We start from the raw sequence: 72,089 nt of genomic DNA, 5'->3' as shown, positions 1-72,089 counted from the left end.
CTCCCCCAAGGGACGTGCATTATATAGAATTTGCATTTGAATACACAACGCACACGATGGGATCATCACTTTCTCTATATCTATAACCACACTAGACATGTTAAGAATAGATTCGTAAGAGGCAAGAAAGACAAACGAAACACAAAATCCAATGTAAAGATGATTATCAATTCCAATCATATGATGGGAACACCAATTGTCAAGGACAAGAAGTATTTTTGAAATGATACTCATTGGTAGATCACAAATATATCCAAGATCATCTTTACCCATAAAACGCAAGCAAATGACACTTGTAGAGCTAACATGCCACCTAGGAACAAGATAATTTACAATATCAACACTAAGTGACAATACGCCAAATGTACACATTTTCTAGGTTTGTAATATGCACATAGCATATTACTCCCCCATAATGTGATAAACCAATAACATTAACAAGTGGCAAATTAAAGCCAACAAGAGATAATTAATGGACCATATAGAATTTGAATTTCTCATGAGTAAGACATACCACATAGACACTAGATAATCTTGAAGCATCAAAACTAAGTGGTATTTCCCATGTATACACATTTATAGGATTGTGAGGTGTGCAAAGCACATCACTCCCCCACAATGGGATAATCCATTAATCTCTCACAAGAGCCAACAAAAATACAAACAAGATGCAAATAGGCTCAATACAAGACTCACATGTACATGATGTGCAGACCAACATACACATACTTGATTACTCAAGATAAGCAAGTTGGAAGCACAACATATACAAACGCATGCAAGGTACAAAACCGCAACATGCAAAAAGGGGGCAACCACCTAATAATGTAAACAGTTTAAGTATAAGTTACCGTAAGGAGGCACATTGGATATAAGATAGAAACTCGATAATCCAAATGACTTGGCTTGAGATAATACGAATGATGAAGACCCCTTAATTCTTCATTATGTATCCAAGTCTCTAATGTCCTCCAAGTTCACCTATTGATCAAGTTTGAGCTTGTTGGTCCCCAACTATGTTAGGTCCTAAGAGGTTAATCACAATAGGCTTGGCCACCCAAATGGTTCTTTTCTTGACACCATTTTGAGTACCAACAAACTTGGCAAACACATTGCCAACCTTATCCTTCCCAAGGGAATATGTATCATCAATAGTGATTGGGTTGGATAAGTTACCTTTCGTGCAAGACGAAGCGACGTGACCCTTCTCATGACATAAGTAGCAACATCTACCCTTTGTTTTCTTCCGAGTTGATTTTTCACCTTGGGGAGTGTTGGCTTGGGTCTTATTGGGAAGATGCCTTCCTTCACTTTGTAGTTGAATATGTGATTGAGTTTGTGGCCGCTTCCCTTGTTGCTTGTGACTTTGAGACTTCGTCTTCAGAGGGCAAGATCTAACATGGTGCCCTTTAACTTTGCACTTGAAGCAAATGATTTTGGCCGAATTCTTGACTTGTTCTAGGCCCCTCTTGTTCTTGTCTGAGTTTACTCCAGACTCATTTTTGTCATTCGGAGATGTTTGCTCACACAGGACATTGTTGAGTGTGGGCATCCCTTCATGACACTGTTCCAAGTCTTTCTTCAAAGAAGTGACTTGGGCCTTGAGCTCTTTGATTTCCTCTACACGGTTAGTATCAATGCAAGTACTAGAGGAAGTGTAAGCTTCAATGTTAGAGCAACAAGGCAAGGAAAGTAATTCATCACATGAGGTAGCAACATTATGAGTAGACGAATTACGAGGACTAGCACATGGAAATATAGTACTTTGACTAGAAGTAGTGCCATTGTCCACATGAGGCTCGCTTGATGTTACCTTGGTGATGAAAGCCTCATGAGCTAACTTTTGCACATTATGGGATGTTAGAAGATCGGCATGAGAGCTTGTGAGCATTACATGGTTTTCTTCCAACTTCCCATAATTGCTAGTTAGTAAATCAAGTTGAGCACGTAGCTCAACATTCTCCTTCAATGTTGATACTTCAAAAGAGGTAGAGTTAGATGTACAAGTATCATCAACAATATGAGAGGAGTAAGTAGCAAATAGAGACTTCTCATGAGTAGATTGAAGCTCCTCATAGATCTTAGAGGTTTTGATGAGCTCTCCCTTGACATTATTACATTCAAGGAGAAGGACCTCAAAATCCCTTTTAAGTTTATCATGAGCAGCTTCAATCTCTCCTTTTGAAGATCTTAAGTCTCTACATGCTTGATGACTCTTCTCAAGTTCATGTTCAAGTTGTTCACTTTTAGCTTGTTCATGATTAAGTGAATCATTACCGTTTTCAAAATAAGCAAGAACATCTTGGAACCTTTGAAGAGAGTTATTTTTAGCTTTATGAAGAATTTTACTGATCACATAGATATTTCCAGTCAAGTCATCATCATCATCCTCATCGCAAATATCATCGTTATTGCACAGGGAAGATGATACCTCATTATTACCTCTTGCCATGACGCACATGTGAACTGGAGGAGTTGATGATGATTCTTTTGGTGAATCAGATTCTTCATTAGCCAAAAGTACTTCATATTTCTTGATTTCCCCTAAATGGTTAGTCATAGAGCAACTAGGGAGAAACAAGCTATTTTGATAAAGAGGACACGAGGAAGCAGGCATATCACCACAGACATTTGTCAAGGAATCTTTAGGTGAAATGCATGACCTATCAGCACAATAATTTACACTATGTGTGGTGCTAGATATGCTCGTGTTCATAGAGGCTATGCCATTTTCATCAACATATATTTCTTCACTCACCATGTCATTAACTTGTGAGATTGAAGATGCTGAGGTGTGCAAGCAATCGGATATGGGAGTAGTGGTGGACTCTTTAAGATCGAAAAGAGTGAAGAGCTCATCCACCAACTCCTTCATCATAATACCGTCTTCATGAAGATTGGACCCACCATATATATCTTCAAGTTTAGTCCAAACTTCATGAGCTGACTTGCAAGTCGAGATAGACTTAAACACTTCAAGACTTATGGTTCGATGAATGGCAAGAAAAGCCTCACAATCAAGATACATTTCATTAGTAGATGAAGATGCATCATCCTTTTTGTCGGCAATCCCTACAAGAACAATTCGTAAAGTATTTGGGCCCATGGCCCGAAAGTGATGAAGCATATGAATTCTCCATAGGGTATAATTTTTGCCATCAAAGTCAAAAATGCCATTGTGCATTAATCCAATAGTCGACATCGATACTCTCTAGGTCGTGAAACCTAATTAAAGAGAGACCTAGCTCTGATACCAATTGAAAAGACCTCGATGATGCCTAGAGGGGGGTGAATAGGCTATTTTAAAAACTTATTCAGATTTGGCATGAACTTAATGCGGAAATAAACTAAGAGGGTACTGTCAAGCACAAATCCTAAATGCACTAGGCACTGCAACGTGTATCAACGACACGATCTACCAAGATGGGCACAATGCAGTTACTAACAAGCACAAGTAAGTTACACAAACTTACTTGAGCTATATCACACGACAAGTAGGTGAACTTCACAAGATACTAGATCACACTATATCACACGGTATATCAAGGGCTGCAAGTATGTACGTGTGGATATAAAGGGTATGCTAGAATGATTAATCTTGTACAAGAAATATCCAACACAATATAATGAGCACAACTAATATGCAATGTATGTATGCTCAAATAACACAAGTAAACCACAAGTAAGGAGTTAGGGTTAAGGATAACCAAGGTCACTGAGACGAAGATGTATCCCGATGTTCACTTCCTTGGAGGGAAGCTAGTCACCGTTAGAGAGGTGGATGTTACCACGAAGGCACACCAACGCCACGAAGGCTCACCCTATTCTCCCTTTGAGATAACACCACGAAGGCGTTTCTCAACCACTAGTGGTAAGCCTTTGAGGTGGCTTCCAAACCCTCACAAACTTTTCCGGGGGTAATCACACGAATTGATTCCTCTTCGAAGGACTCCTACCGCCTAGGAGTCTCCAACCTCCAAGAGTAACAAGATCATGGGAATGCTCAAAACTTGCTCAAATCTCGAATAGCTTGGGTTGAGAGGAGGAGAGGGAGAAGATCTATCTTTTGATTGGAACAACTCTCAAAGGGGCTCACAAATGCTCTTGGGATCTAAGATTTGGAGTGAGAAAATGTGTGTGAGGTAGAAATGTGTTCTTATGAGGATAAGGCTGTGTTGGGAAACCCTCTCACGAAGTGGGAGGGGGTTATTTATAGTGTGGAGAGGAAAAGAGCCGTTGGGGACACTTTAAGTCACACAAGGTCCGGACGTCCGACAGTTGTCGGAAGTCCGGGCGTCCGTGAGGGGCCGGACGTCCGACAGGGGTCGGACGTCCAAGACCTGTAAGCACGTTTAGAACTCTTCTGAATTCATCAGCGGCCGGACGTCCGACAGGGGTTGGACGTCCGAGGCCTGTAGATGCGTCTGAACATATTTGAATACATCAGTATACGGACGACCGGAGTGGCCCGGAAGTCCGTGTTATACAACACAATTTCTTCTGGTGGTGGCTTCCGGATTTCCGACGGGGGTCGGACATCCGGAGCTCGGACGTCCGGAGGGGGCCAGATTTCCGAGATATAGTGCACACAAACTACTGGTGTTGACCTCCGGATTTCCGGAGCTTGGCCGGATGTCCGGCCCTCGGACGTCCGGAGGGAGCCGGAAATCCGAGTTATAGAACTCATGTTCTACTGGTGCAGGGCACCGGATTTCCGAGGCTAGTCGGACGTCCGGACCTTGACCGGTCCTCGGACGTCCGGAGGGAGCCGGAAGTCCGAGATATATGGCTCTGAGTTTCTCTGGTGCAGTGTTCCGGAAATCCGAAGCTGGTCGGATATCCGGCCCTCGGACATCCGGAGGGAGCCGGAAGTCCGAGTTATATGACTCTGATTTTCTGTGGTATAGGATTCCGGATTTCCGAAGCAGTCGGTCGTCCGGCCCTCGGACGTCCGGAGGAGGCCGGATGTCCGAGGCACTGGTTCTGTTTTGAGATAATAGTAGAGCAGTGGAGATGTGGCCTGAGCAGAATAGTGGAGATGTAGTTTGAGCAAGTTCATCGCAAAACCTGTGATCCCCTCTTAATAGTGCGGGATCCCTAAAGACTCAAGAATCATAAAAGAGGTATTGATGATCCATACTTGAGTGTATATTGTTATTTGCTGATCATCCCTCCGCACAACTAACGTCAAAGGAACTGATACCTTTGTGTTAGCCCTTTCACTTGAGCTTGATGTTGTTGTTCCTTGTTGGCTCAAGTTGAAAGCAAGACATGATGAAGTCTTCAAGTAGCTCTCCCATACACAATGTGGAAAGCCTAGCTTATGTATTCATCTTCATTTGTCCACCATGTGAACATCCACAAGAATCAAGCATGAAGTGCTCAAGAATGCTTATATTGATCTTGTCTTTTTTAGCACATGAGGTTGTCCTTATCAACACATGATCATTGACAATAGTTTCAATGATATATTCGTGCTGATCCACTTGAACTTGCACACCACAATCTTGATGAGGATCACCACTTGACGTCATCCTTCATGGGTTGTATGAGATCTTCCTTTTGACGCAAGCCCAATGGAAACACACCTAACCCCCACATAGGAGTCTCACAAAGACCATGGGTTAGTACACAAATACGTAATGGACAGTGCTTACCATACCATGGGATCACTTGATCCTTCTCGGTACATCTTATACGCTTTGTGTGTTGACCATCTTGATTTGCTCTTAGTCTGAGATCTTGATCAACCTAGTGTTTCTATGACCATTCTTTGGATAATACCTTGAATAACATCTTGGTCAACATATAAACTCCTTGAACCCAACAGATGGACTTCAAGAAGTGCTTATGGACAAATCCTATAAATATAACTTAAGGCAACCATTAGTCCATAGGGATTGTCATCAATTACCAAAACCACATATGGAGATATATTATGCTCTATCAGGTCGTCCGACCGGTGGGGCGTGTCCGGACGTCCGAGATTTGCTGGTCGTTCGATCGCTGAAGCTTTTTAGCAGCTCCTTCTTAGCCTTCTTGTGGAACTTCCTGGTTGCTCACGTGTTCTTCTCCCGAGTACTTGAGTATGCAAAGGACTTCTGCTTGAGGTAGCAGACATGTCTCCGATGAATCGAATGATGATTGAGCAAGGAGAGATGTCACCTCGGATTCAATGGCACGTGCGCGGGATCTAGTCATGGGACCACTTGTGGTATGTTGTGGTGGTGTAGGCTCCATGGGGGTGATGTTGGGATGCTCCGCATCATAAGGGGTCGCCTCCCGTCGCTAATGCCGCGGCCTCCATCGCCTCTATCTCTTTGGGGCTGCACCTCCCCATCAACAACTCTCTCTTTCTCAGCATGATAATCTATGAGCAATCCTCCTTGGGGTTGAGGGTTTGTACCAATATCTATGTGTTTAATCTCTCTCTCTCTCTTGTGTTCTTGAGATGGTACGAGCTTCATGTATCGCGGGCTTTGTTAATATAGTTGGATCATATGGTGTTTTCCCCTCTCTACCTTGTTGTGATGAATTGAGTTTTCCCTTTGTGATCTTGTCATGTTGGATTGAATATTTTGGTCTGAGAACACTTGATGTATGTCTTGCATGCGGATACTCGTAGTGACATTGGGGTATTCAAGTGATTCACTTGATATATGTTATGGCATCAACTTGCGGATTCCGGTGACCTTGGGAATCTATGCATAGGGGTTGATTGCACGTTTTCATACCATGTTCTCTGATAGAAATCCTGGGGTACTCTTCGAGGCTCTTTGTGTTGGATTGAGTATTATAATTAACTCATGGATACTTATGGTGACATTGGAGTATCTAGGTCACATTAGATTTTTTGATGCGTATCATATGGTGTTATTTTAGTATGAACTCTTAAATAGATCGATCGGAAAGGATAACTTGGTGTTATTTTAGTACGAACTCTTGGATAGATCGATCAGAAAAGATAACTTTAAGGTGGTTTCGTACCCTACAAACAATTTCTTCTTATGTTCTCCGCTAGATAAGAACTTTGGAGTGATTCTTCCTTGCACGTTGAGGGATGGTTATGTGATCCAATTATATTAGCATTGTTGAGAGATTGCACTAGCGAAAGTATGGACCCTAGGCCTGATTTCCAAGTATTGATATACCATTTTGCTCGCTATTTTACACTTGTTACCTTGTTTTTTTTTCAGATTACAAAAACCTATATCTACTATCCATAATACACTTGTAGCACCATCTCTTCGCCGAACTAGTGCACCTATACAATTTGCCATTGTATTATGTGTGTTGGGGACACAAGAGATTTCTTGTATTTGATTGCAGGGTTGTTTGAGAGAGACCATCTTCATCCTACACCTCCCACGGATTGTTAAACCTTAGGTCATCCACTTGAGGAAAATTTGCTACTGTCCTACAAAACTATGCGCTTGGAGGCCTAACACGAGTCTACAAGAACAAGTTATGTAGTAGACATCAGGAACACGTGGGCTTTACGATCCATGCGAGGCCCAAGAGTTGAGCCCGCGTCGAATGCCTGTATATAGTGGAGGTGTGGCACACTCATCCAATTGATCGTTTTGGCACCATCATTAGGGTTTGCATGTGTTGCAACTAGCCACCTCCACCCACCGCTGACTGTGTGATTTAGACCTGGCAGTCCGCTGATAACCCACAAGTGTAGGGGATCACTGCTATCCCACAGACAACAACGCCACAAATTGACACGTTAACAGAGGCTGGGCTTGCGTTGGTTTTTCCCTTGAAGAGGAAAGGGTGATGCATCACAGGAGCAGTAAGTATTTCCCTCAGTTTGAGAACCAAGGTATCGATCCAGAAGGAGGGTCTCGTCAAGTCCAGAGTACGTGCGCAAACACAAACAAGCTTGCACCCAACGCTTCAAAGGGGTTGTCAATCCCTTCAAGATTGTTTGCAAAGTGAGATCTGAAGGCGGAAAGTGCAACGAAGTAAAAAGTGTAAGGCTGAAAATATGGTGTGGAGTAGACCCTCGGGGCCATAGTGTTCACTAGAGGCTTCTCTCAAAATAGTAAGTATCACGGTGGGTGAACAAATTACTGTCGAGCAATTGATAGAACCGCGCAAATTCATGACGATATCTAAGGCAATGATCATGCATATAGGCATCATGTTCGAGACAAGTAGACCGATACTTTCTGCATCTACTACTATTACTCCACACATCGACCGCTATCCAGCATGCATCTAGTGTATTGAGTTCATGACGAACAGAGTAACGCTTTAAGCAAGATGACATGATGTAGAGGTATAATCTCAAACCAATGATGAAAACCCAATCTTTTTGCCCTTGATGGCAACAACACGATGTGTGCCTCGCTACCCCTTCTGTCACCGGGTGAGGTCACCGCACGGTATGAACACAAAACCAAGCACTTCTCCCATTTCAAGAATCATAGATCTAGTTGGCCAAACAAAACCCACAACTCGAAGAGAATTACAAGGATATGAAATCATGCATAAGAGAGATCAGAAGAAACTCAAATAAGATTCATAGATAATCTGATCATAAATCCACAATTCATCGGATCTCGACAAACACACCGCAAAAGAAGATTACATCGGATAGATCTCCATGAAGATCATGGAGAACTTTGTATTGAAGATCCAAGAGAGAGAAGAAGCCATCTAGCTACTAGCTATGGACCCGTAGGTCTATGGTGAACTACTCACGCATCATTGGAGAGGTCATGGTGTTGATGAAGAAGCCCTCCGTGTCCGAATCCCCCCTCCGGCAGGGCACCAGAAAGTGCCCCAGATGGGATCTTGCGGAGACAGAAGCTCGCGGCGGTGGAAAAGTACTTTCGATGATCTCCTGATTTTTTTGGGATTTTTAGGGAATATATAGGCACAACCCCTAGGTTAGGGGACGCTCAAGGGGCCCACAAGCCTGGATGGTGCGGCCTCCCCCCTAGTCGCAGGGTGAGGGCTTGTGAGGCCCCTGGAGCTCCCGTGCCTTGGATCCCAAGCTCCCCGATCTTCTTCCGTTCCAGAAAAAATCTTTTCGGGGATTTTCTTCCGTTTGGACTCCGTTTCAAAATCTCCTCTGAAAGGGGTCAAAAACATGGAAAAAATAGGAACTGACACTTGGCACTGAGTTAATAAGTTAGTCCCAAAAAGTAAATAAAAGGCATGCAAAACATCCAAAGTTTGACAAGATAATAGCATGAAACCATCAAAAATTATAGATACGTTGGAGACGTATCAAGCATCCCCAAGCTTAACTCCTGGTCGTACTCGAGTAGGGAAGTGATAAAGAATGAATTTTTGATGTGGAATGCTACCTAGCATAGTTGTCCTTTGCAACTTCTTTCACGTGACATGAATGTTCAGATCCGTAAGATTCAAAGCAATAGTTTGCTATTGATATGAGAACAATAATACTTCAAGCAAACTAGCAAAGTAATAATGAACTTTCAAAATAACAAGGCCAAGGAAAGTTATCCCTACAAAATCATATAGTCTGGCTATGCTCCATCATCCTCACACAACTAATGTAAATCATGCACAACCCCGGAATTAGCCAAGTAATTGTTTTCGCACTCTTACTTTCTCAAACTTTTTATAACTATCACGCAATACATGACCGCGAGTCATGGATATAGCACTATAGGTGGGATAGAGTGTGGTGGTGGTTGTGAGACAAAAAGGAGGAGATGGTCACACTGACTCGGCGTATCAATAGGCTATGGAGATGCCCATTAATAGATATCAATGTGAATGAGAAGGGATTGCCATACAAGAGATGCACTAGAGTTATAAGTATGTGAAAGCTCAAAAGGAAAACTAGTGGGTGTGCATCCAACTTGCTTGCTCACGAAGACCTAGGGCAAGTTTTGAGGAAGCCCATCATTGGAATATACAAGCCAAGTTATAAAACGAAGATTCCCACTAGCATATGATAGTGACAAAGCAAGAAGCTCTCAATCATTAAGAACATGGTGCTAACATGAAGCACAAGTGTGGAAAAAGATAGTAGCATTGTCCCTTCTCTCTTTTTCTCTTTTTTTAATTTGGGCTCTTAGGCCTCTTTTTTTCTCCTTTTTTTTGTTTTTGGGCTCTTTGGCCTCTTTTTTTTTATTTACTCACATGGGACAATGCTCTAATAATGATGATCATCACACTTTTATTTACTCACAGCTCAAAGATCACAATGATGATGGCTCCATAGGAAATGCCTTCGCCAGTGTACCAGGATGTGCATCGATCTAGCATGGAGTATGACGTTGAAACATCTCGCTAGCTATCTTACGATCATGAAATGGCAATATGAGAGCGATGGCACAAGTCATGAGACGGAACAGTGGGAGTTGCATGGCAATATATCTCGGAATGGCTATGAAAATTCCATAGTAGGTAGATATGGTGGTTGTTTTGAGGAAGGAATTTGGTGAGTTTGTGCACCAGCGAGAATTGCGCGGCACTAGAGAGGCTAGCAATGGTGGAAGGTGAAAGTGCATCTATACCATGGGCTCACATTAGTCATGAAGAACTCACATACTTATTGCGAAAGTTTTTATTAGTAATCGAAACAAAGTGCTAAACGCATACTCCGAGGGGAAGGGTTGGTAGGCGTAAACCATCTCGCGATCCCGACCTCAACACAAAGGATGACAATCAATAGATCAATTATGCTCCGACTTCCTAACATAGCGGTTCACCATACGTGCATACTACGGGAATCACTAACTTCAACACAAGTATTTCTAGATTCACAACACCCTACTAACATAACTCTTAATATTACCGAATCCACGTCTCAAAACTAATTGAGAGGAATCGAAACTTCTCTTTCTATTCAATGCAGATGAAGATGGAGGTTTTTGTATCCTCTTTGGGTACCTATCACATTTGGGACTACTTTCATATCATAAGCCAACTACCAAATCACGCACCGTCGTGCTCTAAAGATATAAGTGAAGCACTAGAGCAAAGTTATCTAGCTCAAAAGATATAAGTGAAGCACTAGAGTAAAAGTATCTAGCTCAAAAGATATAAGTGAAGCACTATGAGCATTCTAGCAAAATCACGATGAGTGCATGTCTCTCTCTCAAAAGGGTGTGAAGCAAGGATGATTGTGACACAACAAAAAGAAAAGACTCTTTTGATACAAGACGCTCCAAGCAAAACACATATCATGTGGTGAATAAAAATATAGCTCCAAGTAATGTTACCGATGGACTGAAGACGAAAGAGGGGATGCCTTCCCGGGGCATCCCCAAGCTTAGGCTTTTTGGTGTCCTTGAATTTGGCTTTGGATGCCTTGGTCATCCCCAAGCTTGAGCTCTTTCCACTCCTTATCTCTTTGTCCATGAGGACATCACCCAAAACTTGAAAACTTCACAACACAAAACTTAAACAGAAACTTGTGATAACATTAGTACAAGAAAACAAACTACCACTTCTTTTGGTACTGTAGCAAACTTCAATTTCATCTATATTGATGATGGTCTACTTTATTCTCACTTTTCCATGGCTAGTACCCCCGATACTAACCATAGTTCATCAAAACAAGCAACCAACTCAACAAAAACAGAATCTGTCAAAAACAGACCAGCCTGTAGCAATCTGTATACTTCGTATACTTCTGTTACCTCATATAATCTGAAAAATTACGACGGCCTGGGAAAAAAGCATATCAATCAGAAGAAAAAAGAATCAACTGAAAATCCCTTTCTGAATAAAAATGAAAAATCATCTCGTGAGCGAAAAGTTTCTGTCTTTTTCCAGCAGGATCAAACAACCATCACCAAGACTAGTCATAAAGGCTTTGCTTGGCTCAAACACAAAAAGAAACACAAAAAACACAATGACAACAGAATTGTGAAAGTGTGGACGCAACAAAACAGAAAGAAAAAGATAAATTCATTGGGTTGCCTCCCAACAAGCGCTATTGTTTAACGCCCTTAGCTAGGCATAGAAGCGATAATCAAGTATCGTCGTCTTTGGTGCTCAAACCATAAGTGGCGTGATCACTTATCATCTTAAGGTTTTCATCTTTCTTGCTAAATGATTCACCACTACTTTTAGGGACAAATACAGACTTGGTGATTTTATTGTGGGCAAAATTTGAAGTATTCTGCACAACGGCAAAAGCGGAACCCAAGTTGGTTATAACATCCTCTAGTTTTCCAATCCTAGCGGAATCATGACCTAGTTTTTCGTTAACTGTGGGTTCCTTCTCCTTTAAACTTTTCAAAACCATTCCTACCTTGGATCCGTACTAAGTGATTTGATTGTGGATCTTTTTATCCAAATTCTCAATGAGTTCAATCGTAGCAACTTTATTTTCAATAGCGTCCAGTCTACGCATCACATGTTCCAGAGTTAAGGTAGTTCCATGAACCAAGAGTGGGGGTGAGCCTACCAAATTTATCACAGCTCCGTAAGAATCAACGGTATGGCTACCCAAGAAATTTCCACCTACGATGGTGTCAATAATATACCTATTCCAAGGAGAAACACCCACATAAAAACTGCGAAGCAAGACGATAGTTGATTGCTTATGAGTAGATCTACTCTGAGCGTTGCAAATCCTATACCAAGCGTCCTTTAAGTTTTCTTCCTCAATTTGTTTGAAATTGAGAACTACGCTCTCGGGAGTATCGTTTGAAGTGGTGGATCTAGCCATCAGGATAGACTATCCCACACAGACGAGCAGAAAGCAAGCGAGAGAAAAGGGTGAACGAAGAGGCGAACGAAAAAGGCAAATTGGTGAAGTGGGGGAGAGGAAAACGAGAGGCAACTGGCAAACAAAGTAAATTCAAGAGATGAGTTTGCGACACCTACTTGGATGAGTTCTTGACTTGATCTTCCTCCCTAGCAATGGCGCCAGAAATTCTTCTGCTATCCCACACACAACAGCGCCAGAAATTGACACGTTGACAAAGGCTGGGCTTGCGTTGATTTTTCCCTTGAAGAGGAAAGGGTGATGCAGCACAGGAGCAGTAAGTATTTCCCTCGGTTTGAGAACCAAGGTATTGATACGTCTCCGTCGTATATACTTTTCCAAACTATTTTGCCCTTGTTTTGGACTCTAATTTGCATGATTTGAATGGAACTAACCCGGACTGACGTTGTTTTCAGCAGAATTGCCATGGTGTTGTTTTTGTGCACAAATGAAAGTTCTCGGAACGTCCTGAAAATTTACGGAGATTTTTTCTGGAATAAAAGAAAAATACCTGCGCAAAGATCCACCGGAGGGGGCGTGCCCGTGGGCCACAAGCCCACAGGCCGCGACCACCCCATATGGTCGCGCCGTGCAGGCTTGTGGGGCCCACGTGGCACCACCGCCCCCAATCTCAGCTCTATATCTTTCGTTTCGCCTGGAAAAAAATCAGAGAGAAGGTTTCATCACATTTTGTGATACAGAGGCACCGCCACATCCTGTTCTTCATCCGGAGGGCAGATCTGGAGTCCGTTTCGGGCTCCGGAGAGGAGAAATCGTCGCCATCGTCATCATTAACCTTTCTCCATCGACAATTCCATGATGCTCTTCGTCGTTTGTGAGTAATCTCATCGTAGGCTTGTTGGACGGTGATGAGTTGGATGAGATCTATCATGTAATCGAGTTAGTTCTTGACGGGGATTGATCCTTAGTATCCACTATGTTCTAGATTGATGTTGCTACTACTTGGCTATGCTTAATGCTTGTCACTAGGGCCCGAGTGCCATGATTTCAGATCTGAACCTATTATGTTGTCGCCAATATATGTGTGTTTTAGATCCTATATTGGAAGTTGTAGTCACCTACTATGTGTTATGAGCCGGCAACCCCGGAGTGACAATAGCCGGAACCACTCTCGGAGATGACCATAGTATGAGGAGTTCGTGTATTCACCGCGTGTTAATGCGTTGGTCCAGTTCTTTATTAAAAGGAGAACCTTAATATCCCGTAGTTTCCATTAGGACCCCGCTGCCATGGGAGGGATGGACAATAGATGTGATGCAAGTTCTTTTCCCTAAGCACGTATGACTACATACGGAATACATGCCTACATTAGATTGACGAACGGGAGCTAGCCACATATCTCTCCGTGTTATAGCTGTTACATGATAAATCACATCCGTCAAACTCATCCATCACCGATCCACTGCCTACGAGTCTCTTACTACTGGTTCTCGCTACGTTACTTTGCCTAGGCTTGTACCTTGCTACAAGAGGGATTGGGCAACTTTGCTGCTGCTGTCACTTTGCTACTGTTACTTGTTACTTTGTTGTTGCTGCTACTACTGTTCCTTGCTACTCCACTGTTACTTGTTGCAAGATTTTGTTGGCGCTAACATCCCGTCAACAAGGCTTTTTCTAGCGCCATTGCGAGGGATTGTCAAGGCTTTTTCTGGTGCCGTTGCTATCATACTACCTTGCTACTGATACTTTGCTTGCAGACACTAATCTTTCAGGCATGGTTGAATTGACAACTCAGCTGCTAATACTTGAGAATAATCTTTACCTTCCCCTTGTGAGCGAATCAATAAATTTGGGTTGAATACTCTACCCTCGAAAACTGTTGCGATCCCATACGCTTGTGGGACATCAGGTATCGATCCAGAAGGAGGGTCTCGTTAAGTCCAGAGTACCTGCGCAAACACAAACAAGCTTGCACCCAACACTTCAAAGGGGTTGTAAATCCCTTCAAGATTGTTTGCAAAGTGAGATCTGAAGGCGGGAAGTGCAACGAAGTAAAAAGTGTAAGGTTGAAAATATGGTGTGGAATAGACCCTGGGGGCCATAGTGTTCACTAGAGGCTTCTCTCAAAATAGCAAGTATCACGGTGGGTGAACAAATTACCGTCGAGCAATTGATAGAACCGCGCAAAGTCATGACGATATCTAAGGCAATGACCATGCATATAGGCATCACGTCCGAGACAAGTAGACCGATACTTTCTACATCTACTGCTACTAGCTGAATGCCCGTACGTTGCCACGGGATAATAAACTTAGGTATGAGGCATTGCTAAAAAGAAATCAAATATAATTTCATACAGATATATTTTGAGAACAGAGTTGTACGTGCCATACATATATTTGTTGCAATCAGTTCAAAATAAATCAAACACATTTCTCTGCCATGTAGTTCTTTGGGGAGTCAATTAATTGCATGCTAGAGTATTAGAAAGTCCATGTTTTGCTTTTCTATTTTTTGTGAATTGAGGGGATTCTGAAATCGCATGTTTCAATTAGTTTTTAATCACATCGCTTGAGTAGCACTTGTTGTTATTGTCCCAGTTGTTATTTCATATAGTCTACCTTGATATGTTGTGTAAGATACTTCATATAGGTGGTCAAGCTTGAAAAAGGTACAATTCTTGACTTGTTGAGAATCATGTCAACGGGATGACAAAATTCAGCCTTTAATGAAAATAAAATCAGTATAAAATACTTAAATTGTTCAACCAGTGTTCGCTTATTTATTTTCTTCATTTCATAGCATTTTATTTATGCCAACCGGGAGGCCTTTGCTTATTTTTTGTTTCGCAGACCACAAACGCTTTTATTTTTCGTTTAGCATACATCATCCTGCTTAATTGAGATTTTCCATTCCGTAGCCGACAATCCCCTTTATTTATGTCACCCGCAAAAGTAAGATGGAGTTTTTTGATTCACATTGGACGATCCATTTCATTTAAGCCTCCCACGATTTTCCGTTTCGCAGTAAACAATCCCCAATTCCTTTTATGTATTATGCCAGCCGGGCTCACCCTTCATTACTTTATGCTTAGGCTGCTTGTTAATTCTCATTCTCAGGCTGCTTTTATGTTAAATGCCCGTGCCTTGCCAAGAAGCAACAAATTTAGAAATTGATCAAAACATTGCTTGTAGGAACATCAATTGCTTATGTGTACACGGTTGTAGGTGTCATACAAAAAAAATCTAATATATTTCTTTTCCATGTTCATATAAATCAAATATATTTCGTTGTCGAGATGAGCATGCTCATATTTTCTTGTCATTTGAGTGTTGGTGCTCTGGTTTTGGATCATCCGGTTCCATTGCTAGCCTCTTGGACGAGCTGAGTCAACTACACAAGCTAGTTTCTCGGTGTCGGATTCTAGATGCATTGTAAAGGGTGCTCATTAAGACTTTAAGTCAAGTTCAGTATAAGAAAAACAACATTCAGAGGCATGTTAACTAACATCTTAGGGAGCATTTTGAAGCAGAGGAAATATCATGGCAACTCAATTGACATGGTTCTTGATAATTCTACAGTCTTCATGGTTGACCACCTATATGAAATATTTTATACAGGATAGCAAGTTAACATATATGAAATAACAAGAAGAACAATAAAAAGAATATCTACTCAAGCTGACCAACCAAAAACTAATTGAAATAGGAGATTTTAGGATCCACTCCACTCACTAACCATGGAGAAGAAAAACATTATGAATAAATCTGTAATATCTATGTTAGATGATAGCTGAGTACTTCTTCAATTTGCACAATGAATCTGGATAAAATAGTGAAATCACAAGCTAGCTTGTCCTCTATTTTGTTTGCGTGTAGATCTCACTTAATGTCAGATCTAAGCATGGATGTCACTGTATAGAAATCCTAATTCTACTTAGTCATGTGCCACAAGCTTGTGATCACTGCGAGTTGAAGAAATTTAAACATAGTTTGTAACCATCATGAGTAAATATAGACAACAAACATTACTGACGGTGGCTATCCAATCGATTTTTGTTTGTGCATGTGTTGCTAATCGGTCAATCCACAGATTCGACCTAGCTTTGGCACACATAGGGCTAATCGGTCAAACATACTAGTGATCACATACCAAAATCTTCCGAGATGAAAATTTTATCCAATGGATGGAGCATACCTAACGGCTGACATTTGATGTTATTGTCACACTATATAGTGGTGTGGAAGAGTAGCACATGTAAGCAGATAGATCATGTACTGGAACAGGCGCACATAAGGCATGAACGATGAACCAAATTGATATTTTTCTTTCCTTTATTTTTACACCAGACAATTTACAAACATCCATTATGTACAGGGAGCTCCATGGTAGGCCAACATGCTAATCCTTGTACCTACACGAGAATACACCCGAGAAGGACACCATTCACTATGTTTCGTCGAGCTTTGGTTCAAGGACCACAACGATCTTCTCCTTCTTATCTCCGCGCAAGACTTCCACGGTCACCTTCAGAAGAAACATTCACCCGTATGCATCTCACAAGACTAAGTGAGTAACTTAGCAGCTTGGGGGAAAAAGCACAATAAATTTGTTGTGGGTAAACACAGGTGAAAGCTTACTGTCTCCCCCACTTTACACTGATCCAAGATATGGTACAGGTCACTTCCATTCGCTACCTTTGTACCGTTCACCGAGGTAATTATGTCCCCGAGGATAATTCGCCCGTATGCATCACATTTTGTTGATTGCAGACCCTGCACATGACATGGGGATCAGAAATATTTAGCTGCACAAGTTCTGTACTGCAGAACATGTTACATGTCTAACAAATGCTTTTTACAATCATATGGAGGGAAAAGGAAAGACGAGTTTCTTCTACACATAAGTTTGGTTCCTATCAAATGAATTGCTGCTATGTTTCTTAAGCTATTCTTTGTTCTGACAATTAGAGATGTCATAAGAGAACATTGTTCAACAGATGCTATAATGTACTGGAGTGACAGTACAAGGTTTTCTCATGCTAGGTGTAAAAAGATTGTTAACTGAAACTGAAACTGAAACAAAATAAGAATTTGACTACTGTATAAATATTTGGTGGTATACAATCAAGTTCCATCGAATTTGCATCGAACATGTATAATATAGATGGACAGTAGCACTTTGCCAGCTGGTCCGTTTGGGGGAGCATCCAAGACAAGCACTCCACTCAACCCAAGGTGCTCCACAGATTGGTCAGGGGCAAACTTTATCCCCAAAATGGGTCTCGTCACTTTCCCAAATTTCATAAGCTCATCCAAAATACCACCAACCTGAATATGGTTGAAATACATGCTATGTTATAAGCAAGAAAGAAAAGAAGACCCGGAGCAAATCTGAAATTATGAATTAAGCTGAGTGACATACTGTATCAACTGGAATGGAGAAGCCAACCCCAGATGATGCTCCTGAAGGTGAGTATATAGTAGTATTTACACCTATCAGGTTTCCAGAACTATCAAGAAGTGGGCTTCCGTTGTTACCAGGGTTGATAGCAGCATCTGTCTGTATTACATCCTGTATAGGATGTCCAGTTGCAGCTGAACTAATTTCTCTTCGCAATCCACTGGGAGAAGTTAGCAGAGAGCAAACCAAAAGTGTCTCAGTTTACAAAAAAACCGAGCAAAAGAATCAACCAACGAGGAGTTAATTTAACCAATCAATAATACTACACCTCATAACACGTGTTGTAAGTGTGTGGTCAAGGCCAAACTGTAAATATATAAATTGCAAATGTTAGACAGCAATCATTGGTTTCTTAAAGTAATATGCACATAATCTAAAGAGGACACCAAATAACTGAAGTGTTTAAATCAACTCTTCCCATCCATGAACTATACTGATAATTTACAAAAGAATGTATGTCATACATAGTTGCTTAGCATAAAATCTGTTTGGCATTTCGGTGGTTGGACACTTGGACATGGTTAATTGTGTTATTATTATTTTTTAATGCTTTGTAAAGTATTTTCATTTCCAATGCTATTGCTAACTTGACATAATCAGGATGTGAAACAAGCTGGCCCTATTGAAAATTCAACTCAGGTTCCGGAGTTGAAATGAAAACAAATTACCAAGGAACACAAAATGCAAGTAACAAAAATATGAACGATTTGTGTCAAACTTGCACATCAGCCGACATGTATAAATAAATAAATCATAGAACAATTGGTGTAAGGAGCACTCAGTGGGTTTCCAATGGCATACACTTTCTGACCAACGAGTAGGTCTGCTCACACACCAACTGGTAAAGGTCTTAGTTTATCCTTTGGTGCTTCTATACTCAAAACAGCGACATCCTTGTCCTAGTAAAATCCGACAACTTGCGCTTCGTACACCGACTGATCAGCAAGCATGACCCTACGTAAAACTAAAACGGTAATTTCACTTCGCCATGATACAATTCAAGACAACCCTGTCATAAATATTCCACAAGATGGTAACATACTATGTGCAGATCTGAGTAAATTGACATCATCTGACATTAGCAAGGAAGCACACAAAGCATGACTAACATGTAAATGTGGTTTAGCTGAAACCAAAGCGCATAACATGGGCATTGTTAGCATTTTGTATTCTAGTCTCGGATGTAGCATTAAGTACTTGATGAAATTATGAAAAATGGAATGCAAAAATATAGTCACTCTAAAGCTTCAAAGATGTGTCACTGTGTCACGCTAAACATCTACTATATCTAGCCTACAGGCTACATCCTAGAACATATGGACATATTTAGCTAGCACAATGATGTAATTGATAATGAGTCGTTAGAAGCGATCGTTGCTCATAAAACTAAGCAACCACGTCCACCGATTTTTGTTGTTGCAAACTGCTCTAATCACATGGCTGATCAAAAGGTCCTAGAGCTGGAACCAGATGGTGTTTGACAACATCTGGACCTCGGATCATGACTTGCGGCATTTGATCTAGGAGCACCTCCGATTATGGGTGGTCTAGGACCCTGACTGGCACTCTCTGGCAATAGCTAGACAAATGCCGATTCTGTGACAACAAACCTTCCCTTGCAACGGCACCAGAAGAATGATGCTAGCACTCCCCGGCAACGAAACTAGAAGAATGTTATTGATGGCCCACCAGCGCGTGGGATCGCAGTAGTTTTTGAGGATAGAATATTCGACCCAAATTTGTTGATCGCCAAACAGGAGGTGAGAGAATACTCTCGAGTATTAGCAGCTGAATGTGTCAGATTCAACCACACCTGAAAGATTAGTATCTGCAAGCAAAGTAGTAACAGCAAAGTAGTGAATAACGGCAGTGGCAAGGAACAGCAGTAGTGACAGCAGTAGCAAGTAGCAACAGTAGCAAGCGACAGTAGTAGCAACAGTAGCAACAGAGCAAGACAAGTAACAACAGCAGTAGGACAAACTCGTAGGCAATGGGTCGGTGATTTGTTTGGACGATATTCATCATGCAACAGTTATAACACGGAGAGATATGTGGCTAGCTCCCGTTCGTCAATGCGATGTAGGCATGCATTCCGTGCGTCGTCATACGTGCTTAGGGAAAAGAACTTGCATGACATCTATTGTCCATCCCTCCCGTGGCAGCGGGGTCCAAAAGGAAACTACGTGATATTAAGGTTCTCCTTTTAATAAAGAACCGGACCAACGCATTAGCACTTGGTGAACACATGAACTCCTCAAACTATGGTCATCACCGGGAGTGGTTCCAGTTATTGTCACTCCGAGGTTGCCGGATCATAACACATAGTAGGTAACTACAACTTGCAAGATCGGATCTAACACACACATATATTGGTGACAACATAATAATTTCAGATCTGAAATCATGGCACTCGGGCCCTAGTGACAAGCATTAAGCATGGCAAAGTAGTAGCAACATCAATCTCAGAACATAGTGGATACTAGGGATCAATGCCCATCAAAACTAACTCGATTACATGATAGATCTCATCCTACTCATCACCGCCCAGCGAGCCTACGAATAGATTACTCACGAACGATAAAGAGCTTCGTGGAATAGGAGAGGGAAGAAGGTTGATGATGACGATGGCGACGATTTCCCCTCTCCAAAGCCCAAAACGGACTCCAGATCTGCCCTCCAGATGAAGAACAGGTTGTGGCGGCGCCTCCGTATCGCAAACGCGACGAAATCTTTTCTTTTTATTTTTTCTGGGACGAAAGTGAACTTATAGAGCTGAGATTGGGGGCGGCAGAGCCACGTGGGCCCCATAAGCTTGCCCACCGCCACCAGGGGGGTGGTGGTGGAAGGGCTTGTGGCCCACTGGCCCACCCCCTCAGGTGGATCTTTGCGTAGGTATTTTTCTTATTTTCCAAAAATAATCTCCGTAAATTTTCAGGACGTTTGGAGAACTTTGATTTCTACACAAAAATAACACCAAGGCAATTCTGCTGAAAACAACGTCAGTCCAGGTTAGTTTCATTCAAATCATGCAAATTAGAGTCCAAAACAAGGGCAAAAGAGTTTGGAAAAGTAGATACGATGGAGACGTATCAACTCCCCCAAGCTTAAAACCTTGCTTGTCCTCAAGCAACTCAGTTGACAAACTGAGAGAGAACTAAAAACTTTGACAAACTCGGTTTGATATTGTTCTTGCAACTACGTCTAACTCATAACCAGAATTTCAGCAAGATCACAAGTTAACCACATAAGCAAGTGACACAAAGGTCTCACGGTAAACTAATATCAATGGCATAATCAGCTAACGAGCAAATAATAATGAGTTTCAAATACCAACACTTCAATCAAAACAAGCATGAAGCAATATGAATAGGTGGTATCTCGCTAGCTCTTTCTGAGACTACAAAACATAAATGCAGAGCACTTTCAAAGATCAAGGGCTGACTAATCATTTTAATTCATAGCAACGAAGATCCAGTCATAGTCATACTCAATATCAATCAAAAGCAAAGCATAAAAATGACAGAGGTGCTCTCTAATTGGTGCTTATAAAAGAGGAGGATGACTCAACAGGAACATAAATAGACAGGCCCTTCGTAGAGGGAAGCATTGATTTGTAGAGGTGCCAGAGCTCAAGCTTTGAAAACAGAGATAATAATTTTGGGTAGCATGCTTTCATTGTCAACGCAATGACCAAGAGTTCTCAATATCTTCCATGCTACTCATGCTATAGGCGGTTCCCAAACATAAAAGTAAAGTTTTAACTCCCCCACCACCAATCAATCACACTCCACGGCTAGCCGAATCCCCGGGTACCGTCCATACTAACATCAATCCGGGGGAGTCTTGTTTTATAGTTATGTTTTCGATTTAAGCATGGAACTGGGCATTCCAATTACCGGCCCCTTTCTCGTGAATGACAGTGAATAAACACATGTCGAGGATAACACTCCTAGCATGGAAGATACCAATAGCCCTCTGTCACCACATGAGCGGTTCGGGCATGCAAAACAGATTATTTCTTGAAGGTTTAGAGAATGGCACATGCAAATTTACTTGGAACGACAGGTAGATACCGCAAATAGGTAGGTATGGTGGACTCTCATGGAAAAACTTTTGGGTTTATGGAAGTGGATGCACAAGCAGTAATCCGCTTAGTACAAGTGAAGGCTAGCAAAAGACTGGGAAGCGACCAACTAGAGAGCGACAACATTCATCAAGATGCAATGAGTTTGACTAACATTGAATGCAAGCATGAACAGGATATAAATCACCATGAACACGAACATCATATAGGCTATGTTGATTTTGTTTCAACTACATGCATGAACATGCGCCAAGTCAAGCCACTTGAATCATTCAAAGGAGAATACCATCCTATCATACTACATCATAGTCATCTCAAAATCTATGTTGGCATTCAAGACAAACCATTATAAGCTCTCGGCTAAATAAGCATGGCATCAGAAACTATGATCTCTAAGTTGTCATTGCAAACATGGTTCTCTCACAACAAAGCTGAATCTGGGTCGACAAGCTTGTCATATTTACAAAAACAAAATAGATAGAGTTCATACCAGCTTTTCAGTCTTAGTCACTTCATCATATATCATCATTATTGCCTTTCATTTGCACGATCGAACAACGAGAACAATAATAAGAGTGCTCGTGCATTGGACTAAGCTGAATCTACAGGCAAACACAAAGGAGAAGACAAGGTAATATGGCTCTTTGAAAGCTAAACAGGTATGCATGCAAGAACCACTAAACATTGTAACCAATATCTTCTACCTTGACCCAAAGAAAAAGAAAACTATTTACACGGGAAAGCTCCCAACAAGCAAAAGAAGAAAGGAAAATCTTTTTGGGTTTTCTCAAAAGGACACAAAACAAGAAAACAAGAAAACAAAAATAAACTAGCATGGATAATACAGTGGCAAAGTGTAAACACCGGCTAACAAAGTGAAAGCATAAGCATGAATGTAAAGTCGGTGAGAACACGTACTCCCCCAAGCTTAGGCTTTTGGCCTAGCTTGGTATACTCCCATGGTGGGAAATCACCAGCTCCAGGATACTCCAGAGCAGACTGTGGATGCCACTGCTGTGTGAGCTCCTCTGGCTCCCACTGATAAACTGGCGTCTGGTACTCGACTGGCGGCTCGGGCACGGGCGCCTGTGGTTGGGCCAAGCCCCAATATGCGTAGATGTCCGAGGGCATAATAGTGTACCTGCCTGCATGAAGATCGAACAAAGAAGGAGCAGGCAAAGTAATAGTCTCTCGAGTACCCTGACTAAATACCAGGTTATAAATCATCCGTCTACTAGCATCTCTATCCAAAAAATCATGGCGAACCATGCTGTCATAATCCAGATATTTCTCGGGGAGAAGCATCTCTCCTTCCTCTCCCATTCTAACGGGTATCTCAAAGTGTCTCGCAAGACGGGTAGCATAGATACCTCCATAGACGACACCCTTGGAACGGTTGGTGTTCAACCGCTGGGCCACTATAGCACCTAGGCTATAAGCCTTATCGTTATAAAGACCTTCGCGCAAAACCGCAAGGTCTGGAGAACTAAGTGACCAGCCTCCCCACGGCCAATCAAACATTTTCCCACAAATAGTGAGAAGTACCGAAGCACAGGAAAATGTATGCTAGCAATTCTAGCGCGAGACACTCCTCTCTCCTCTCCAACAGCAATAGTACCAATGAAATCCTCCAAGTCCCGTGGACGAGGGTCACGGATATCCCCAACATAAGGTAATTTGCATACATTGCAAAAATCTTGTAATGTCATGCACTGGGGAACATCGCATATCATGAACTCAACCATGGGAGGATTCTTCCTCGGATAAAAGTTGAAGCTTTGAACGAAAATATTGGTGAGGAGGAGGTATTGTGAGAACTTATCTGCAACGAACGTAGTAAGACCTGCGTTCTCCACCAAGTAATAAAAGTCTTCATAAAGTCCAGCGGCGCGCAAGAATTCATCACTTGGCCACTTGCACGCTCGAACTTCTGTGACTCGAGGGACTACGTACTTGGGGTGGTTCTTCCCATCCTCCTTGGGGTTACGGCTTGAAGAGCCTCTCAAGAACCTCCTCATCTTTTTCCTTTTTCTAGCTATGAAAAATTCTGAAATTTTTAGAGACTTCGAAAGAAAAGTGAATAAAGATTAACCCAACTTGTAGCAGCTACTCCTACTAGTGCCTAGAGACCGTATCACGCGCTAAAACTACTTGGGACCAGCTAAAATCAACCTTTCTAGCTCAAGGACAGGGTCACCAAGGTAGCAAGAATACACGAAAGATAAAGCACTAGAGAAAAAACTAATTGGACCAATGGAGGATTCACTTACCAAGGAGTAATTTCCCCAAAACGGTTCGGAGAATGGTGCTTTGAGCAAGGAGATCAAAAATCACATCCAAATGAGCAAGAACACAGGTTTAAGCTGCGAAACAATTTTTTTTGGAGGTGGAAGAAGAGGGTGGGAGCTGGAATGAGTGGAGGGGGTCCCTATGGGCCCCACAAGCTTGCTAGCCACCACCAGGGGGGTGGCGGTGGCAGGGCTTGTGGCCCACTGGTCTGGCCCCCAGGCCAGCTCTCAGGCCGAGTAATTTTTAAAAATTCCAGAAAAATCATACTAAATTTTCAGGACCATCGGAGAACTTTTATTTTCGAGGTATTTTTCTCCGGGACGCTAAAACAGAAAACAGGAAAAACTAAACTAAATCCATCATTTTTCTTCTAAGCAAAATAAAATGAAAGCTCAAAACAAAGGTATGTGACTCTTTGATTCATCCATTTCATGGTCATCGTAAGAAATCCGTCAATAGGGTTGATCAAGTCCTCATGACAAAACCTTCTCGAGTCTCAAGAGAGAACAGAGAATTTTCGAATAGCCACTAAGTCACCTCAATGGGGATATGTATCTCCCCAACAAGCAAGTCATACTTCATCTTGACATGAGGAATAGGGCATACAAAGCTCCCAATAAGAATTGATGAAGTCTTTTTGATAGCATTGATGCAATGTACTTGATATCATTTTTTCGGAAAGTGCACTACCCTGGGGCTCCCTTGCCTTGGCTCCCAAGCTCCCCGATCTTCTTCCGTTCTAGAAAAAATCTTTTCAGGGATTTTCTTCCGTTTGGACTCTGTTTCAAAATCTCCTTCGAAAGGGGTCAAAAACATGGAAAAACAGGAACTGGCACTTGGCACTGAGTTAATAAGTTAGTCCCAAAAAATAAAAAAAGGCATGCAAAACATCCGAAGTTTGACAAGATAATAGCATGAAACCATCGAAAATTATAGATACGTTGGAGACGTATCAATCGCAATAGTTTTCGAGGGTAGAGTATTCAACCCAAATTTATTGATTCGCCACAAGGGGAAGCGAAAGAATATTCTCAAGTATTAGCAGCTGAGTTTGTCAGATTCAACCACACCTGAAAGATTAGTATCTGCAAGCAAAGTATCAGTAGCAAAGTAGTATGATAGCAACGGTGTCAGAAAAGATCTGTTCATGGCAGACTATTCCTAACTATTGTATCAATGGCGCCAGTAAGTTGCACGTGGACGGGAACTATTCTTTCCCGCACTACAAGGATCTGGGTCTATTGCAACAAAATTGTTTGTCACATTACATGACGATTTGTGGTGATACGTACCTATTGCCATGAAATGACATTCGTTGGCAACTGTTGCGACTAGACGCATGGTAATAGGTTATTGCCACGAAAAAGCAATCGTGGTAATAAAGCGGTGCTATTGCAACATCCATGTGGGAAGTTACCACATGTTTTCCCATGGCAACACTCACCTGCTGCCACAGCTTGATTTGTGGAGATAGCTTTAATGCAATATGTAACAAATCGTGGTGCCCGATACTTCGCGGCGATGGACATTTGTGGCAATAACCTATGGCAACGACGCTCGTTTTGTGGCGCATGCTCTGATGTGGCAATAGTCAATCCCGGCAACAAACTATGGCGACAATCCTTGTTTTCGTGGCATTAGGAGTTTTGCCATGAACTGCAACACTTGTGGCATTAACTTATGGCAACAAATATTCCATTCGTTGTAACCGGAAATTGCAACAAACTCATTTTGGTGGTGATAAATAGGTATCACAACAGGTAAAATTTTTGTAGCTAGAAACTGTTGCGACAATTTAAACTTTTCATGGCGATGCTCTATTTCAACAAAACATAGCTTGACGGCAGCAAATAGTTATCGCAACGAGCAACATGTTTGTAGCGAGAAGATACTACGACAATGTAAAGTTTTCGTGGCGATACTCTATTACAACAAAACTTACGTTGGTCACACCATGCAAAACAATTGTGGTGCCAAATCTATTCTGACAATATAAAGTGCTCTGTTGCAACATCCTAGTGCAATAGAACAGGTAGGTATGGCAACTGAGATTTAACGCAACACTATTTTCCGTGGTGCTAACATGTGGCAACCAAAAGTGGGTTGTGGTAATAGCCTATTGCATCCGTAAAAAAATTACATGCATTCAATTACAATATTGAAAACCATACATATACTCCCTCCGTAAACTAATATAAGAGCGTTTAGATCACTAAAAGTGATCTAAACGCTCTTATATTAGTTTAAAGAGGAAGTAATATATAGATTCATAAAGTTTATAATTGTCATAGCAAACCATCAAATGAAACTCAAATGTAACCCATCCATCCTAATTAAGTTTTTTTGACAGAAAGCCATCCTAATTAAGTGCCAAGACTAAACTGTTTGTGATCTTGATTCCAGTCCAGCTAATTTTTTGGGTCTTCTGTGATCTCGAGTCCAGTCTAGCTACTTCTTTGGATCCTGCTATCAAGAAATCAAAAAAAAGTTATAGTTAAGGAGACCAGCATAAGATATAACATACCATTATTCCAGCCACATTGTTAAAAATAAATGTCACCACACTAACTCGACTATTATGGTCTATGAAGAAAACCTATCACAATATATCGTTAGAAATGCAAGGCTATGTTTACTGTGAGTCTATACTGTAACCATAGAAGCACCTACATTATATGTTTGATGTATCAAAAATGTCGAATTATAGGTGAATCTAACTCCATAAATTTGTCCCGGAAGAAATTTGTATAAAGTATATAGTGTAGTTCTGGGATCAACTAGTATAGAATCTATAGTTGTGGTGCAAAAATAGGAAAAATGTATGTGGACGATACGATCAAACAAGAGAGCAGGAGTCATGTGCGTCATTTCTTTCCTCTCAAGGGTGGACATTACCTGACGCACCCCTAACTGCATGTTAACTCAAAATGTTAATTACCTACTCTGATGTGGCATAAATTGAAGTGAACATAGATGTTATTACCAAGTTGTCGATGTATTGTACTCGGTCTCCTACCAGCAGGATCTTGTGTTGAATTCATCATTGTGCCATTCTGTAGGCAATATCATAATTTGAAAAAATATCAAAAGAAACACAATATTTAAAGTAGGCATAAAAAAGTGACAGGAAATTTATCTATGATTGTCTTCTTTTGATCCTAGATGCTAGCTTGCGATAATATTTTGCATGACCTTGAGTCCACTATTCCATTGAATATATTTTTCAGCTTGAATGCTCCGTATCCCAATAATGCAGAGAATAAATTATACAATTAAAATGAATCGATGATCTCATCCCATAGAGCTTACTTTTTCGTGTCAAGCTATGCAATAGTACAAAGAAATACTACTTCACTCTCAGTTTCATTCATACAGTAAGTTTAGTCAGTTTATTTCCCTTATCATAAACTCAGTTTAGTCAGCCTATATACAACAATCTGACCACAAATCTAAAACCGGAGAGGGCTTACCAATAGATATGCTTAATCATACAAATTTTTTTGAGCAGAAAATATACCAAACAAATTTAGAAGATAATTCGACATTGTTCATTTATCATCATACGTCAATATATATACTCCGATTGCTCAATCTTCCTTGCGTGTAAGATCTCCCCAGCATTGTCAATGCAACAATACAAAAGCTAGAATAAGAAAACATGATACTTAGAAAAAACTGCAAAAAATAATCACACTGCTACATGATCTGGGAGAGAACAAATGTAAATATATGATTTCAACCATCCAGTCTAGCCACACTCAAAATAACTTTTTAAGGGATTAATAATTGTAGAGAGGTAAAAGTGCAGATTTATAACCACCTTGAAATTACATGCGAGCTGTCAGCTAAACCATCTTCAAATTATAGGCGAACAAGATATATAACCAAGTGAATCGAGATCAAAAAATATCTTGCTCCCGACACATGTTGGCGTGTATAGTGAAACAGAGAGCTAGCACCCAAACATGATCGGTGATATTCCTGATGATGTACAAGAGTTGTGGCTCTCTGAATGTAATTATAGCTCTGATGATCATACAAACACATATTAACAAAAAACACATCTAGATGGAATTTTATCTGAATCCTCACGACATTGACTTCAATTCAGCCTATGCAATCTAACAAAAACTACAGAGAGATGCCGATCTAGGTGCCAGGCACTTGGAAGGAAGACAAGTTGCAGCCTAATTGGGTGCTGAATACCAAAAAAAGAAGACTGATCTACACGGCTAGCTATGGAGGTTCAGGGGTGATGAACCTGCTCTGCTTCTTCTCTATTCTGGCCCTGAGTCTACATTACATCTAGCAGCTTCAGTATGAGACCAAACAACTAAATCTAAAAGAGGGAGAGCAGGAGACGCCCAAAAGTATTGACGATCTAAGACTGCACGAATTTAATATAAAAACAAGAGCCTGATGCTACTCTGAACATCATACTGTAATTAAATACACTTTATAGGTTCAGCCAATTGAAGTGGCTTGCAGGTTCAGCCAATTAAACTTGACATGCATGTTCAGTCAAAAACAAAAGACAGATGTACAGCACTGGCTAATTGCAGGTTCAGCGATACATCATTCTATGAAGGTTTAAGAATGCAGCTCTCCATGGAGTAGGGAATACCAAAAAAATACTGATCTACCATGCTTGCTATGGAGGTTCAGGGATTCGGCTTTGTGATAAACTTGGTCGCATTGTCTCCTCCTCCGGGTCGGCCATGTGGCGAGCAACACCGACATGGTGTCGTGCTTGGTCCAGACACGGGATTGATGACACTTCGGTCGCGATGCATGGGGGAAAGATGGGAACTCCATCGGCGCCGACGCCAGACCGCATCACTCCTGGGCAGCATGGCTGAGGACACAAAGAGGCGGCCCACGCCAGCGGGCGTAGAGGAGAGGGAGGAGGGCCAGATCAAGGAAATCTGGAGGTTCTAGGATGGGAGGAGATCGGGAGGAACCGAGGAAGAATAACCTGACGCCGTGCAGCTGACTCAAGTGTGGTTTGCTGCATTGACGCCGTCATGACATGGACAGCAGAGAGGAACCAGGGACGAGAGCTCAGATCCAATCGCCCATGAAGACGTCGTGGTTTGGTTTATAGATAGAACAATAATCGTGGGTTGTTAGGAAGGTATTTAGCGGGAAGGTTAGATATAGACTATTTTTTTGGTGGGAACAAAAACAGTAATTCAGGATCTTTTAGCGGGAGGTTAAAAAGTACACACCGGCGGGAAATTCTCAGACCCCGCCAGACCGAACGAGTCCTTCGGTAAGAGGATCGACCTCAACGAACAACATCGTTCGATGAGAGAACCCATAGCCTGAACATTGTCCATCGCCCCGTGTAAATCAGAAGAAAAGCTCAGTTTCTTTTCTTTTCTATCGCTTTGACAAATAAAATCCAGTTTGTGTTGTGCTACGAAAAATTGCCATCATCTTTAATAAGCAAAAATTGGCATCATAGAAACAAAAAATAAATTTGCCATGGCAAGTTATATAAAAATGTCGTGGAACGTACAACACGTTTGGCATGGCAAATTTAAGAAACAAGTACCATACACATGGTGATTTCTTATTAAAAAAATGCTCTATGGATAACACAACGAACTACTTAAAATGATAATTTACATTCAGGATATTCAGACATAAGCAAAACATCCGTATGCACTGTCTGTAAGAATTTAAAACAGATTTCAGATATTTGAAGGACCAGACGCGGCAGTTCGGGTGTCTAATGAAGCGCGCCGCATGATGAAGAGCTCGTGCGGAGGAGGAGACGCGGCCGATGGGGTTCTGATGGGGCGCCCGTCTAGTGGTGGTAAAATTTCGTATTTTGATCTTTTATGAAAGTTATCAACATTTGACATTAATTTATAAAAAATTGGAATCTAATCTTTTTCCTATAGTCGGGGCTCATGGCGTTAGGGTATAACAGCCTATCGTCGAGGTCCCTGACGGTAGGAAACTTATCCACGTCAGCATGACGCATCCTTATTGTCAAATATGTTGATGGTAGCCTATACAACTCTACCGCCAAGATGTCCGACGATAGGTGCGAACATGCACTGTGTCCGATACTTAGAAAAATATTATGGTAGGATATGCATCCTACCATCAAGGTCCTCGGCGGTATGTTGTTATGCCATACCCTTATGGACCCCTGCAATACGAAAAGAGTCAGATCTCGAAATTTTCCAATCTGGGATCAGATCTCGATCAACTTTCAGAAAAGGGTCAAAACACAAAATTTAGCCTTTGGTGGTTGCCTGTCATGATTGTCGTCCCTTTTTCTCTTCTTCCTTTATCGCGTATCAATATCTTCTTGATGTCATGGTTTCCTTCTTCCCTTTAATCTCTTCTCCCCTCTCGATCTCTCCCAGGTCCCGTGGCTTCAAAACTCGATCTTGGATGGTGATCTGGTAGTCCACCGAACAACCGTCCTTGCATCCATTCCAAACAAACTCGAATTAAACCGGATAAAATTTGTCAAACATGATGGAATACTAAGCTAACTTGTAGCGAACACTGACCTCGTACATGTAGCCACACTGGTGGGCTGCACCATCATTATTGTCGGAGTAGTCTATCTAGCGGAGAAGGGTGTCAGACATGGCGGTCGTGGAGCAGCACGTCGCATTGCGCCACTCCTTTGCACTGCCAGCCTTGCCGCCCTCTCCTCGGCAACGATTGTGCGTAACGACGAGTCAGCATCGCCACGGGTACTGAGGTAGTGGAGGAGGTGGCCACGGGCCTTCGGAATCACCGACGGCACCTCTTCCTTAATGGACTTGTTGTGTTGCGCCAGTCCTGTCTCTCTACCTAACTCGCCGCCCTCTCCTCATCCACACGAAGGCCCGCGATAATGAGTCGGCACCAGCGTGGCCACATAGGTAGTGGATGAGGTGGCCACTCCTTGGCACTGCTGCCTTGTCGCCCTCTCCTCACGCACAATGGGTCGTAACGAGGATACAATGTCGCTGCGGCCACCGAAGTAGTGGAGGAGATGGTAGTGTGCCTTCACGATTGTCGACGACACCTCCTCCTGGATGGACTTGCCACGTTGCGCCACTCCCGTCGTGACGCTTGCCACGCTACCATCTTCTAATATAAGCAGACACGATGGACCATGACGAGGAGTAAGCACGCATGCGGTCACCGAGGTTGTGGAGGAGGTGGTCGTGCGACTTCTCTATTGGCGGCGACACCTCCTCCTTCACGGAATTTCCATGTTGTGCCACTCCTACCACACCGTCTACTTCGCCACCCTCTCCTCATTCGACACGATGGCCTGCAACAAGGAGTACGTCGTTGCGTCCACAGAGGTAATGGAAGAGACGGTCGTGCAACTTCATGGACGAAGGTGGCACCTCCTCCTTGACAGACCTATCGCATTGCACCACTCCTACCATGCTTCCTCCCTCACCACCCTCACCTCAACCGACACTATGTCCTCCGACGAGGAGTCGGCGCTGTCGTGGCCACCGAGGTAATGAAGGAGGTGGCCGCTCACCTTTGCGCTCGGTGAGGACACCTCCTTTGATATGGAATTATCGGGTTGTGCCAATGATGTCGTGTCGCCCTTTCATCAGCGAACACGATGGTTGCGTGCCGGAAAGGGTGACTCGTCCTCACGCGGTAGACGATCTGAACACATGGTTGCGTGTAGGGGGCAACTAGTGATCTTAGATTTGATGGACCACAAGTAGTGATCTTGGATGACAATTATGCATGTAGGTGGGAACATTCAAGCTATTGTTTTTGGATTATTAATTTTCTATTGTTTGAGCAATAGAAATTTTCTCAGCCCAATTTTAAAAAATTATTTAGAATAATAAAATAAATTGGAAAAATAACATTTCAGAGAAATATGGGATATTCCAAAAATTTGTTTGTAAAAAGTTGTTCTGTGGTGAAAAAACCACCAGATCCGAGAATCATGGAGGGGTGATCACGTCTTTTTAATACAACTAGATAAAATAAATCCCCGATCCTAAAAAACCTGCCCGAGATCCTAAAAAAACTAATCCTCGACCCCCTGTTTGTCGTCGCCCGACCCGAGCGCTGGCCGCATTGGCAGCGTGAGGAAGCAGCTTGCGTCGGTGCCTCCCTACCACTCCCCTCTCCCTCTAACCTTGATCCAGCACACGCCGCTCGGCGCCTTCCGCCCGTCGGCCTCCTCCTCCCTGTATATCGGTTGCTCGATCTTGCCCGTGTGCATGTGGCTGGACCGCCCGACACCTCAACTCCGGTGCCAACCATTATCTAAAAAGGACGTAAAAATAACCTGGCAATGGAATATCTTACAAGAATGCTTCAGAAGACGTCAACGTGTTGTATAATGTACATCAGTACATGCATGACATCTCAAGTGTGTATGTTCTGCAAATCAATTAGATTATATACTTTCAGCCACCGAATTATAGCAGCATGGGGTTCAGATTTGCTGTTAATATAGTGTAGTAAAGAAGAATATTGGTTCAGAACTAATATAGGTTCAAAACTGTTTCAGAAATGTGAAATATTGTATTGCAGTTTCATAATTGATATAGGTTCAAAATTCAGTGACAAAAATTACTGTACTGTAGTTTTTATATATGTTTATAATTCAGTGACCGAATTTACCGAAATGTAGTTCAGAAATGATACTTGATATATGGGTTTCCTGCAATGTTAAGCATGGGGTTCATATTTGTCATTAATATAGTGCAATAAAGAATAATATTGGTTCAGAATTGATATAGGTTCAAATTAGTTTCAGAAAACTAAAATATTGTACTACACTTTCAGAATTAATATAGGTTTAGAATTGAGTCTAAGAAATCAGAGTGTACCGTAGATTTTGATATATGTTCATAATTCAGTGGTCGAATTTACTAAAATGTACTACATAAACAATGCTTGATATATGATTAGGGACACATTTGGGAGCGTTGTTGTAAAACATATTCAGTAAAGGATATGCATATTCATTAACAACAGTTGGCATTATTCGTGACGCCTAACAGTTGTGTACTTCTACTTGCAGGAGAAAATTGCATTTTCTTTACAACGTGTTTGAACACAACGGCATATCGTAATCGAGTTGTACGTGTACTGAACGCGGAGGTGCCGTCCGTCCGGCACTAGATCGGGATGGATCGTGATGGGATCGCGGGACGGGTTGCGATTTGAATCGCGAAGATGTTCCACTACATCACCCGCGTTATATACGCTTCCGCTTAACGATCTATAAGGGTATGTAGATTCACTCTCCCGTCTCGTAGATGAACTAGCTAGCTAATCATGTCGTAGTTCATGTCTAACTTGAATATTGCTGCATTGGTACTCCTATGTTATGGACCTGCTATGTTCAAATTGCATATATGCATCTTCTAAAACATGCTATGTTCTGAATCAGTTTTGTTATATGACATCTATGTTTCTCAGCTAGCATGTCCAAAAGGCTTCTATCTTAGCTGTCGTGTTTTCTGTTCTTTTTGAAGAGGTAATTTTCTAAAGTTTTTTTATTCTAAAGTATTTTTTAATTCATCGAAGATACTAAAATTTTGTCCTGCTGAAAATAGATTATGCACCTGAAAAGCAGAGCAAACAGATATGCTAGCAGGTTTAGAACGTACATACCTGCTTGTAGGTTTAGAACACATATAAAGCATGTCCCGATGAACTTCTTGAAAACAATGGGACCTGGGATTTGGATCCTGACCTACGATCTGATGTGACTTGTGATCCTCGGTCGGCTAGCCTGCTTGGCTAGCTGGCTTGGGCACAACCACCTCGTTCCTAACCGGCTAGCCTGACCAAGCCGGTCAGGAAGAGGTAACCATCTCGACTCTAGCCGGCAGGGGTTGCCTAGCCGGCCAGAGGGATGGCCGCCTCGTCCTCCAGCCGGTAGGCGTGGCCTAGCCGGCCAGAAGACTTGGGCCTTGGGAAATTGTGTTTGTTCATATCCTTTGGGCAGGAAATGAAGGAGAAGGCTTGATGAGCCTACCTCGGGGTTATCCCCCCGACAGTTTATTTCCGTGCATTGTGTGAAGGAACGTGGTTCATCTTCAGCCCGCTGTCGACGCGCCACGGCGCCGCTAGAGCCAATTGCGGTGGCGGCTCGAAAACTCGGCCGAAACGAGTAGGTCCCAACTTGGTCGGGCAATTTATATCGTATGATCAACGTGCATGGGTTTTTGGATTTGAGAATCCGCATTTGAGGTACGTGGATGTGCGGCTGCCAATAAGAGGGACCGCTCGGTGATGTCCTCTGACGCTCCTGCAGTAGTACCGGGGACAGATTTGCCAAGTTCGGTTGTAGATGCTCTAAATGTTTTTCTATTTCTATTTCTATTTATTTTTGTTCATTTTTATTTGTTCCATAGTTGTATATTTTGGTATGTTATAAAAGTTCACTCTGTACAAAATTGTCCAATGTGTATTACAAAATGTCCATCTTATATTAAGAAAATGTTCATGGTATATAAAAAAAGTTCAATATGTATTATAAAAACTTTCATCATATATTAAGATTTTTTTCAAAAAAAACTATAAATGTTAATTATGTATTGTGAATTCTTTAACATATATTACTAAAATATTCAATGCGTATTCAAAAATAATTCAACGATATGTTTAATGTGTATTTAAAAGTACTTTGTCATATAATATCTCTATAAACTAGTGCGTCCCTTGAATCACATCCTGAGAAATAGTATAATAAATAAAGAAACAAAATCAAGAGCATCGTAGAGAATATTGTTGCAATATGTTGCTTCTTTTTCGCAACACTAGAGGATTGTTGCAATATGTTGTATGTATTATATGGATGCACAATTGTCGCAATATGTACTAGTTATTGCAACACAACGTAGGTGAGGCAAAAATTCGCCCTATTACAACAATACATGTTTTCGTTCCAATAGAAAGCCATGTTATTGCAACAATATCTATGTCTAGCACCACATGTTAGAATTGTTTCAATATATGTCTAAATATTACCACAAAAGGTATACTTTGTTGCAATACCTAGTCCTTATTGCAACAAAATGAACAATTCATGCAACGGTACACAACTGTTGCAATATCACTACCGTATTACAACGTTGATGCAACTTGTGGCAATACATGGCTTCGATTGCAACAAAATGAGTACTTGGCGCGACAAAACAAACCTGTGGCAATCTGTAGATACTGTTGCCACGAACTAGAATTTTGTGGTAATATAGGATCTTATTAAAACGAAAGATAGTTGTCGCAATAAATTTTGTTGCAGTAGACCAGAATCCTTGTAGTGCCGGCAACGGTGTCGAAAAAGGGTCTTGCAAGAAGTAACAACAAAGTAGCAAGGAACAGTAATAGTGACAGCAGCAGCAAGTAACAGCAGTAGCGACATCACTAGCAGCAAAGTGGCCCAATCCCTTTTGTAGCAAGGGACAAACCTAGACAAAGTAACGTAGCAAGGACCAGTAGTAAAAGACTCGTAGGCAGTGGATCAGTGATGGATGAGTATGACGGATGTGATTCATCATGTAACAGCTATAACACGGAGAGATAAGTAACTAGCTCCCGTTCATCAATCTAATGTAGGCATGTATTCCGTATGTAGTCATACGTGCTTAGGGAAAAGAACTTGCATGACATCTATTGTCCATCCCTCCCGTGTCAGCGGGGTCCTAATGGAAACTACGGGATATTAAGGTTCTCCTTTTAATAAAGAACCGGACCAACGCATTAACACTTGGTGAATACATGAACTCCTCATACTATGTTCATCTCCGGGAGTGGTTCCGGCTATTGTCACTCCGGGGTTGTCGGGTCATAACACATAGTAGGTGACTACAACTTGCAAGATAGGATCTAAAACACACATATATTGGCGACAACATAATAGGTTCACATCTGAAATCATGGCACTCGGGCCCTAGTGACAAGCATTAAGCATGGCAAAGTAGTAGCAACATCAATCTCAGAACATAGTGGATACTAGGGATCAATCCCCGTCAAAACTAACTCGATTACATGATAGATATCATCCAACTCATCACCGTCCAGCAAGCCCACGATGAGATTACTCACGAATGATGAAGAGCATCATGGAATTGTCGATGGAGGAAGGTTGATGATGACGATGGCGACAATTTCCCCTCTCCAGAGCCCAAAACGGACTCCACATCTGCCCTCCAGATGAAGAACAGGGGGGTGGCGGCGCCTCCGCATCGTAAAACGCAATGAATCATTCTCTCTGATTTTTTTTCGGGCGAGACGGAAGATATAGAGCTGAGATTGGGGGCGGTGGTGCCACGTGGGATCCACAAGCCCTCACGGCGTGGCCAGGGGGGTGGCCGCAGCCTAGGGGCTTGTGGCCCACTGGCACGCCCCCTCCGGTGGATCTTTGCGCAGGTATTTTTCTTTTATTCCTGAAAAATTCTCCGTAAACTTTCAGGACATTCCGAGAACTTTTATTTCTGCACAAAAACAACACCATGGCAATTCTGCTGAAAACAGCGTTAGTTCGGGTTAGTTCCATTCAAATCATGCAAATTAGAGTCCAAAACAAGAGCAAAAGAGTTCGGAAAAGTAGATACGACGGAGACGTATCATCCGCCGCACGGGGTTCCTCCTGCACGCGCGGATACCGTTAGAGGCGGTACACTTGTGCCGCTCCGATGAACCTATACGCAGGATCCAGCGACCGACTGCTTGAGGGAGAGGATCCCGCGACCAACTGTTCGAGGGAGATCGGACGAGGAGGAGATGGACCACGTGAACGTGATGCCCCAACTCTACTTCCGTTGCACGGCACTGCACGCCTAGTGGTAACGATCTGTGATCCATCTCCGTAGCATGTTCTTGGATGTTTTGTGCGTAGGAATTTTTTAATTTGCATGCGATGCACCTATAGTAGAACCCAACAGCTAGAAGATAGCATCCACACGAGTGTGGGAGAGCAAGTGGCCATATTCCTTCATGTTGTTGGCCATAACAATAGATTCATGGTCATCCACAACACGTTCAAGAGATCAATGGAGACCAACTCAAGATACTTCAAGTTGTTGTACGCTGTTGGGGAGATGAGAGGAGAGATGATCAAGTCACCATCTCACGGACCTCCTAACAAGATCCACACTAGCCCAAGATGGTATACATGCTTCAAGGTGAACAACACAGTATGTAGTCCATTGCTTCATATGCTAGGATTGTACAAGGTGAGTACTAACACAGTCTTCTATTGCCATTTCACGATTGCATTGGGGCAATAGATGGTACTCATGTCACTGTCAGAGTGTCGAAGTCACAATCTGCAACATTTAGGGGGAGGAAGCACCACACAAGCCAGAATGTGCTTGCTGTTGTTGACTTTGATATGAAGTTCACATACGTGGTGGCTGGCTGGGAAGGGTCAGCACATGATGCTAACATCCTCAATGACAATATTAACATCCCTGATGGCAAGTTCTACCTAGAAGATGTTGGCTATGCATGCAAACCAGATGTTCTTCCACCATTCAGGAAGACGAGGTACCATCTTCACGAGTTCTCGGTAGGAACTACCCTAGGACTTCACAGGAGTTGTTCAATATCAAACACTCCATTGAGAGGACATTTGGAGATCTGAAGAACAGGTTCAAGATCCTGGATCAAAAGCCATTCCATCCTTACCCCACTGAGGTTAAGCTTGTTCTTGCATGTTGTATTCTACATAACTGGATCCTGCAGTGGGGTTTTCATGAACATGTGCGGGAGGAGGAAGATGTGACGCCTCACGATATTGAACAACCAAACGAAGTGATATGTTTTTTTTTCTCTTAACCTGACTCTACTTAAAAATGCAGTCACTATTCAATGAAGGTAACCAAACGGGCCTTATACGATTGGCGTATGTGTTATATTAAAAATGTCTCTTTAAAAATAGGGAAACGTTTTGTCATGGCGCGCGGGCCGAACGTTTCGACCGATCCTGCGCGCGTCGTGCGATCCCGTGCGTGGACCCTTCCTTTTTTTTTTGCTCCGAGACGTCATTTTTTGTTTCAACTGTTTTTTTTTGCTACTACCGACATGATTTTTGCTGCAAACGTTGGTGATTGTTGCTACATTTTGTCCACTAAAAAAGCTGCATCCATGTTTAGTTGCAATCCGAGTTTGTCGGATTTTTTGCTACAACCGTGTTAATTTTTGCTACAGCCGGTATCATTTTTTGCTGCAACCGTTCATTAAAAAAATTGCATACACGTTCGTCAGAGTTGCAATCCGAGTTTACTGAATTGTTTTGCTACAACCCGCATTTTGTTTTGGTACCACGCATCATCAGTGTCGCTTTTTCTTACAACCACGGTAATATTTTTTTCTGCAAAATTTGTTGCATCGTGGTTAAAATTTGCTGCATTGATGATTTTTTATTGCATGAACAAATCTAACAGTGCGACCCGTGTACGGTCGACGGATAATGCGGTTCGCATGTGACCAACTGAAAGTTTGGACTGACGTATCGGCGCAGAGCACTGTCTTTAAAAAAATAATCGTATTAATGGTACGGCAAATCAAGACAACTTCTAGTTGGAAACCAAAACGTGGGAAATGCAGCTTTGAATGTCCAACAACCGAGCCACGTTTGCGCCACGTCGACCCTGGCAAACCCCAATCACTCTTCTTCGCTGAAGACGCGGCCGGTCAAAGCCGTCGCGAGCTCGCAAGCTCCCCTCCGCCGACGCCACCCAGCCTACCGCTTCCGTCGCCGGAACCACCGCCACCACGATGGCGAACGCCACCCCCCTCGCCGCCATGGGCACCCGTCCCCTCCTCCTCCTCCTCATCATCATCACCATCATATTCCCCACCTCCACCCCCGCCGCCGCCTCGCCGCACATCTCCGCCGTCATCTCCCAGTCCGGCCTCGACTTCGCCAAGGACCTGCTCGTGCCCCGAGCCGCCGACACCCTCGCTCACCTGAGCGTCCCCGACATCGAGCGGTCCGTGAGCATCCCCATCATCGGCGCCGTCCGCATGGCCGCGTCCCGCATCGTGCTCGGCGGCGTGGCGGTCGCAAACTCCACCGTCGCCGCCGGGGAAACGGGGGTTGTGGTGGCCGCGTCCTTGTCCAGCGTCAACCTCACCATGGAGTGGAGCTACTCGTACAGCTCCTGGCTCGTTAAGATCTCTGACAGTGGGAATGCTTCGATTCAGGTAAGTACGACCGACGGGCTTCAAGCATTAGATTTGTTCATAAAGCCTTAACGATGCTCAGAAGTGGAAGTAATTGCATCCTCAAGAATATAAGTAAACTTTGTTATCTGAGAAGTGAGAACTAATTCATATATACATGGGCTGTAAAGAAAGTTTCATCTCTTCAGTAAGTACATGGGTGCCTATGTGTATTATTCAGTTAGTACAAACTATTTTATGGGATACTGATATTTTTGCCTACCTATTAGTGCAGCATGATTGTTTTACATAAGCTTCAATTGAAGCAATACTCATATCTTGGCTACCTATTGATAGCAACATGACTTTTTACTTAGCTTCAATTTGGTCAGCCTGCGGGATTGATTTGATCAGCATACAGCATTTTAGCACAATGGGTTTTTGAACTTACGATCTAGACTCTAACTCGTAAAAATTCATAGGAATTAAGTGTGGCTATACACCTAGACAGAAGCAAGCAACTAAACAGCATCTCAGTTACTTAGAAATGTCATATGTGTCATAAATCATTTTGATCTGATGAAAGCTTGTTGTTCATTTGGACAAGGAAAAAACCAAGTTACTTTTGTTTGGACAAGCAACTAATTACCTGGATTCACATTACATGCCTTTTTTTGCAAACAATTGCAGCTTTATGTATGTAAGTTTTACATTTACTTGGAAGTGTTCTTAGCATGTCAGACCTTACACCTTCGTTTTGTTCATTGTGGTGCGAAATATGTGATAGTTACCCATCCTTTACCTTTTTTACTTTTTAGTAGTAGACTTGACATGTATATGGAAGAAGGTACAAGGTATATTCATGAATCCTTTTCACTAAGGTTGAAGGAATGGATGTTGGGGTTTCCATGGGGCTGAAGAATGAAAATGGATCACTCAAACTATTTGTTATGGAATGTGGCTGTTATATGAAAGACTTGGATATAACACTGAATGGAGGATCGTCTTGGTTTTATCAAGGGTACGTGGTTCACAATTCCATACTACATCTGAAGTGAATACTTTCTCAACTCCTTTGAGTAGGGTTTTTCTATATAAAATCTTCTCATGATATGTATCTGAAGTGAGCTAGGGTTTTTCTTTTCAAACGAATTTTAGGGAGATGTCATTTAATCCACATCAGTTGATGTATCCTCTTACTTTTTGTAGATTCATTGATGCTTTTAGCAATCATATTAGATCAGCTGTGGAAAATACGATTACGAACAAAATAGTGGAGGGTGCATCGAAGCTCGACCTCTTCCTAGGAGGTCTTCCAAAGGAAATTTATGTTGATAGAGTCGCTGCTATGAATGTGACATTTGTTAATGATCCACGCTTTAGTAGTTCCTCTGTTGAGTTTGATATAGATGGACTATTTATTCCATCTGATAAAACTGCTCCTCAGAGTGACATGCATTTTGGTGATACCAAACTTGCACTACCTCTTGGAAGCTCTTCAAACATGTTGTGGATTTCATTGGACGAAGATGTTTTCAACTCTGTTTCAGCTCTCTACTTCAAGGTATACTATGATCATTTATCAGTGTAAACTTGTTCTTTTTCTCTTCCTATTTCAAAAGAATAGTATTCTTATTGACTATGTGAGAGCAGAGTTGCTAACTTGAACCTAGACGTTTTCCATGTTTCAACTCTACTATTATGTATCAATGAGCCTATTCTGATCGACGTGATTACTTTCGTCATTCAGGCTGGTTTACTACAACATATGGTGGACAAGGTTCCCGATCAGTTTCTTTTGAACACTGCTAGCTGGAGGTTTTTTATTCCAAGGTTGTACCGTGAATATCCAAACAAAGATATGCTGCTGAACATTTCTGCTATATCACCTCCTTCTGTGAGGATTAATGTGGGTAGAATTGATACCACAGTGGACTTAGATGTCATAGTAAACGTATTGGGTTCTGATGATATAGTTCCAGTTGCATGCATATCACTGGTGAGTTTATTTTCTTCACTGATTTTGTGTGTTCCTATCCTAGTTATTCAGTTTAGGAAAGGTACCATCCATTGGAGTGAAATGACAATGCATACGCACCATCTGGTGGTATTAAAGTATACCTTTTTTATGTTGCTTCAGGCTCTCAATATTTCAACTCTCACACAATCAAACTAAACTAGTCAATTTTGCTGTTTGACATGCTCAACAATTAACATTCCATTCAGTGATTTACTGTTACTGTTTATTGGATAATTGGAAGTTTGTATCTCCATGAAAACATATGCATCTTTCTCAATCTCTTACTGTTAGTCTTATTGTAATTACATATTGCTTTTGCAGTCAGTTGCTGTTTCTGGACATGCAAGTGTTTCTGGGAATAATCTTGTTGGAAAGGTTGAGTTAAATTATTTCTCGTTCGACTTGAAGTGGAGCGACATTGGCAAACTTCATACTGGTATAGTGCAGGTAATTTTTGCCTCTCCACATATCCAGTTCTTTGTATCCCCTAGTGGCAGGGCCTTCAATTGCTTACAAATGCATCCTTTATTAAGGTGTAGCATGAGAGAATTGTAATCTAAATGCTTGCATTAAGATGAACTGGGGAACAGCTACCTCGTGTCTAGAAAGATATCTGCCCTTTCTATGGAACATCTGGTAGTTGAAGAAACACCATTTTGTAACAGAAAATGCCTTCAGAGAGGTTCTTAAAGCTGACCTGAAAAGAAAAACCAATTGTTACTAAAGGAGCCGCACACATATTTCATCATTCCTAATTTTGCTTATTTGAACCTCATTTCTTTCTTTGTGGAGTTCTGATACTCTGAACCGATGCTAATCCTGTTAAATTGTCAGAGTCTGATGCGTATTGTCCTGAAAAATTTGTTCGTGCCCTACGTGAACTCGTATCTTGGACAAGGTTTCCCGTTGCCCATCATCAAGGGCTTCGTCATCAGAGATGCTTATATCCTCACTTCATACTCAAGCATAATTGTTAGCTCTGATGTTTCCTTCATCGAACCAATGGATAAATCTGGAATAAAGCAGGTTGCTGGATCAGTCCACAAAGATCCGGCAGTCACCATGAAACAATTAGTATAAACCAATGTACGTTGTGGAGCTATTTCATTGATTGTATCTGTTGTAGTGTGGCATCGGTTGTATAAACAATTAGTAAAAACTACTCCCTCTGTCACAAAATGTATGGCGTTTTTTGTAGCCAACTACACCAAAGAACGTCTTATATTTTGTTAGAGAGACCGTAATATATAAACTAAGGTCCGGCATGGGTTGTAATCTGTAAGTAATCACCCCTCGATGAAAATCTGTAAATAACCACAGCTGTAACTTTGCAAATGTAAATATTTCCGTCTGTTATGTGACGACTAGTCTGAACCTGCTGTAACACTAGGTTTTATACTGGAGAATTAGTTGATGGTTTCAAATTTGTAACGTATCTGCTGTTCTTCCATATGGACACGCATTACCTGCAATTAGTCTTCTGGTTCTGTCTGAACTGTACTTAGCCGTTTGTGATCGTAATGTCATCACCCTTGACTCTCTGTAGTGTTAAGGCCTTTGACTTGCTGTAGTGGTAAGATCTTGGCTGATTGCACATCACTGAATGTTTGTAACATGTGATATCCTGACTCTTTGATTTCTAGACTTGATTTTTTCCAAGAAATTTCTAAACTTAATTAACCCTGTGTAAACGTAATACGGAGTATAGGACAAGTCTCAGTTTACAGCGGGAGTCACCCAGTTTCTCTTTTGTACCCTGGGGGTTCAGTCTTGGTCCAACCCCTGGACTTCCACACTATTTTGTACTCTCTTCGTACCAAAATGTGGCCAATTTTTCTATTTTGACCTATGGGACAGAAAATACAGATTTGACCTTGCTTTCAAAAGAATTCCTGATCTAACCTCTTTTCCTGACGCCAACATCCCTGGTTTGCGTACGAGACGCCAAGTCCCTGGCGTCTGGTACGGGCCTATATGACCGACTGACCTGCTGAGTTTCTGACGTGGCATGATACCAAACGCCAGGGAGATGACGTGGCACACATTATTAAAAAAAATGTGTGATCTGCTACCAAACGCAAGGGACAGACGCCAGGCACCCTGGCGTGTTTGGTAGCAGATCACACAATTTTTTTTAATAATGTGTGCCATGTCATCCAGACGCCAGGGCTCTCGGCGTTTGGTATCAGACGCCAGGGTCCTTGGCGTCTGGTCCCCTGGCGTTTGGTACCATGCCATGTCAGAAACTTAGTGGGTCAGCCGGTCATGCCACCTCGTACCAGACGTCAGGGACCTTGGCGTCTCGCATGCAAACCAGACGTCAGGGATGTTGGCGTCAGGAAAAGAGCAATTGAGATTTTTTTTGAAAAGGAGGTCAATTCTGCATTTTCTTTGCCCCATAGGTTAAAACAGAAAAAATGTCCTTAAAATGTAAGATGTTCTTTCCTCATGGAAAGTTGGATTTCATGATGTGTGGATGAAGTTTGGAAAATTGGATTTCACATGGTGCACGAATGAAGTTCCTCCTGTGTGAAAAATCATCCGTGACAAAATCTACCAACAACTATCTTACGGCTATTGAGGATGCCCTAGAAAGACAATTGACCATAAATCACCAATGATTAATATCTTGTTAAAGACTAGTATAGATGAAAGATATGGTAATGCAAAAACATTTATTTACATTAGATTAAATTTAAAATATAAACTAGACAGTTATAGTCCGATTTCCAAGATAATATGCAAGTATATTACGATGAAAAGTCCAATTACAGTTGAAATAGTTAATGAGAAATAGATAACAAACATATACAAATTGATTGATTGTTTTGAGACAAAATAATTAGGTGCGATTACTCAACGCCCTGATTGCAGATTTGTCACAGCTTTCTTCTCGATGCTGAAATATTGATCACTGACAATCGTCGAGTGGACCATTGCCGAGGGTTCCCCAAGTAAGCTTTCCATCTCTTCAGGGTTCCGTTGCACCCATGGATGATGCATAACCTTCCTCAGCCTATCGAGCTTCTCTGCAACTTCCTTCATTGAGGGCCTGTTCTCACCAGACATCTCCAAACAATGCTTTGCCAGCTCCGCTATTTCTTCAAGAATCTCCATGTTGTCCTCGTCCTTGATCCCATCATCCAAGATAACCTCAAGCCTATTCTCCTTCATCGCAGACATAAACATCATTGATAGGCTTTTGTCCTGCCCAATGGCATCGAGATTAAATGGCTTCTTGCATGTGAGCAGCTCCAGAAGAACAACGCCAAAGCTGTACACGTCACTCTTGTCTGTCAACTGACATGTTTGCATGTATTCCGGGTCGAGGTACCCACAAGTTCCTTGCACAAGTGTGACAAACTGGGACTCATCGGTTGGTGCAAGGATGGAGGCGCCAAAGTCGGAGACTTTAGCTTTGTGGTTGTCGTCGAGAAGAATGTTGGAAGATTTAACATCACCATGGAGGATTGGAGTCGAAGCCCCCGAATGCAGGTAGGAGAGTGCCTCAGCGGAGTCGTGGGCGATGCCCAAGCGAGTGGCCAAGGAGATGCGCCAGCCATGGTTGCCGTGGATGAGGTCAAAGAGCGTGCCGTTTGGGACGAACTCGTACACGAGCATGGGGACTTCCACCTCCAGGCAACACCCGAGGAGCTTCACGACATTTCTGTGGTTGATCTGGGCTAGTATCAGCATTTCTTTGCCGAATTCTTTCTTGTGTTGCTCGTCGATCGTCATGCATCTCTTGACTGCTACTTCAACATTACTCTTGAGAAGCCCCCTGTATACGGTTCCATGGCCTCCCCGACCAATGACTTGCTCTTCACTGAACCTGTTAGTGGCTTGCTGCAATTCTTCTTCTGAGAAGATTTTGAATGCATTGCATTGCTGTGACTTCATCTCTTCAAATAATATCGTACCACCGTGCCGCCGAAAGTAGGCCAGTTTCATATTCCGTAGCTTTCTTCTCTCTTGGATCAAGCATGCACAGGCTACAACAATCACAAGGACAACAAGTCCCACACTTGCACCTGCTTGAGGTATTTGTTTGAAATGAATTAATTTCCATGTGTAGTGGCCACTTAAAAGTATTATGTTGAAGGGGAAAGAGAGAAAACACCAAATTCCTCCGCCAATTACACATGTAGTATATCTTTTTGAACATAGACATAATTTCCAATGCAAAAGTTTGACCATCATTTTGAATAAAAATATGTTGTTTGCAATTAAAAATCAATTATGCATTATAACAGTGTATTCAATAGTGAACCTAGTACTTGTACATTTTATGATGTCAAAATTTAGTAAAATCCTCGACAGTGATGGTCACACTTTTAAAATGTTTGATTGGTAAAAAAAAGAAAAGAACTGTTCATACTTGTTATTGGAGATGCTAGAAATTAGGCAAAACACGACTTGCTTCTAAAAGGAAAAGAAAAAAGAATAACTACAGCTACAGAGGGTTTACAATCGCCCACAAGTGATGTTATTTCAGTGCTTACTTACTTACCTATAACAGGCGTCGCCTGAAAACGGGAAGGCTTTTTCTGAATTGGCACACAAACGCCATTATTCGTCATATAATTCCCTGGGTGGCATGAACAGCTGTAGTTTCCCGGCGTGTTCTTGCATATACCATCGCCGCAAGGATTGGCAGGGCGCTGGCACTCATCGATATCTGGGAACCAAACAATTGTTTGTAGTTAGAATTGCTAAACAGTGTATACAATTTGATTCTTCTGTGAGGTATTTGTCAATGCAGAAGGAGGAGCAAAAGTGAAGGAACCTTGGCATCCATTGGCGAGGTAAGGGTTGCCTTGGTACCCCTCAGAGCAATTGCAGCGATAACCTGGCTTGTGGGTGGTGGAATTAACACACGCACTCTGGCTGCTAACACACGCGTAGGAACTCGTGTTCTTCTTAGCGTCCTCGCAATACGATCCTACTATTTGCCAGTTCAGGACAATAGGAACTTTGCGGTCCTTGTATGTATCATAAAACACTGTGGAATTGACATAGCTAGTTTTGAAGTTGAAAGCTGCTTTTTCCATCACTGCTATGTAGCTGCAGGGGCTGCCCTCTCGCCAAATTTCTGTGGTGTTGTAGTTTTCGTTGAAATAGCCATTATAGTACTGTATGTCTTTCGGGACATTGGCCTGGCAGCAGCCGGCACCAGAACATTCGTCGTTCTTCAGGGGGACGCCCGACTCGCACTTTGAGACGCAACCTATTACATACTGCACGCGAAAAATGCATATGTTATATATGTCACGAACCAATTTTGCACTAGTCCTCTATTCCAAAATACTTGAAGTGCTGGATTTCTCCTAAGCCAAACATCTTTGCATTTGACTATGTTTACTATAAATATACTAACATCTACAACACCAAATTAATTTCATTAGATTCATCCTAAAATATTTTTTCATACTATAGATATATATGGTCAAACTCAAAGAAGTTGAACTTAGAACCTAAAACTTCCAAGTATTTCTAGAAGGTGGCTAATTAAGGAATCATGTTTTATGTTTTTATTTTATTTATAGTATCTATAACAGGTGGAAGTTCTAAATGAGCATGAATGAAATGGTGTTGAATTAACAAGAAGTTATATGAAACAATTTGGGACATTAATTGTCCTGACTTACATCAGGAACTATATATGAACTAGAAAATCCCTTACAAAAAGATGTTAATCACCAGAAACATTTGGCACTTTGTTCCTCACGATGGTGGGAGAGCTTCAAACTCTACACGAGGCTTAGAGCCAGTTATTTTGACAGTTCAAAAAATATAAGCCACCTTCCCTTTATTTTTTTCGTAAGCAACATCTTTTATTCATTGGGACTTCTTAACTACTTATGAGATAATTAATTTAGAAGTCTTAACAAACTTAAAATGTGATTTTTTTTAAGCCAGTAAGAGATAGCTTATTTTTTAAACCGTTCAAAAGAATTGACATTTAATAAGACCGAAGACATGAAGCTTACGATCTAGTACACAACGTGGACGTATTTTATTTGTCGAAGACTAGCACATCCTTCTCTGAGCCTAACATTAACAACGGGCCACAACCGTCCACCAGGTGGGACCGTTGGCTAGAAGAATATGTACAAACCCATGAAGCAGAGATAAACTATGTAATAATAACGGGATTGCTAAATTTTAATTGACTGAGACTTAATCAAGTCTCAGTCAATGTTATATTCATGATATGTTAGGTGGAGATCCATGCAAAATTTTAATTTTTTTTCTTTCTTCTTTTATACTCCCTTCGTTCCTAAATATAAGTCTTTATATATAGAGATGTAATCTCTTAGTGGAATATCTAAAAAGACTTATATCACTTGATTGCGATTTGATTAAAACTCAATCAACTGAGATCTAACCACACCCTAATAATAGCATAACGTAAAAGTTGTAGTGTTTCGTAAAGTTAGCATGTCATCTGCCTGGTTATCAGATAATGGAAATATATACTTAACTAAAAACAGCTGTTCCGGGCAGGTTTTACAAGAAAAAACTGGCTTTCCAAACATTTTCACCCGGATCAATTCAGTATAAGAGAAAGCGATCGAAGTACTTACAGTAGAGCTCATCATATAAGCGAGAGTATTGCAACCGATGACGATAACTGTATTATCCACCTCCGATATCCAGTAAGGTGTGTTGGTGAGGTTCAACCATCCATTTCGGTACTTCGTGCCATTGTCTGGGTCATAGCACTGCGACGAGATCGCCGGGGTATTCATCGTGGCCGTGCCGTCAGCCAAGGAGATGTTAGTCACCTCGATATTCCCCGCTAAAGGCTTCGTCACGCCTTCCACAGTCGTACAGTTGAGCTTAAAGCCGGGCAACGCGCACTGCTCGCCGACGCCGAACGGGAACGGGATGTCGACGTCGCCGCACTTCGCCGGGCAACCGTGACGCTGGCCCGCGGGTACGTCGGCCATGGCCAGCACCCAAACCCCTGAAAGGCTGAAGAAAATATAGCCAGAGAGAAGAAACCGAGAATAGCCCAGCTTCATCGTTGCCGGTGAACGGGTGGGTGTGGACGTATGCTACCTCCTGAGCTCCTAGATGGCCATGGTGTGTTACTCTGGGTCTGGGGCTACAATTAAACGGATGAATACCAGTAGTTTCCAAACGAGGAGAAATTTCTGCACAAGACCGTGGACGATGCGAGTCTTCCCACCTTGCGTGGACGACGCGAGTCTTCCCACCTTACGTGGAAGATGCCATTTCTTTTGTCATTGTTCCCCTTGTAGAAGATGACAGGACTCATTCTACAAGTGAGTGTTGACCGTGTCCAAGATGAAACGAGCGGTGACCCTTTTTTTCGAGTAGAATGCACAGAACCATCGCAATCGTATCCTCATTAGCAAAAAACTCACCACTTCACAAAACATTGTAAAATTCACAGTGCCAAGAAACTCACACTAGAATGAACTTTTATTTAGCCAGTTTTGACGTGGCTAACCATGTGGCGAGAGGGGAGACAACTCGCGTCTAACGGCCGTTAACGGCTGGTCCTACCAACACGGTCACAATGTTTTCCTAAGGGCATGTACAATAATGTTTTCTTAAGAGTGTTTATGGTCGTTGGAGTGAGCTGGACCCCGCGTTCCCCGCATCGCCTCCTCAAGCGAGGCGGCCAGAGAGCCCCCTCCCCCCTGGTCCAACGCCCCTCCCTCTCCCTTCCCTCCTCCCGCCGCCGCCAGCGAGCGCCGCCGGGCCCTGCCCGCGTGGTGTTGGCGGCGGCGGGTCTGCCTTTCCTCGCGCGCGGCTCCCTTGCTCGGGCGGTGGTGGCTGGCGACGGTGCTCTTCGACCGGCGGCGATGTGGTCAGGCGACAGTGGTGTCGCGTGCCACGATGGCTCTTGATGCGGTGACACGTCCGTTGGTCGTGGGGCGATGCGGTGGCGTTGGCGGCTCGCGGCGCCCGCCAGGCCCAGATCTAGGCCCGTTTGGGTCTCATCTGGGTTTGGGCGGGCTGGTAGCTCGGCGTTCGGTGGTGTCGCTCCCTGGTGGTGGGACGAGGAGGCGGCGGTGACCACCTCGTCGGTCGGCGAGCTGCAGCGCGGGGACAGGTACTGTCTGGGCCTAAGTTGGCCTGACTGGGCCGTAAGGCCTGGCAAGACCTCTTCGTCGCGTCTGGTCGGCTCCGCATTGGCGGTGGAGGTTGTCCCCTCTCCACGACCGAGTCGTGTCCGCTTCCGTGGCCGTCGTCTCCTTTCCTCCTCCGGGCCTCGTGTTGGCCGCTCCAGGGCGACGGCGAGGGTGGTCCGGTAATCATGGTTGCACAGGCTAGTGGGTGGATGAGTGGGTGGTGCACTTCGAAGTGTCTGGGGTGGTGGTGCTGGTTGTGGATCGGGAGAAATCCCTGGCGGCTTGCCAGGTACCAATGCAGTGACACCTACGGGCGCCTCCAGACCTTCCCGAAGGGCGTCGGGATATCCCTCCTCCACTCTCCTCCGCGTACCGAGGGAAACCCTACGACTTGTTCGGGCAACAGCAGCAGCTTGCATTATCGCATTCCTTCTTGAAGGTGTTGTTTGGTGTGCGACGCTTCGACATGCTAGCACGCGATAGTATTTTCTCAGCAGGTGCGGCGATTGCCGGTCTTCTTCTCCTTGTCAATCTGCGGGTGTCATCATTTGTTTCTCTTTTCATTCTTTTATTTTTTTTCTTTTGACCTTGTTTGCGGTGTGGCCTCAACGAGCTGGATGTATTAGAGGGTTGCTTTATAATATAAAGCAAGGGGAAACCCTTTATCGTCATCTTAAGAGTGCCATGTAGGATAAATGATGAGGTGGAGGAGAGAGAACTCATAAGAAAAGGTTTGTCTTCTCTTATTTAAGAGAGAACAAGAGGTGATCTCCGAGCACAATATGTGTCACCATGCCTTTAGGAATAGCTAGTTATTGAAGACAAGGCTAAGAGGTGATCCATTTTAAGACATTTTTTGTCATCTCTAAATTACATGCAAGACTTAAGATAATACCATCTTATCAACCATTACACATGCCCTAATGGAAAACAGTTCACGTCCCCAGCCAACCTAGATAGCTCACTCACAGACTCCCCCTCCCTCAATCTCGCTTCTCCCTCACTCTCGCATGACCCTCAGACCTACGAGCGTTGTCAACGCTGCTCACCCTCTCTATCAACCTACAACGAAATGGCAGGGTGGAGGGCAGCAAGGCTGCAAGGGGGACTTAAGCTACACCGACATGGACATGGATTTATGGGTGTGTGCTTCTAGGGTTAGGGTTTGAGGATTTTCAGTTCAGATACGATTTTAGGTATGTTGATGCTTCTTGTCAATGCAAGGAAACTGTGATACAATTGTTGATGCTTCTTTTTGTGGCATGGTGACTGGTCCTGCCATTAAATGCAAACTTCACAAGTTTAGGGCTAAGAAATATGTGGCTTTTGATGGCATAGATGTTGGGAGGAGATTTTATGTTTGCGGTATGCAAGTAATTTGTCCTTGCTCTCATCTTTAAGCTTAGCACTTTACTCTCTAATTGAATATGATTGATTTTGGTGTTTAGTTATGTGATATGTGTACTGTGTAAGATTTAACTGAATTTTGGGTGTTATTGACTAAATCTTGTTATGGCTACTTACTACCTAACTAGTTTACTAAATTTAGAGTTTAAGTGAAACTTCCATGTGATGACTAGCTAACTGGTTTGTTGAATTTTGTTTTAAACTAACTCACAAATTAAGTAGTTGTTCACTAACTAGTGAACTAAAATTTGTTATTAAATGAATCTTGCAGGTGTTCACTATCCAACTAGTTAACTATTTTTTTTAACGTGATCTTATAGGTGTTCACTAGCTAACTAGTTTACTGAATTTTGTTATGAACTGAATCTTATAGGTGTTCACTAGCTAACTAGTTTACTGAATTTAGCTTCTAATCGAATCTTCTAGGTGTTGACTAGCTAGCTAATTTACTGATTTTTTGTTTTCAACTGAATCACAAAGAAGGTGTTCTCTAACTAGTAACAAAATATAAGCAGTTTAATAAATTTTGTTGTTGTTCACTGGCTAGCTTAATTTAGTTGTGGGCTCAATTTAATTTAACAACTGAACCGAATTTAAGTAGTGTTAGCTCAGTTCTACATTATTTGCAGGGAGATATTAACTTTGGAGTGGTTGAGTGTGTTGATGGGCCTCGACAAAGCTATCATCAGTGCCTATTGTTTGTAAGTATTATTAATTTATGTCATTAAGTCTTACTCAAATCGTTCTTGCATGTATAATCTTACTCATCACTATATTAATTTTGCAGAATGAAGATTCTCGAATGCAAAAGAGGACAAATCTATGACATTGGGTTCATTGACCCATATTACAATCATCACCAAAGTGTTGAAATGAATCCCCACAATATAGAGAATAACTTGGTAAAAGCGTTAAGGTTTTCCAGTACCAAAAGGGAAATACTATTTCCTTACAACTTTAAGTGAGTGTTATACTATACACACATTCTATTTTCGCTTACTCGATGTTATTATAAGTGTATGTATAATTGATACGTTATGCGCGTGCAGGTTCCACTTTATTTTGTTAATCATTGTATCTGACAAAGGAGAAGTAATAGTCATGGACCCAAAACACACATCCCTCACTGCATGGACGGACATGCAGGAATGCCTCGAGAAGTAATTTCAATCATTATGGCACTACATCGGCAACTTCTCGTTTATTTCCTCATAGCAACAAGAATTAATATAGAACTCCTTTATTCATTTCCTTTTCTTGGCAGAGCTTGGAAACGGTTCACCGCCAAGGTTTGGGGTGATTGGAAGTCAAAGCTTACATTTAAACAAATAGATGTAAGTAACTACTAGATAGATTCGCGCATCTCTTTATTCTAGTTTCAATACCATTATAATTCTTGATTATATTTTTGATTGAACTATGTTCTCGTAAAGTGCTTGAGGCAGGAACACAGGAACAATTTATGTGGATACTATGTTTGCGAGTTCATTCGCCAGACGACCCATGAGAAGGGCAAAACCTGAGACATCAAAAAAATCGAAGTACGATAAACAATACTCACAGCTTTATTTTATTACCGTGAATTGTGTTCGATTTCATTGATGGTAGTTACCACCACTTGCGTTTTGTATGTTGTATATAGTATCTATCAAATCGGAGAGTATCTATCAAAAATTGCTTAAAAAAACAGCGAAGAAATAGCCCTGGTTCGTAATACGAACCGGGACTAATACCCCTCCCCCCTCGCTCCCAGCCCCGCCACGTGGAAGGCCATTAGCCCCGGTTCGGGGCCGAACCGGGGCTAGCATTAGTCCCGGTTGATTAGTCCCGGTTCGAGAACCGGGACTAATGGCCCAACCGAACCGTGGCTAAATGCCCTTTTTCTACTAGTGCCTTGGCTGAAATAGCCTCTTTGGGCTGGCCACCAACCCACTAAGGGCTGGTGCCTGATACGTCCATTTTGCATCATGCTTTTATGTTGATATTTATCGCTTTATGGGTTGTTATTACACTTCACAGTACAATACTTATGCCTTTTCTCTCTTATTTTACAAGGTTTACATGAAGAGGGAGAATGCCGGCAGCTGAAATTCTTGCCTGAAAAAGGAGCAAGTTTGAGATACCTATTCTGCGCAACTCCAAAAGCCGTGAAAATCAACGAGGAATTATTTTGAAATTTATAAAAAATACTGGGCGGAAGAAGTACCAGAGGGGAGCCACCTGGAGGCCACAAGCCTGCTAGGCGTGGCCTACCCCCATGGCCGCACCAGGAGGCCACAAAGACGTCAAGATGATGATGATCATGAGGATCCAAGAGGAAGTGGTCAGGGAGGTGGAGCTCATTATGAACTTCAAGGTTTCAATTGAAGGGAGAATAGTTTTGAACCGAGGTAGGTTCGCTGGAGCACGGCTTCTCTATAGGGACTACTTTTAACTCAGACCAACATTCCCTGATACATGGTTTCTTCAACACTTCCGTATGCGCATACCCTTGTTCTTGCACATGGTGGAGGGAGTGGCGCATGATCCCTACTTCAGGTTTGTAGGGACTGTTGTAGAGAACTCTCGTTCTCTCCTAAGAAGAAATGCATGACTGCTCCGAGGATGCTCGCACTAGGTATCGCCGACACCGTTGGTGATATGGTCCGGATGGGGGAGAGCACATGCCTAAAGACCACTATGAGATTTCTCGCATCATGGTGCAAGTGTTGGGAGAAGAGTATTTCAGAGAACCAAATGTGCAAGATATAAAAAAAATGATGGCTAATATAGCGGCAAGAAATTTTCTAGGTATGTTCGGTTCAGTTGGTTGCATGCATTAGAAGTGAAAGAATTGCCCCGAAGGTTTGCACGGGATGTACCAAGGTCACACCAGAGAGACCATCGTCATACTCGAAGTAGTGGCATGAAGGGTGAAAGAGCATGGTGCCCCCATGGTTGGTTTTGGTAATTTATGACAATCCCTATGAACTAACGATTGCCTTGAGTTATATATAAGAGCATGGTTAATAGCAAAGCTTGCTGTTGGCTATAAGAAGTGCCATGCCACTTAAAGTTTGTAAAAAAGTATGTTTGTATAGTAAGCTGACTGTAGATGAGCTATTAATTATTCAAAGCAATTAATGCATGCATGTGAATGGAGAGAGATGATTGGAAGGAAGGAGGCAACCGAGGCTGCATGCAAACTTTTTTCTCGTGTGCAGTGCTGCAGCCGGGCTTCACAGGAAGCGCCCGCTTCAATCTCTCTCCTCCCTTCTCTCTCTACCACGTAAGATTTTGATGACATGGCAGACACTATAGCCTGCTGATTAGGACTTATTAGACTTGCTCTAAAGGGTTTGTCCATAGGCATTGCTTGAAGACCATTATTTGGTTTCAAGGTTATTCGAAGAACATTATTGCAAGCATGTCTTAAAGAATAAGAAAAAGATTGTGTGAACATTCATGTTTACCTTCAGGACATCATATTTAGCAAGAGATAATATAAGACACAAGGCTGATCCACACTAAGTCAAAGAAAGAACCAAGTTGATCCACACACGAAGCGTAGAAGTTGTACCGAGTGGGATCAAGTGATCCCATGGTATGGTAAGCATTGTCCATTACGCTTTGTGTACTAATACATGGTCTATGTGAGAGTTCCTTGTGGGGTTAGGTATGTTTTCATGGGCGTGCATCAAAAGGAGGATATCCTATAACCCATGAAGGATGCATCAAGTGATGATCGTCATCAAGGTTGCGTTGTGCAATTCAAGTGGAGCATCACGACGAGATCATGCCTCAAGCTTGCCGTCCATTCTCATGATAATATAAATGTGAAGAGTGCCTAGGAGAGAATCATCCATAGTGGAATACTGGAAGCTATATACTTGTCTTCATCGAGCGTGCACAATCAAGAAAGGTGGTCCAACTTGAGAAGGTCAAGGTCGTCATCGTCTAGCTCAAGTGGATTATGCGCAAGGCAAAGGTTGACCTTGATAGGTTTTCTATTTTAGCGGTCTCATGGTGTTAGTTGGAGACTGGGTTATAGAATTGGTTGTCTTACTATCAACCGAGGGGGGGGGGGCTCGAGCGAGTAGTTTGATCGTATCGTTCGTAGATAGCTAAAATCATTGCATCGTTGGAATCATCTTTGTAGGTTATTGTTGGCTTTTCTCTATGAGAGTTTTGGAGCTTATGGTGATCTTCATGACAAGCTCAAGTTCATCGAAAAGGATTTCATATCCATCTTCTATTGAGTTTTTTATTTTGGAGTTTTTGCTGGTTCATAATTTGGGAATGTCCTCTACCTTATCCTATTTGGTATTTATTATCCATTTTTAGTTCTTAATATATCTAGCAAGCTTGAGTTTGCTGATTTCGTAACCACTGCAAAAGTTATGACATTTTCGATCTTACCTGGTTCTTGTGTTTTGCTTGGGCTATTTTGCAGCACACAAGCGGTAGTACCGCTCGGTACCACGGTAATACTGCTTCATGCGGTACTTCCGTTGTGTTCTACCACAACTACTTTCACTTGGGAAAATGCTTCTGTAACTCGTCACGAATTTCACGATAGCAGAGCAGTAGTACCGCTCTAAGAGCATCTCTAGTAGATGATATAGATGCAAAATTAACTAATTTTTGCATCTCCGAGGCCCCAAAACCGATATCCAACAGATGATGTAGATGTAAAAAAATTACACCTCCACCCCCCGAAGATGTAAAATACAACACCTCCAGATGTGAATTTACATCTCCACCTACACGAGATGTGAAAATTATCCGCTCCCCAACCGCCACTTCACCACTTCTCCTTCCACCGCGCAACCACCTCCATGCGGACCTCCGCACACTCATCGCCGCGTTGCCTGCCCATCGGACACCGTTGTACCCCGCCGCCACCAGAACCGGCCTTCCCACTCCCTCGTCATCGGTGCCACCACTTTTCCGCCAATCTCCGCCCGAAAATCGGTCGCATCAGCCTTTTTTCTCTCGCCCTTCACCATCGAATTTAAGTTTACCCCACCGCACCACCACTGCCAGATTCAAGACGCACACCTGCTGCCACACCGCCACCCTTCCCGTGAAAATCGGTCACGTCGGTCGTTTTTTCATCGCCCAGGCTAAATGTGAGAATGGTTATTAAAAAACCGGGTGTAACGGTTCGGTTCTTACTTTGGGTTTGATTGGTTTAGGTTTTATTGGGCTGAAATTTTTTTAGTTTGGTTTTGGTTTGGGTATGTGGAGAAACCAGTTTGGGTATAGTTGGTTATGGGTTTAAACGGTTTGGTTATTAGCGGTTATAAACTATGGGTCCAAACCGGTTTCTAGGCATTGGTTATATGCAATAATCAACTACGACCGAGAACGAGTATCTTTGATCCGTGTGCATGCTGTAATGCACTATGTAGTTATGTATTATGGGGAAACAACAGATGAAATGCTGTAATGCGCCGCCGGTTTCCATCGCATCATGTGTGTTGGCTCTCTACGCCCTAACGTCGCTTCTCCAACCTCGACCACCACCCTTTGCATCGGCCTCCTTCGCTAGGTCGAATGCTCGCGTGTCCGGCGGTGCCCATTGCCATCCTAGGCGGCGAGCGCTCCCCTTCTGGCAATGGCGGCCTTAGCTTGCGACTTGTTCCTTATCTTTGGATCTTGTCCAACGGCTTTAGGATTGTTCGGACATAGGCCAGAGCGAAATTTCTGCCCGGCTTGCTGATGCTAGCACCGACGACACCTAAGGATGATGTACCCTTCATGAAGGCACCGCTATGGCCTTTCTCCGAGCCTCTCTTCGATTATCAGGGAAAACCCCTGGTCCAGTTCCTTGGATCGAACTGCAGCGACATCACGAGGTGTCGTCTTGATTGCTCATGGTGTGCATAGTGATGTATTTCAAGATTTGGGACATCGATTCGGGTTTAGGTTGTCCATTGGGCACCATGTTTACACCTTCTTATAGTTGTGACATGCAATATACCCCCTCTTGTATTGCGTATTCGCCAAAAAGTCCTTTAACAAATTGGACGGAAATAATATGGCAACAAGGCAGGGGCTCGAGCGGGAAAACGTCTCGTTATCCTCGACCCGAGCACAGCAAAACCCCCAAACCCCCGGCACCGTCGCCACCGTTCGTCCCCAGCTCCAACCAGACGCAGAAATGGCGACCTCCACCTCCCTCTTCTCCCTCGCCCCGCTCCGCCTCACGCACCGCCGCCTCCTCTCCCCCACCCTCGGCACGGCCTCCCGCTTCCAGACGCTCGCCTCGAAGAGGGCGGCTGCCCCCACCGTCTCCGGGCCCGGCGGGGGCGCGGGGAGCGGGCTGCTCTCGGTGCTCGACCGGGCGCTCACCGACGAGGAGGAGTACCGCCGCGCGCGCGCCCAGGTGCAGCGCAAGGGCGTGGAGGCGGAGGGGTACGCCATCGAGGGGATCTCGGTGGGCGGGCACGAGACCTGCGTCACCGTGCCGTCCCTCAACGTCGCCTTCGACATCGGCCGCGGCCCGCTCTTCGCTGTGCGCCAGGACCACCTCTTCATCACCCACGCTCATCTCGACCACATCGTGAGCATTTGAATCCTTTTCTGACTGGTCTCGTCGGTGTTCCGCTTGGTTAATTGGTCTGCGTATGCGTCTGTAGCTAAGCTATGATGCGCCGTTGCGAGATGGAGCTCTCAGTTTGCAATACAAATAGCCTTATATTATAGAAATAGAGAGTGTTTCGGTACTTGTACCTTGCCTGGAGGAACATGTTCTGTGTGATGCATTAAGTAACAATTTCTAGATGTTCCATGATTCGTTTTGCATTTAGAGTTAACCTTTTTCCTCTGAAATGTTTGCTTAATATAGTACAACCTCTGTACATAATGGTAACTTATTAGTAACTGGTAAGTTAATTTGTTTAGCAATATAGTCAGATACTGTTGTGACGGATAATATCATCATCGTCGATAGTTGGGGATAATCTAGCCTAAATTAGGCTGCTTAAAATGTTTTAAATAATCAAATATAATCATACTCTATCAGTTGCAGTTTTGAGGGTTAGCACTTAGCAGTAGCTTCTTAATTATGCCGTCTTATTTCTCTGCTGGAACGCAAAGCAAGGTGAGATGCCCTGTTGTTTGCTATTTCAGTGTTCCCATATGCTCCAGTTACCGACTTACCATTGCTGCTACCACGTTATAGCACCATATATTTCTCTTTATCAAGAAAGTTAGTGATGAATTCTTATATTTCGACATTCACATGCACTTGCACTAGAGAAAGATCACTAATAGATCGGTTATTATGGGTAAACTGGCAACTTTTCAGGGTGGTCTTCCAATGTATATAGCAACCCGTGGGCTCTACAATTTGAAACCTCCAACCGTATTTGTACCTCCGTGTATAAGGGATGATGTTGAGGAGATGCTTCAGATCCATCGTAGAATGAGTCGAATTGAGCTGGAAGTTGAATTAGTTGCTCTTGATTTGGGTATAGAGATCATTTCACCTTTGGCCCTTTTGTCTTTTCCTTGTTTACTTCTTATAGTGCAGCATTACTTTCTCAGGAGAAACATATGAAATACGCAATGACCTTGTTGCCAGACCATTTCAGACTCACCATACTGTGCCCAGCCAGGTACTACTCCTTAACTCAGTTGAATAATAGAGTTACTCACCATTCAGTTATTGAACATAACTTAAGGCTTACTGGCCCATCTTTTTTCCTTGTGAATGTCATGAAGGGCTACGTCATATACTCTGTTCGAAGAAAGTTGAAAAAACAATATGCTCACTTGAAGGGAAGTCAAATAGTAAAATTAAAGCAATCAGGCTCTGAGGTGAGCTTTTGTTGTACTCTCAATCAGAAATGTTTCTTATGCTGTAACTCACTGTATGTTCTATTAGATTACAGATACCATACTGTACCCAGAAGTTGCCTTCACCGGAGATACAACATCTGATTTTATTCTTGACCCACGGAATGCGGATGCCCTGAGAGCAAAGGTTCTTATAACGGAGGTAATGTTCAAATTTCTCTCTTCCTGTAAACTCCTTTGCAATGTCAAGTTCTTTTTCTTCACTCCATAGACGGCCAAAGTGTCTGTCCCTGCTGTACTTACATTATTAGGTAAGAGTGAAGGGCACAGTAGATAAAAGGACAGACCCAGTGCATAGAAGCTCCCACACAAGGTGGGGTCTGGGGAGGGATTATAGTAACCTAGTCTTACCCTTGCTACAGTGCAATGCAGAGAGGCTGGTTTGATCCCAGGACCTCTTGGCACAAGTGGGGAGTACTTCACCACTGCGCCAGGCCTGCCCTCTGAAGGGCACAGTAGATCCTTGAACTATTTCAAGGGTGTCATGTAGATCCTCAAACTATAAAAGTCATCATTCAGGTCCTTGAAGTACAATAAGTGTGTCATGCTAGGCAAAATATAGGTCCTCGGACTACTTTAGTGTTGAACTGATTTTGGACCTGGATGGCACACTTATTGCACTTTGAGGACCTAGATGATGATTTTATTAGTTCGAGGACCTACGTGATATCCCTGAAATAGTTCAGGGAGTTACAATGCACTTCACTCATTAGGTAACATAAAAAAGAAAAAAAATGTGGAATGCTATGAAAACGGACACATTTAGGGATTTGATATTGTCACAGAGCATGGGATTGGGTTAAGAAGCAAATAGATGGACAGTGATTAATAGTATAATAGGATGGTGTTCTTTGCATCGCATATCATTAGATGTTAGAAACTGGGCTTTGTAACATAACACCGTTGCTTATATATGAGTACAAGCATCACATTTGTTTTGTTATAGATAGGGTAATAATTTCTGCTAGTTTTCATCAGCGAAAATTTCAAAGGCATCTGAACTTCCTCCACTTCTGCACCTGTATCATTTGGTTGCCAACATCTTTCGAAACTTTGGCAGGCAACCTTCCTAGATGACCAAGTCGATGTTGATCATGCTCGAGAGCATGGCCACATGCATCTATCTGAGGTAATGAGCTTTGGGACATTTCTGATGATGAGATATATGTATATACTGTACTACCAGTCACTAACATAAATCAATTTTGTGGTTCCTAGATAATGGAGCATTCCCAATGGTTTAGAAATGAGGCAATTATACTCACCCATTTCTCGAATCGATATAGTCTTGAGGTATGTAGCCAGTGAACTATCAAACTGTTGTGAAAACTGAAAAACGCTAGTTATCTGACCAAAACTATCATTTTATAGGATATCCGGAAAGCTGTTTCCAGGCTACAGCCGAAGTTACTTTCGAAGGTTGTTGCTCTGACAGAAGGCTTCAAATCTGAATATAGCTAAGTGTACAGAAGTAGAACACCTGGTGTTTTCTCACCCTGATCCACTGAACGTATGTTCACATTAGGAACTGCTACTTTATTGCTGAATGTATCTTATAGATATGACTGTTTTATGAGGTCATATGTGCACGTTTCTTATCTTTTGTTCCTAGTCTTAGAAAATAAACCTTGTACAGCTTACTGAGTATTTTAATGGAAGAAGTGCTTTTGTACTTCCATATGTAGGATATTCTGTACAGTACATAACCTTTTTCTTAGATACACTTCAGTTCAGAATAGCAAGGTGGGAAAAATACAATATGTTGAAAAGTGAAGGGCAAGAAACACAAAAGTACATGTACTACTGCATGAAATATATTAGGCCTTAAAGTGGCAAATATCATATCCCTGGGTAAACCATCTAGCCACACACACACTTATATTGCTTCAGTACCATATAAGCATCTTCTGTGAAGAAATAGCCTGAGCAATGAGTTTGTTCGTAGTGAGCCCCTTTTCTTCCAGCCTGCCTGTTTTGATTTTTGATGTTGCACCAGATAGCAGGCCTTTAGTATCTGGTTATGGCACAACGAGGTCTCTTTGCACCAATGCCTTCTTCGCTTATACTTTCTGTGGATTCGTCATCGCTGGAGTAATAACCAGCAGGATCGTTGCGTGCGGGAATGATGAATATGTCGGAGTGATCAGGAGACCTGAAGCTGACTCTCCTGGCCACGCTGCGTTGGCTCCTCAGAGTAACTCTGTCGATGGAGATGCTATCCTGGACACTAGGGGAGTTGTCCCCATAAGAGCAATCCAGGTTAAGCGGACGAACCTTCGGGGAATGCCTCCGAGGTGATGGCGACACAATCTCATCTCCCTCGAAGCTCTGCTGAGAGTACAGAATATCCTGAAGAGTGTCGTGTCTTACTTCTGCCTTGACTATGCTGCTCTCATAGCGCTGCGGCTTCCCTCCGAGGCATCTGGGGCTGCTCTCACAGCGCTGCGGCTTCCCTCCAAGGCATCTGGACTTGAGCCTGCTGATAATTGCTTTGACATAGCAAGAACCGCATCCCTGTGACTGTGAGCCCATTCCCTCCCTCCTCTCTTAGGTGGTGAAAGGAAGTAGCCCCTCCTAGAAAATGTGTTTATAGATACGGCATGTGCTTGTGCTTGGTATTTGTTGGGCTTGGCTTTGTCAGACCTTGGTCATGCCAAAGTAGGACAAACCAGGGTGGTTGGAGCAAAGAACACCAAGAGGGGGACATAGAGAACTTAGTTCGGATTAGCATCGGCTATGGTAATTATATTTTACAATTAACCTTATAGTTCGCCTTGGTGCGATTATTGTTGTCATCGCATCCAGTGAGAGATGTAAATCACAATAATCGTGGTCACATTTGGAGTTCAATATAGACATCGGCGGAGTATACGAAGGCCTATTTTGGAATCCTGGCTAGAGAATTGTGGATGGTGGTGTGTGGCTAGGCAATCTTGTCATTACCTGTGTTCTTGTGACTGAGCTGGAACTCCCAGGTGAACACATAGGATATCCACTGCTGCCACTGTACAAGGTGTATATATACAAAAACAAAGTCCAAAGTATAGGTTTCTTCACTGTCCTAACGCCGTTGTTATCTAGTCTTCCTAGCATTTTTCCTTTAGATGTTTTTAAAATTCTTGGATGGTGAAATGCTTGGAAGGTGGAAAGCCTCCTGAATCCTTGGTTAATTAAATCCGTCTTCTTCATAATACCAGTTCTGACATCATCGTTGTTTGCTCCCTTTCTGTTCTTGGCATTACATGCATAAATTAAAAAAATCCAGATGATGGTACTGAAACTTGTCAGGTAACTTAATCTGTTGTGCCCTGATGACAACTAATTTCCTTAGCATGTAGTACTATGATATAATTTCCATATTTATGGACCATTTGTTTTATGTTCAGTATCGTATTTGCTACTCCTTCCTTTCACAAATATAAGTTGTTTTGGATATTTCAGTATGGACTACTTATGGACTGAAATGAGTGAACAAAGACACTAAAATATGTCTATATATATTTGATTCAGATAAAAGTTAGAACATCTTACATTTGTGAACGGAGGGGTACTATTTTGTAGTACAACATACTGCTAGGGTACTGCAGATGATTTTGCTAGGATTCCCAAGTATAAGGTCTAGGAGCAACTGTCTAAACACGTTTGACGATTCAGGTGACCATGGGCTGATTTATTTCGGTGTATACACGAATTTGTATGAAAATCGTCATGAATCATCTATTTGATAAAAATCAGCACAGTTCAATATCAGTCTTCATGCTTCACAACGACATTGAATGTGTGATTAGCAGCAAGATCGTGGCGGAAGGTTGATGAAACTAAAATTCCGGTCCCATGATGTGTAGCTTGCTGTTGACATTGCTCATTTGAGTAATGTCATTTGAGTAGGTGTACGGTGCAACTCCGTTCTTTTGAACCCAAAATGGTGCAACGAAGATCTTAAAATAAAATAAAATTAGTAGTGTAATTCAGTCGAACACCCCTTGCACTGCATCCATATCAAGTTGAATAGTGCAATAAGACTTGGAGATTCTATGACGATGTGAAGATTGTTGGTTTCTTGTGACCATCTCTGCAAGTTATTGTTAGCCAAAGTCTTGTCTAAACCAATCATAATACGCCGCGTGTTTTGAAATGATTGAAATAGTTCCTTTTCTGCACTTCATCGTGCTTAGCGTTGTGGGAGAAGGCCGTCTCACGTGATCAATCGTTCAGTTAGTCGTTGGCGGTAGCCAAACTGTCAAGAATGATGTAATCAACGACCAATCTAGCGTTCTACTTCCTCCGTCTGAAAATACTTGTCATAGAAATGGGTGTATCTATACGTATTTTAGTTTTATATACATTCATTTTTATACATTTGTGCAACAAATAATTCTGGACGGAGGGAGTATTAATGATCTTGGCCAGAAATCCATCTAATCAACTCTTGTTTTTGGTTAATAGAAATGAATTTCTCATTTAATCACACAACTATACAACACTCATTGTTTCAAAGTACCTATCATTTTATTAACCGTGTTGGTCAATTCTTTATGTTTGACTATGCATCAGAAGAAATATCATAAAAATACAACTTATTATAACCATGCAAAGTATATAATAATTCAACCATGTGAAAAGTTTCGAACTACATCTAAATATAAACATCTAATTGCTCATAATTAAGCCACGGTTGGCTCCCTGGTCCTCACGTGAACAATGCTACGGTAAGCTAAAGGTCGATGCTTCTTTTTTCGTAGATGAGGAAGCATGTGCAATAGGGTCTGTCATTGATGATCCAGAGGAAGATTAATATCGGTAAAAATATCACCATGTTTATAGTGACGATTGGGTTGGGATGCAATGCAGTCTAAGCGGAATCACACTCGTCGGAAGTGATAGAAGCATGTACATGCCAAGAGGTGTGGTGGAATGATGTTGTGAAGATCTTTGCGGTATGTTGCATGGATTTGAAGGAAGAGATTGGGAAAACTGATTTGCAGAAGTTTCCAAGAGAAGTAATTGGGGAGGGGAATCACCACCCTTTGGAGATCGTAGTGATGCTCGTCTGCCTCCCTCCTTCCACCTACCACCATTGTCACACTCAACATTGTTGAATCCCCTCACCACCATCACACCCACTCCCACACCTACTGGAGTCCTTTTTGGAGATATTGTCCTGCGACGTAAGCCGTCCAACTCAGGTCGGGTCTCAGATACGCCGGCTCATAGCATGAGCTCGCCCTTGAAGAACATGACCCATGGCCGGGTTTGGATGATAAGTAGGTGTTGGAATTATGCCCTAGAGGCAATAATAAATATAGTTATTATTATAATTCCTGTATCAAGATAATCGTTTATTATCCATGCTATAATTGTATTGAATGAAGACTCATTTACATGTGTGGATACATAGACAAAACACTGTCCCTAGCAAGCCTCTAGTTGGCTAACCAGTTGATCAAAGATAGTCAGTGTCTTCTGATTATGAACAAGGTGTTGTTGCTTGATAACTGGATCACGTCATTAGGAGAATCACGTGATGGACTAGACCCAAACTAATAGACGTAGCATGTTGATCGTGTCATTTTGTTGCTACTGTTTTCTGCGTGTCAAGTATTTGTTCCTATGACCATGAGATCGTATAACTCACTAACACCGGAGGAATACTTTGTGTGTATCAAACATCGCAACGTAACTGGGTGACTATAAAGATGCTCTACAGGTATCTCTGAAGGTGTTCGTTGAGTCAGTATGGATCAAGACCGGGATTTGTCACTCTGTGTGACGGAGAGGTATCTCGGGGCCCACTCAGTAATACAACATCACACACAAGCCTTGCAAGCAATGTGACTTAGTGTAAGTTGCGGGATCTTGTATTACGGAACGAGTAAAGAGACTTGACGGTAAACGAGATTGAAATAGGTATGCGGATACTGACGATCGAATCTCGGGCAAGTAACATACCGAAGGACAAAGGGAATGACATACGGGATTATATGAATCCTTGGCACTGAGGTTCAAACGATAAGATCTTCGTAGAATATGTAGGATCCAATATGGGCATCCAGGTCCCGCTATTGGATATTGACCGAGGAGTCTCTCGGGTCATGTCTACATAGTTCTCGAACCCGCAGGGTCTGCACACTTAAGGTTTGACGTTGTTTTATGCGTATTTGAGTTATATGGTTGGTTACCGAATGTTGTTCGGAGTCCCAGATGAGATCACGGACGTCACGAGGGTTTCCGGAATGGTCCGAAAACGAAGATTGATATATAGGATGACCTCATTTGATTACCGGAAGGTTTTCGGAGTTACCGGGAATGACGAATGGGTTCCGGGAGTTCACCGGGGGGGGGGGCAACCCACCCCGGGGAAGCCCATAAGCATTGGGTGTGGCGCACCAACCCTTAGTGGGCTGGTGGGACATCCCAAAAGAGCCCTATGCGCCATAGGAAGAAAAATCAAAGAGAAAAAAAAAGAGGAGGTGGGAAAAGGGGGAAGGACTCCTCCTTCCAAACCTAGTTGGACTCGGTTTGGAAGGGGAGGGCTGCCCCCCTTGGCTCGGCCGAAGCCCTTAGGGGTCCTTGGACCCCAAGGCAAGGCTCCCCCTCTTCCCCCTATATATACGGAGGTTTTAAGGCTGATTTGAGACGAGTTTTCCACGACAGCCCGACCACATACCTCCACGGTTTTTCCTCTAGATCGCGTTTCTGCGGAGCTCGGGCGGAGCCCTGCTGAGACAAGATCATCACCAACCTCCGGAGCGCCGTCACGCTGCCGGAGAACTCTTCTACCTCTATGTCTCTCTTGCTGGATCAAGAAGGCCGAGATCATCGTCGAGCTGTACGTGTGCTGAACGCGGAGGTGCCGTCCGTTCGGCACTAGATCGTGGGACTGATCGCGGGATAGTTCGCGGGGCGGATCGAGGGACGTGAGGACGTTCCACTACATCAACCGCGTTCACTAACGCTTCTGCTGTACAGTCTACAAGGGTACGTAGATCACACATCCCCTCTCGTAGATGGACATCACCATAATAGGTCTTCGTGCGCGTAGGAATTTTTTTGTTTCCCATGCGACGTTCCCCAACAATGGCATCATGAGCTAGGTTCATGCGTAGATGTCTTCTCGAGTAGAACACAAAAGTTTTTGTGGGCGGTGATGTGCGTTTTGCTGCCCTCCTTAGTCTTTTCTTGATTTCGCGGTATTGTTGGATTGAAGCGGCTTGGACCGACATTACTCGTACGCTTACGAGATACTGGTTTCATCGCTACGAGTAACCCCGTTGCTCAAAGATGACTGGCAAGTGTCAGTTTCTCCAACTTTAGTTGAATCGGATTTGACCGAGGAGGTCCTTGGATGAGGTTAAATAGCAACTCATATATCTCCGTTGTGGTGTTTGCGTAAGTAAAATGCGATCCTACTAGATACCCATGGTCACCACGTAAAACATGCAACAACAAAATTAGAGGACGTCTAACTTGTTTTTGCAGGGTATGCTTGTGATGTGATATGGCCAACGATGTGATGTGATATATTGGATGTATGAGATGATCATGTTGTAATAGATAATATCGACTTGCACGTCGATGGTACAGCAACCGGCAGGAGCCATAGGGTTGTCTTTATACTAACGTTTGTGCTTGCAGATGCGTTTACTATTTTGCTAGGATGTAGCTTTAGTAGTAATAGCATGAGTAGCGCGACAACCCCGATGGCGACACATTGATGGAGATCATGGTGTGGTGCCGGTGACAAGAAGATCGTGCCGGTGCTTTGGTGATGGCGATCAAGGAGCACGTGATGATGGCCATATCATGTCACTTATGAATTGCATGTGATGTTAATCCTTTTATGCACCTTATTTTGCTTAGAACGACGGTAGCATTATGAGGTGATCTCTCACTAAAATTTCAAGACGAAATTGTGTTCTCCTCGACTGTGCACCGTTGCTACAGTTCGTCGTTTCGAGATACCACGTGATGATCGGGTGTGATAGACTCAACGTTCACATACAACGGGTGCAAAACAGTTGCGCACGCGGAACACTCGGGTTAAGCTTGACGAGCCTAGCATGTGCAGACATGGCCTCGGAACACACGAGACCGAAAGGTCGATCATGAATCATATAGATGATATGATTAGCATAGGGATGCTTACCACTGAAACTATACTCAACTCACGTGATGATCGGACTTGAGCTAGTGTAAGTGGATCATGAACCACTCAAATGACTAGAGAGATGTACTTTTTGAGTGGGAGTTTAGCGAATAATTTGATTAAATTAAACTCTAATTATCTTGAACATAGTCTAAGTCCACTTTGAATATATTTGTGTTGTAGATCATGGCTCACGCGACTGTCTCCCTGAATTTTAATACGTTCCTAGAGAAAGCTAAGTTGAAAGATTATGGAAGCAACTTTGTAGACTGGGCTCATAATCTTAAGCTAATCTTACAAGCTGGGAAGAAGGATTATGTCCTTAATGCTGCGCTAGGAGATGAACCACCTGCTACGGCTGATCAGGATGTTAAGAACGCTTGGTTAGCACGTAAGGAGGACTACTCAGTAGTTCAATGTGCAGTCTTGTATGGCTTAGAACCGGGACTTCAACGTCGCTTTGAGCGTCATGGAGCATTTGAGATGTTCCAGGAGTTGAAGTTTATCTTTCAGAAGAACGCCCGGATCGAGAGGTATGAGACCTCCGATAAATTCTATGCTTGCAAGATGGAGGAGAACTCGTCTGTCAGTGAACATGTGCTCAAAATGTCTGGGTACTCAAACCGTCTAGCTGAGCTGGGGATTGAACTCCCGCAAGAAGCTATCACTGACAGAATCCTTCAATTACTGCCGCCAAGCTATAAAGGCTTTGTGTTGAACTACAACATGCAAGGGATGAACAAGTCTCCCGACGAGTTGTTTGCGATGCTGAAAGTCGCAGAGTCTGAACTCCGTAAAGAGCATCAAGTGTTGATGGTGAATAAGACCACTAGTTTCAAGAGAAACGGCAAAGGCAAGAAGGGTAATTCAAAGAAGAGCGGCAAGCCTGTTGCCAATCCGACAAAGAAACCCGAAGCTGGACCTAAGCCTGAAACAGAGTGTTACTATTGCAAGGGTATGGGTCACTGGAAGCGCAATTGCCCCAAGTATCTGGCTGATAAGAAGGCGGCCAAAGAAAAATCAGGTATATTCGATATACATGTTATTGATGTGTACTTAACCGGCTCTCGTAGTAGTGCCTGGGTATTCGATACCGGTTCTGTTGCTCATATTTGCAACTCGAAACAGGAACTGCGGAATAGACGAAGGCTGGCGAAAGATGAAGTGACGATGCGCGTAGGAAATGGTTCCAAGGTTGATGCAATCGCCGTCGGCACAGTTTCACTTCAGTTACCATCAGGATTAGTTATGAACTTGAATCATTGTTATTTAGTGCCTGCGTTGAGCATGAACATTATATCTGGATCTTGTTTATTGCGAGACGGTTACTCTTTAAAGTCAGAGAATAATGGTTGTTCTATTTCTATGAGTGACATCTTTTATGGTCATGCACCCAATGTGAGAGGATTGTTCATATTGAATCTTGATAGAGATACACACATACATAACATTGAGACCAAAAGAGTTAGAGTTAACAATGATAGCGCCATATTTTTGTGGCACTGCCGCTTAGGTCATATTGGTGTAAAGCGCATGAAGAAACTCCATGCCGATGGACTTTTGGAGTCACTTGACTTTGATTCACTTGACACGTGCGAACCATGCCTCATGGGCAAGATGACTAAAACTCCATTCTCCGGAACAATGGAGCGTGCAAGTGACTTGTTGGAAATCATACATACCGATGTGTGTGGTCCCATGAGCGTAGAGGCACGCGGCGGATATCGTTATTTTCTCACCTTCACTGACGATTTGAGTAGATATAGTTATGTCTACTTAATGAAGCACAAGTCTGAAACATTTGAAAAGTTCAAGCAATTTCAGAGTGAAGTTGAAAAATCATCGTAACAAGAAGATCAAGTTCCTACGATCTGATCGTGGGGGTGAATATCTGAGTTTCGAGTTTGGTGCTCACTTAAGACAATGTGGAATTGTTTCACAGTTGACACCGCCTAGAACACCACAGCGTAATGGTGTGTCCGAACGTCGCAATCGTACTTTATTAGAGATGGTGCGATCTATGATGTCTCTTACCGATTTGCCGTTATCGTTTTGGAGTTATGCATTAGAAACAGCTGCATTCACTTTAAATAGGGCACCATCAAAATCCGTTGAGACGACACCATACGAACTGTGGTATGGCAAAAGGCCAAAGTTGTCGTTTCTTAAAGTTTGGGGATGTGATGCTTATGTCAAAAAGCTTCAGCCTGAAAAGCTGGAACCCAAAGCGGAAAAGTGCATCTTCATAGGTTACCCAAAGGAGACAGTTGGGTACACCTTCTATCTCAAATCCGAGGGCAAAGTGTTTGTTGCTAAAAACGGAGCTTTTCTCGAGAAGGAGTTTCTCTCGAGAGAATTGAGTGGGAGGAAGATAGAACTTGACGAGGTTGTCAAACCTCTCATCCCTCTGGATGGTGGCGCAGGGCAAGGGGAAACCTCTGTCGTTGCGACGCCGGTTGAGGAGGAAGTTAATGATGATGATCATGAAACTCCGGTTCAAGTTTCTGTCGAACCACGCAGGTCGACGAGACCACGTGCTGCTCCAGAGTGGTACGATAATCCCGTCTTATCAATCATGTTGTTGGACAACAATGGACCTGCAAATTATGAAGAAGCAATGGTGGGCCCAGATTCCAACAAATGGCTAGAAGCCATGAAGTCCGAGATAGGATCCATGTATGAGAACAAAGTGTGGACTTTGGAAGTACTACCTGAGGGCCGCAAGGCTATTCAGAACAAATGGATCTTTAAGAGGAAGACGGACGCCGACGGCAATGTAACCGTTTATAAAGCTCGACTTGTGGCAAAGGGTTTTTCATAAGTTCAAGGAGTTGACTACGATGAGACATTCTCACCCGTAGCGATGCTTAAGTCTGTCAGAATCATGTTAGCAATAGCTGCATTTTTCGATTATGAAATCTGGCAGATGGATGTCAAAACGGCGTTCCTTAACGGTTTCCTTAAGGAAGAGTTGTATATGATGCAACCCGAAGGTTTTGTCGATCCTAAGAATGATAACAAGGTGTGCAAGCTCCATCGATCCATTTATGGACTGGTGCAAGCATCTCGGAGTTGGAACAAACGCTTTGATGAGGTGATCAAAGCATTTGGGTTTATACAAGTGGTTGGAGAATCTTGTATTTACAAGAAAGTGAGTGGGAGCTCTGTGGCGTTTCTAATATTATATGTGGATGACATATTGCTGATTGGAAACAACGTAGAGTTTTTGGAGAGCATAAAGGATTACTTGAATAAAAGTTTCTCTATGAAGGACCTAGGAGAAGCTGCTTACATTCTAGGCATTAAGATCTACAGGGATAGATTAAAACGCCTGATAGGACTTTCACAAAGCACATACCTTGATAAAGTTTTGAAGAGGTTCAAAATGGAACAGTCCAAGAAAGGGTTCTTGCCAGTTTTACAAGGTACGAGATTGAGTAAGACTCAGTGCCCAGCAACTGATGAGGATAGAGAGCACATGCGCACCGTCCCCTATGCTTCAGCCATAGGTTCTATCATGTATGCAATGCTGTGCACTAGACCGGACGTTAGCCTGGCCATAAGTATGGCAGGTAGGTTCCAGAGTAATCCAGGAGTGGATCACTGGACGACGGTCAAGAATATCCTGAAGTACCTGAAAAGGACTAAGGAGATGTTTCTCGTGTATGGAGGTGACGAAGAGCTCGCCGTAAAAGGTTACGTCGATGCAAGCTTTGACACAGATCCGGACGACTCTAAGTCGCAAACCGGATACGTATTTATTCTTAATGGGGGTGCGGTAAGCTGGTGCAGTTCCAAGAAAAGCGTCGTAGCAGATTCTACATGTGAAGCGGAGTACATGGCTGCCTCGGAGGCGGCTAAGGAGGGTGTCTGGATGAAGCAGTTCATGACGGATCTTGGAGTGGTGCCAAGTGCACTGAATCCAATAACTTTGTTCTGTGACAACACGGGTGCCATTGCCTTAGCAAAGGAACCACGGTTTCACAAGAAGTCCAGACACATCAAACGACGCTTCAACCTCATCCGCGACTACGTCGAAGGGGAGGACGTAAATATATGCAAAGTGCACACGGATCTGAATGTAGCAGACCCGTTAGCTAAACCTCTTCCACGGGCAAAGCATGATCAACACCAGAACTGTATGGGTGTTAGATTTATTACAATGTAATTCGCATGATGATGTGAGGGCTAGATTATTGACTCTAGTGCAAGTGGGAGACTGTTGGAATTATGCCCTAGAGGCAATAATAAATATAGTTATTATTATAATTCCTGTATCAAGATAATCGTTTATTATCCATGCTATAATTGTATTGAATGAAGACTCATTTACATGTGTGGATACATAGACAAAACACTGTCCCTAGCAAGCCTCTAGTTGGCTAGCCAGTTGATCAAAGATAGTCAGTGTCTTCTGATTATGAACAAGGTGTTGTTGCTTGATAACTGGATCACGTCATTAGGAGAATCACGTGATGGACTAGACCCAAACTAATAGACATAGCATGTTGACCGTGTCATTTTGTTGCTACTGTTTTCTGCGTGTCAAGTATTTGTTCCTATGACCATGAGATCATATAACTCACTAACACCGGAGGAATACTATGTGTGTATCAAACGTCGCAACGTAACTGGGTGACTATAAAGATGCTCTACAGGTATCTCCGAAGGTGTTCGTTGAGTTAGTATGGATCAAGACTGGGATTTGTCACTCCGTTTGACGGAGAGGTATCTCGGGGCCCACTCGGTAATACAACATCACACACAAGCCTTGCAAGCAATGTGACTTAGTGTAAGTTGCGGGATCTTGTATTACGGAACGAGTAAAGAGACTTGCCGGTAAACGAGATTGAAATAGGTATGCGGATACTGACCATCGAATCTCGGGCAAGTAACATACCGAAGGACAAAGGGAATGACATACGTGATTA

The 72,089-nt window shown here is 42.8% G+C and overlaps 3 protein-coding genes and 1 pseudogene across 4 annotated transcripts; 2 read left to right on the top strand and 2 right to left on the bottom strand.

Moving 5' to 3' along the window:
* Positions 1–17,095: 17,095 nt before the first annotated feature.
* LOC123396929 lies at positions 17,096–26,035 on the bottom strand (annotated as a pseudogene).
* A 13,166-nt stretch (positions 26,036–39,201) lies between these two features.
* LOC123399307 (putative BPI/LBP family protein At1g04970) lies at positions 39,202–43,084 on the top strand. Its single transcript, XM_045093721.1, has 6 exons — positions 39,202–39,674; positions 40,514–40,653; positions 40,842–41,196; positions 41,383–41,631; positions 41,974–42,099; positions 42,487–43,084. The coding sequence occupies exons 1-6, from the start codon at positions 39,246–39,248 to the stop codon at positions 42,730–42,732; spliced, it is 1,545 nt and encodes a 514-aa protein (XP_044949656.1). The 5' UTR covers positions 39,202–39,245; the 3' UTR covers positions 42,733–43,084.
* A 1,336-nt stretch (positions 43,085–44,420) lies between these two features.
* LOC123399306 (putative wall-associated receptor kinase-like 16) lies at positions 44,421–48,835 on the bottom strand. The gene is made up of 4 exons (XM_045093720.1): positions 48,240–48,835; positions 46,439–46,889; positions 46,163–46,330; positions 44,421–45,683 (listed from the first exon to the last, which is right to left on the bottom strand). The coding sequence occupies exons 1-4, from the start codon at positions 48,678–48,680 to the stop codon at positions 44,509–44,511; spliced, it is 2,235 nt and encodes a 744-aa protein (XP_044949655.1). The 5' UTR covers positions 48,681–48,835; the 3' UTR covers positions 44,421–44,508.
* Positions 48,836–57,266: 8,431 nt separating this feature from the next.
* LOC123399303 (tRNase Z TRZ2, chloroplastic-like) lies at positions 57,267–60,690 on the top strand. 2 transcript variants are annotated; one of them, XM_045093717.1, is made up of 8 exons: positions 57,267–57,714; positions 58,462–58,624; positions 58,701–58,771; positions 58,878–58,973; positions 59,041–59,154; positions 60,073–60,141; positions 60,231–60,305; positions 60,384–60,690. In XM_045093717.1, exons 1-8 carry the CDS (start codon positions 57,313–57,315, stop codon positions 60,471–60,473), a joined length of 1,080 nt encoding a protein of 359 aa, XP_044949652.1. In that variant the 5' UTR covers positions 57,267–57,312; the 3' UTR covers positions 60,474–60,690. The 2 variants fall into 2 exon arrangements, with proteins under 2 accessions (XP_044949652.1, XP_044949653.1); XM_045093718.1 differs by lacking the exon at positions 58,462–58,624 and having other exon boundaries at positions 58,682–58,771.
* Positions 60,691–72,089: the final 11,399 nt, after the last annotated feature.

Source organism: Hordeum vulgare, chromosome 5H, assembly GCF_904849725.1.
Source record: "Hordeum vulgare subsp. vulgare chromosome 5H, MorexV3_pseudomolecules_assembly, whole genome shotgun sequence".
Taxonomy (NCBI): domain Eukaryota; kingdom Viridiplantae; phylum Streptophyta; class Magnoliopsida; order Poales; family Poaceae; genus Hordeum; species Hordeum vulgare.
This window is presented reverse-complemented; position numbering and strand designations above follow the sequence as displayed.

Excerpts from the sequence above, each read along its gene's own strand:
- LOC123399303 (XM_045093717.1), top strand. The coding sequence starts at position 57,313 with ATGGCGACCTCCACCTCCCTCTTCTCCCTCGCCCCGCTCCGCCTCACG. Across the intron at positions 57,715-58,461 it reads ACGCTCATCTCGACCACATC|GGTGGTCTTCCAATGTATAT; the intron begins GTGAGCATTTGA and ends GCAACTTTTCAG. Across the intron at positions 58,625-58,700 it reads ATTAGTTGCTCTTGATTTGG|GAGAAACATATGAAATACGC; the intron begins GTATAGAGATCA and ends TTACTTTCTCAG.
- LOC123399306 (XM_045093720.1), bottom strand. The coding sequence starts at position 48,680 with ATGAAGCTGGGCTATTCTCGGTTTCTTCTCTCTGGCTATATTTTCTTC. Across the intron at positions 46,890-48,239 it reads CTTATATGATGAGCTCTACT|TATGTAATAGGTTGCGTCTC; the intron begins GTAAGTACTTCG and ends TTTCGCGTGCAG. Across the intron at positions 46,331-46,438 it reads CCTCGCCAATGGATGCCAAG|ATATCGATGAGTGCCAGCGC; the intron begins GTTCCTTCACTT and ends TTTGGTTCCCAG.
- LOC123399307 (XM_045093721.1), top strand. The coding sequence starts at position 39,246 with ATGGCGAACGCCACCCCCCTCGCCGCCATGGGCACCCGTCCCCTCCTC. Across the intron at positions 41,197-41,382 it reads TTTCAGCTCTCTACTTCAAG|GCTGGTTTACTACAACATAT; the intron begins GTATACTATGAT and ends TTCGTCATTCAG. Across the intron at positions 42,100-42,486 it reads TTCATACTGGTATAGTGCAG|AGTCTGATGCGTATTGTCCT; the intron begins GTAATTTTTGCC and ends TTAAATTGTCAG.